Here is a 71492-nt window from a genome sequence, read left to right as displayed (position 1 = left end):
GTAGAAATTAAGTCACTTTCTGGAGTTGGCACTAGGGCAGAGAGGCACCACAGCAGGCCCAACTTCCTTTGTTTGGGGTGAAACCAAATGGTAAATTGTGAACCAATACAAGACAACAGGGACTGTTCCAGGAATGGTTCGTGTCTGCACACAGATCACGAGGCCACAGAACTTTCTCAACGGCAGTTGAGTTGGCCAAGTGGAAGGCAAACGAAAAAAACAAACAAAAACCCCCAAGTTTATAAAACAATAGGTTTTATAGATTTATTAGTTTTCCATTTATTATTTGTCTCTTTCCGTTGATTATTTAGTTTGGGGGCCACACTCAGTGACACTGAGTGGTTACTCCTGAGTGCGCTCAGAAATCGCTCCTGGCTTGGGGAACCACATGGGATGCTGGGAATCGAACAGGGGTCTGTCAGGGGTTGGCGTGTGCAAGGCAAATGCCCTACCGCTGTGCTATTGCTCTAGCCCCAAAACTCATGGCTTCTTATCTGCTTCTCATCTAAACTCTTAGCAAATCATATCTGTTTTATTTTGTGTGTGTGTGTGTGTTTGTGTGTGTGTCTGTGTTACAAACTGGAGGTACAAGGCTTAGGAATCACTCCTGACAGGGCTCAGGGGACTATCTGAGGTGTAGGATTGAAACTGGTCAGCCATGTTTAAGGCAAACACCCTGCTCACTCTATCTCTCTGGCCCCTCATTCTCCTTTTTTTTGCTTTTTTTTTATTTGGGGGGGACACACCCAGCAGAGCTCAGTGGTTACTTCTGGCTCTACGCTCAGAAATCGCCCCTGGCAGGCTCGGGGGACCATATGGGACACCGGGATTCGAACCAACCACCTTAGGTCCTGGATAGACTGCTTGCAAGGAAAACACCACTGTGCTATCTCTCGGGCTATTTTTTGTCTTTTGTTTGTTTCTGGGTCACACCCGGGAGCGCTCAGGGATTACTCCTGGCTTTATCTCAGAAATCGCCCCTGGCAGGCAGGCACTGGGGACCCTATGGGATGCTGAGATTCTAACCACCTTCCTTCTGCATGAAAGGCAAACGCCTAACCTCCATGCTATCTCTCTGGCCCCCTTTATTTCTAGTTTTATTCTGGTTTTTGAACCACACCCTGCAATGCTTGGGGTACCATATAGAATGTCAGGGTTCGAATTGGAGATTGAATCTGATTCAACCCATGCAACCCGCTACACGACCTCATGGACCATACACACTGAGCTTTCTAATGGCATTTGGGATGTCCCAGAGCGAGCTTCCTTCTGAGCTGAGTCCAGTGGGGTTGAGGAGATCAGGCACCCTAACTGGCCTTTGATGGCATCCCATTAGAGTCGCCTAACAGATTCACTTCCACATTGTTTTTTTGGTTTTTGGTTCACACCCCACTGCGCTCAGGGGTTACTCCTGGCTCTACACTCAGAAATCGCTCCTGGCACGCTCAGGTGACCATATGTTATGCCGGGATTCGAACTTCCATCCTTCTGCATGCAAGGCAAACGCCTTACCTCCATGCGATCTCTCTGGCCCCCACTTCCACATGTCTGAAACGAAAATGAGAATCCCTTGGTTTCAGGGGAGACACCACATCTAGTTTAGATAGAATGTGTGGGACACAGATGATATGAAATTTGCCTTGCATATGGCTGATCTGGTTTCAATTCCTGGCACCCTATATTGTCACCAGAGCATGGCCAAGAGTAACCCTGAGTATCACAAGATGTAGCCCCAAAACAAAACCACCACCACCAAAAAATAATAAAGAAATGTGCAGAATCCCTAGGTTTGTTCATGCACTGCAAATGCCTCCCCCCCTCCCCAGTATTTAATGGGAGACAGTAGCAGCTCTGGCACTGTTGAGTATGGGTCCCCTCCTCCACCAAAAGTCAAACAAAGGGGGCCTGAGACATCGCATGGAGGTAAGGCATTTGCCTTGCATGCAGAAGGCCGGTGGTTCAAATCCTGGCATTCCATATGGTTCAAAACTGGGTCAGCCATGTGCAAGGCAAAATCCCTACCTGCTGTGCTATCGGTGTAGCCCCTATTGCAGCAATTCCTGTGGCATAGACAAGAAGAATCAGAGGCCCAGGTCAGATTTTGTGGCTCTTGCAGGGAGGGCAGGAAGGGTTGAGCCATACCCAAAGTGCTCTGAGTTTATTCCAGGTTCTGTGCTCAGGGAAGCTGGCTCTTTCCATGGCAGTGGACACACCTGGACCATGCCTCCCTCTGGTTTGACAGTCATGGTCCTGATAGCTCAGATGTGGGAACAGGCTTCTGAGCCGGCAGAGGGAAACTGCTAGAAATAAGCTGCCTTCCTGAGATGAGATTTTTTCTTTGGGGCCGCAGAGATAGCATGGATGTAAGGCCTCCATTCTGCCTCTCATGCAGAATATTGGTGGTTCAAATCCCAGCATCCCCTATGGTCCCCTGAACCTACCAGGGGCAATTTCTGAGCATAGAGCTAGGAGTATCCCCTGAGCACTGCCGGGTGTGATACAAAAAGCAAAACAATTTTTTTTCTCTTGGGGAGGTCACACCCGGCAGAGTTCAAGGAATTACTCCTGGCTGGCTTGGGGACCATATATGATGGTGACAGGGATAGAATCCTGGTCAGCGCATGCACTGTTGTGTGTGTGTGCGCGCACGTGCGCCTTTCTTGCTGTACTATCATTTTGCCCTCACAAAATGAAATTCTTTTTTTAGTTTTTGGACCACACCCAGCAGTGTTTGGTGGGTGTTACTACTGGTTCTGTGCTCTATACTCAGAAATTACTCCTGGTGGGGTTGGAGAGATGACGTGGAGGTAAGGCATTTGCCTTACTCCAGAATCAGGTACCACCCTAGGGTGGGAGCACAATACCGGGTCACACCCTAAGGTAGGGCCCAATGCTTGATTAGGGTCGGATCAGTAACATAAAAACACCCTCAAGCTACACTTGCCCCTTGTGTGAGCAGAAGGCCATCCTGCAGGTCTAGGCGGCGGGCCTGGCTGTCTTCCCTGAGCGCCTCGACTTCTGCCAGCACCACAAGGATGAGGTGAGTCGGGGGGGCCCCAAGCCTTGCCCTCTGTGTGTCCCCCCTGGCCTATGTGACATGCCCGCTCCAGGCTCTCCAAGTTCTCTAGGCCCACTGGCCGGGCGTGAGGATGGGCCCCAAGGCTTGGAGCGCTCCTGGCCCTGCTTTCTGTGTGTGTGTGGTTCCTGTGTCCACGATCGATGTGCGTGCTTTCCCGGTCCACCACCCACGGGTGCATGCGCCTCCGGTCTGGCCCATGTCCCCAAGAGCTGGACAGCCCGCCCGTCCGCTCGCCACGTGGTGCCTTGTTGTGCGCCTTTACTGAGAAAGAATGAAGACAAACTCCCCTAGCCCTGGGAGCCAGCTCGGATGGCTTGAAAAGGCATTTTTTCCCGTGCCCCCTTTTTCCATGCCACTGGTTGGAGCTGGCTGACAGTTAACTAGTCCTTAAAACACGAAACCCAGGCTGTTGAGGCAAACTTTTCCTTCTCCTAAATTGTACTTTGAAAAGAAATGAAGTGTGATTTGGACTTTAATCTAAAGTAGAGAAAGTTAGATGATGATGTTGATTTAAGCTAGGACATAAATGATTATTTCAGGATCTTCCCAGGGAGAAAGTGCTCTTTGACAGGTTTTTGCCCAGAAGCCTTTTGCTCACTGGTTTCACCCCGGGTGGTACTGGGGTTGGGGTGATACTGGGGTTGGGGTGAAGGACCAGAGGGAATGCCTGGGGACCCTGCTAGTTTCAAATGCAGGTCTGTTGTGTGCAGGACAAGCACTTTTCCTGATGTCCCATGATCTTTCCAGCCCAGCCCGGGAAGTGTGTTCAGAATAAAGTCATTGCTTGCAAAAAAAAAAAAAAAAAAGGCCTCGCTTGTGGGAAGGAGCCGGAGGACTCTTGGAGGAAGTTGGTTGCCGGTTTGTCCTCCCTATGGCTTCACTACTATGTGCTGCGAGACCTGCATCAATTGTTTTTCTTATTTTGGGGTCCTACCCAGTGACGCTCAGGGGTTCCTCCTGGCTAAGAGCTAAGAAATCTCTCCTGGTTTGGGGGACCATATGGGATGCAGGATTCGAGCCAACCACCTTAGGGTAGGCTGCTTGGAAGGAAGCGCCCCACCCAGAACAATTGTTTTTCTTTTTCTTTTTTTTTTGGTTTTTGGGCCACAGCAAGGGGAGACAGATGAAGGAGGAGGAGGACGAAAAACAGGTGGAGACAGTGACCTCGGTGGTGGTGACAGGTTCGCAGCTCTACCCCAGCCCCAGCCCGCTGAAGACTGAGAACAAAAAGGCCACGGCCCATGCTCGAGGCACCTACCCCCGTGAGAAAGGAGGGTGAGTGTCATTGTTTGTGCCCAGTGAAACCCCAAAACAAACAAACCCAGAGCCTGCTCAAGGGGAGAAAGAGACAGTCCAGGTGGGAGGCCAAGGGTAAATTAGCCCCTGACTTGGGCCCAAGGGGATGTGTGTGGTGACAGGCGATTGTCCTGGAGGATTTGGGTAGTTGGCCAAGTGTCCCCGAGGGCCCCAGCCGCCCTAACCCGGTCCCCCAATTCAGGCTACATAGGATCGTGTTAGATGTCAAAATGGCCTTTGGGGAAAGGTTCAAAGACAAGCTGTAAGCTGTAAGCTCCGGGGAGCAACTTGTGTTGTCCAGGCTGGCCTGCGGGGGTTTTACAAGGCCAGGCCAAGAGCACTCCCCTGAGTCTGAAACAAAAGAGTTGGGTCACAGGGTGGCTAGAGGTGCCTTACAGCAAACAGAAAGTTTTGTATCTAATTTGAATATACATTTGCACAATTCTGGGGAAATATATTTTGGAGTTTGGAGTTTTGGAAGTCCTCCGTTATCGTGGTGCATGTTACCCAATTTTTATGTTCTATTGTGTCACTTACGTAGTCATTCTTACATGTATGCCTCTTATATCGCTGTAACCCCTCCTCACCTGAACTGATCCCACCTGAATGATCAGAACTGCCCAAGATGGAAAGTTGGACGGCAGGGAAAGCTTGGAGATGGAGATGGTGGCTTTGACCCGTGAAATGGAGCGCTTCTTCGTGGAGCGGGTGGCTGCGGTCCCCGAAAATGCGGAGGAGATGGTGGCTAGTGAAGCACTGGCCTTAGCTGCAGCGGCGGTGATGGCTTCAAGGGTCGCCAGAGAGAGGGCTGTTGGCGGCTTCAGGTGTGCATTTATATAGTTTTTTTTTTTTTTTTTTTTTTTTTTTTTGGGCCACACCCGGTAACGCTCAGGGATTACTCCTGGCTATGTGCTCAGAAGTTGCTCCTGGCTTGTGGGACCATATGGGACACCGGGGGATCGAACTGCGGTCCATCCAAGGCTAGCGCAGGCAAGGCAGGCACCTTACCTTTAGCGTCACCGCCCGGCCCGTATTTGTATAGTTTTATTGATGATTTTTATTACAGAGCTAGAACAATAGTTTTCTTACTACTTTTCCTCAGGTACAAATTTGAATTTTCTTTTTTTTTTTTTTTTTTTTTTTGGTTTTTGGGTCACACCCGTTTGACACTCAGGGGTTACTCCTGGCTATGTGCTCAGAAATCGCCCCTGGCTTGGGGGGACCATATGGGACACTGAGGGATCGAACCACGGTCCTTCCTTGGCTAGCGCTTGCAAGGCAGACACCTTACCTCCCGTGCCACCTACCCGGCCCCCAAATTTGAATTTTCTAAGTGAAAAGGTAACATTATTTGAAGAAACTCTCTAAAATTGGTAGCAACTTTTTTTCTTTATCACGAGCTAAACATGTAAAATTTATATCCTGAGCTCGCAGGCACCTTACCTCCAGCGCCACCGCCCGGCCCCATGGTTTTCTTTGTATCTTAACTGAGACAGTTCAACTCCAGGGAAATGATTTAATGATTTCTGAGCATGGAGCCAGGAGTAATCCCTGAGGGCTGCTGGGTGTGACCCAAAATCCAATAACAAAAGAAAAAGAAAATATCTTGGGGCCATAGTGATAGCATGGAGTAAGGCATTTGCCTTTCATGCAGAAGGACTGTGGTTTGAATCCCACATTCCATATGGTCTCCTGAGCCTGCCAGGGGCAATTTCTGAGCGTGGAGCCAGGAGTAACCCCTGAGCACTGCCGGGTATGATCCCCCCAAAAAAAGAAAAGAAAAGATCTCCAAGGTCAGAATATTGCTCTTTCCTGGAGGGCAAAAATCACCCTAGGTAAGAATTACAATTTAACCACTTGATTACTGTATTTAAGATTCTCTTGTGCCCTGAGAGATAGCACAGCGGTGTTTGCAAAGGCCGATCCAGGACCAAAGGTGGTTGGTTCGAATCCCGGTGTCCCATATGGTCCCCATGCCTGCCAGGAGCTATATCTGAGCAGACAGGCAGGAGTAACCCCTGAGCAATGCCGGGTGTGACCCAAAAACCAAAAAAAAAAAAAAAAAAAAAAAAAGATTCTCTTGTCATGAATAGACTGATTGAGGCTTTGTTTTCCTTTTTCTTTTTTTTTTTTCATTTGTTATTTTTCTCGAACACTTTGGATGGCACTCAGGGGTTACTCCTGACTCTGCACTCAGAATTCACTCCTGGCAGGCCCTGCGGTCCTGATGGGATGCAGGGAATCAAACCCAGTTCCATCCTGGGTGGCTGCCATCAAGACAAACGGCCTACTACTGCTGTATTATCTTTCTGGCCCTTGGCTTTGTTTTTCTAACTTGAAACTGAGAAAGGTGAAAATAGGGGTGAGAATAGCTGACAGGCTGGATTGCAGTCCTGCCATGCACAGGGTCCTGGCTTGATCCCTGTCACCTCATAGTCTCCAAGTACAACCACAACACCTCTGCTTTAGCCCCAGCTGTAAAGGCCCCTCTACTCCCCATTTAAAAAAAAGTATAAAAAAAAAAATGGGGCCGGGAAGGTGGCGCTAGAGGTAAGGTGCCTGCCTTACAAGCGCTAGCCAAGGAACGGACCTCGGTTCGATCCCCCGGCGTCCCATATGGTCCCCCCAAGCCAGGGGCGATTTCTGAGCACATAGCCAGGAGTAACCCCTGAGCGTCAAACGGGTGTGGCCCAAAAACCAAAAAAAAAAAAAAGTATAAAAAAAGATAAATTCAAGAAATCAAATATGATTTTGCTAAGTATGTCATTTAGAAATATACAACCAGGGCCAGAGAGATAACATGGACGTAAAGCATTTGCCTTCCATGCATTGAATCCCAGCATCACATATGGCCGCCCGAGCCCACCAGGAGTGATTTCTGAGCCTAGAGCCGGGAGTAACCCTTGAGTGCTGCAGGGTGTGACCCCAAAACCCCCACCAAGAAAAGAAAAGAAATATGCAACCAATAGAGGGGTAGGGGATGGAACCTGGGAACACTAGTGAAAGTTCACACTTAGTGATATGATCGATGCTGGAACACTGCATGTCTCAAGTTCAGCTCTGAATAACTACAAGTGCCTTAAAATTTTTTATTTTTATTATTTTGACCACTTCCCCAGGACCTGTCTGCAAAAGGGTACATTTCTTTGGGACCAGTGTGACTATTAAAATGAGTAAATAGGGGCCGGGCGGTGGCGCTGGAGGTAAGGTGCCTGCCTTGCGCTAGCCTAGGACGGACCGCGGTTCGATCCCCCAGCGTCCCATATGGTCCCCCAAGAAGCCAGGGGCAACTTCTGAGCGCATAGCCAGGAGAAACCCCTGAGCATCACAGGGTGTGGCCCAAAAACCAAAAAAAAAATAAATAAATAAAAATAAAAAAAAAATAAAATGAGTAAATAGGGGCTGGAGAGATAGGATGAAGGTAGGGCATTTGTCTTGCATGCAAAAGGATGGTGGTTCGAACCTCGGCACCCATATGGTCCCCTGAGCCTGTGGGAGCCATTTCTGAGTGGAGAGCTAAGAGTGATCCCTGAGCAATGCAGGGTGTGGCCCAAAAAAACCCCAAAGAATAAAATAACTGGGGCTTGAGAGATAGCATGGAGGTAGGGCATTTGCCTTGCATGCAGAAGGACAGTGGTTCAAATCCCCGCATCCCATATGGTCCCTCAAGTCTTCCAGGAATGATTTCTGAGCATAGAGCCAGGAGTTACTCATGAGCAATGTGTGACAAAAACAATTTTTTTTTTGGTTTTTGGGCCATACCCGATGGTGCTCAGGGGTTACTTCTGGCTGTCTGCTCAGAAATAGCTCCTGACAGGTATGGGGGATCATATGGAACACCGGGATTTGAACCAACCACCTTTGGCCCTGGATTGGCTGCTTGCAAGGCATAAGCCGCTGTGCTATCTCTCCAGGCCCAACAAAAAAAATTTTAAATGAGTAAATAGGGGCCAGAGAGATAGCACAACAGTAAGGCTTTCGCCTTAGATGCAGAAGGATGGTGGTTTGAATCCCGGTATCCTATATGGTCCCCCGATCCTGCCAGGAGTGATTTCTGAGCATAGAGCCAGCTGTGACCCAAAATCAAAAAAAGATAAGGAGTAAGGAGTGTTCGGTGTGATAGCACAGTGGTAGGGCCTTGCCTTACACGTGGCCTATCCTGGACGAACCCAAGTTTGATTTCCTGCATTCCATGTGGTCCCCCGAGCCTGCCAGGAGTGATTTCTGAGTGCAGAGCCAGGATATAAATAAACCAATAAACAAATGAGGTATAGCACAACAGTTCAGCATTTGCCTTGCACACAGCCAAGGTAGGACAAGCCCGGGTTCAATCCCTGGCATCCCACATGGTCCCCAAGCCTGTTAGGATTGATTTTTGAGTGCAGAGCTAGGAGTAACCCCTGAGGGCCAGGTATAACCCCAAAACAAACATACCCAGAGACTGCCCAAGGGGAGAGGAAGACCTAGCCCAGGCAGGAGGCCATGGGTTCATTAGCCCCTTACTTGGGCCTAAGGGGATGTGTGCGGTGACAGGCGATTGTCCTGGAGGATTTAGGGGGGGTTGGCCAAGTGTGCCCGAGGGCCCCTACTACCCCCTAACCCAACCCCTCAATTCAGGGTACTTAGGACCCCGTTGGATGTCAAAGTGGGCCTTTGGGGAAAGGTTCAAAGACAAGCTGTAGGCCTATGGGGAATATCTTGTGTGATTCAGGCTATGGGGGGCTCTGCCGAGCATCACTCTGGATCTCATTTGCTGCTTGGGCCCAGGGTCCCCGGGAGTCCTCTCCTGCCCGAGGGGAACCTGCAGTGAGGGGTGCACAGTGCCCCATACCGGCCAGCGGGGACTACAGCATCGAAGGCAATGTTTTGTTTTGTTTACTTGTTATTGTTGATCTTTTTTTGTTTTTGTTTTTGTTTTTGTTTTTTGTGCAACCCCTGTGATGCTCAGGGATTACTCCTGGCTCTTCACTCAGAAATCACTCCTTTATCTGCACTCAGAAATAACTCCTAGCAGGGCTAGAGATATGGCATGGAGGTAAGGCATTTGCCTTACCCCAGAATCAGGTACCACCCTAGGGTGGGAGCAGAATCAGGTACCACCCTAGTACGGGAGCAAATGCCAGGTCACACCCGAGGGTAGGGCACACTTATTGATTAGGTTAGGATCAGTAACATAATAGCACCCTCAAGCTGCACTGCCCCTTGTGTGAGCAGAAGGCAGTGCTGCAGGCCTAGGCGGCGGACCTGGCCTTGTTCCCCGAGCACCTAGATCTGCCAGCACCACAATGATGAGGTGAGTCGAGGGTCCCCCAAGCCTTGCCCTCTGTGTGTCCCCCCTGGACGACATGGCGCGCGTGCTCCAGGCTCTCCAAACTCTCTAGACCCACAGGCTGGGCTGGGCTTGGGGACGGTCCCCGAGGCTTGGAGTGCTCTTGGCCCCGCTGTGTGTGTGCTTGGTTCCATGTGTCCGTGATAGATGTGCGCGCTTCCCCGGCCCAGCACCCACGGGTGAATGCACCTCTTGTCTGGCCCATGCGCCCCAAGAGCTGTACAGCCAGCTCATCTGCCCGACACGCGGTGCCCTATTGTGCACCTTTATGCAGCGACTCGTCCGTGCCAAGTCTCCCCAGCAGGAGACAGGCTCCATGGGTCTGTGCTGATCACCGCTTGTGCAAGGATTTGGGTTATTTTTGGGGGGAAGGGGATATTTGCGTGGAGTCAAGGGACGGTATTTGGGGATGTGGGAGGTTGAGGTTGAAGGTTCGCCCTGTGTCTGTATGCGTGGCTCTTGAGGTTCCTTTTTTGGGTCGCCCCTGCTTGTTCTGGTTCTGATTCGGGCTTGGGAGCCCCAAGAGTGTCCGGTTTCTGCATTCAATTCAAAGTGTTTTTCCAACCTCTCCCAGCTCCCCTTCCTTCGGGATGCGCACCCTAAGGGGTCAGCTACCCTTGGTGAAAAAGCTAACCCAGGTGCACGCAGATTTCTGTGATCTTTTTCGCTCTCCCATGCTTATATTTTCATGCCCTGCAAAGTCATTCCTTCTATTTGATCTCTTTTTTTTGCGGGGGGGGGGGGCACAGCCGGCGGTGCTTAGGGGTTTCTCTGGGCTGTCTTTTCAGAAATAGCTCCAGGCAGGCACGGGGGACCATATGGGACACCGGGATTCGAACCAACCACCTTTGGTCCTGGATCGGCTGCTTGCAAGGCAAACGCCGCTGTGCTATCTCTCCGCTATTTGATCTCTTGATGCCTTCCAGTTATTGCAAGTTTGGGGGGATCGAAGGGCCTGAGCCTAAGAGAGCGCTATGAGCAGGGCTGAAGGAGGAGGGTGTTTGCCTTGCAAGCTGCCGAACCAGGGTTCGAGTTCAGACACCCTATATGGTCACTTATTGAGCCTGTGGTGCGGAGCCTAGATTAACCCCTGAGCGCCTGCTTGTGGGGCCCCCAAACCAATAAAAACAACAAACCAGTGCCCCAAAGTTAGGGCTACAGGTGAGGATATAGCTATTTTTATTTTATCCTTTAGTGAGAGACTGCCTGTGCTTTCTAAACCCAAGTGGGGTTGCTGGGAACAACTGGGGTGTGCCTGTTTTGGTTCTCAGATCTGCATCCTCACCCCTTGTTTTTTGCCTACCCCCAACCTGTTTGTTTTGGGGTAGCACTCATGGCCCAAAGCTACTTGGCTTCTTTCTCCCTTTGTAAGAAAAAAAGCCAAACAAAAGCTTTTAAATTCATCTATATATATATATATATACACACACACACACACACACACATATATATTGTTTTTTGGGTCACACCTAGCTTTATGCTCAGAAGTTGCTCCTGGCTCCTGGCAGGCTCAGGGGACCATATGGAATGCCGGGATTCGAACCACTGAACTTCTGCATGAGAGGCAAATGCCTTACCTCCATGCTATCTCTCTGGCCGGTAAATTCATATTTTCTTGGTGAGCACCTCTATTGCTAGATGGTAATTTCTAGCGAGAGGATTAGTTCATTTTTTTAGGTTTTAATGGTAATTGGAATTGTGAAAATTTTCATTTTGGGGGGGGGGGTCCTACCCTGTGACATCAGGGGTTCCTCCTGGCTCTGTGCTCAGAAATCTGTCCTGGGTTGGGGGACCATATGGGATGCGGAAACCGAGCCAACCACCTTAGTCAACAACCTGGGTTTACTGTTTGGAAAGTAAACGTCCTACTGGAGAACCATTGTTTTTTGTTTGTTTGTTTTGTTTTTGTTTTTGTTTTTGGGCCACAGCACCAGCATACGGATTAAGGAGGAGGATGAAAAACAGGCGGAGGCGGTGACTCCCGTGTCCGAGGTGGCCACGGGGGTGTCGTCAGCAGTCCCATGGCCCCAAAGTCTGCAGCTCTACCCCAGCCCCCGCCGGCTGAAGACCAAGAAGGATCAGGCCAAGGCCTATGGCCAACGAACCTCCCCCCATGAGAAAGGACGGTGAGTGATCAATGTTTGCGCCCAGTGAAACCCCTAAACAAACAAACCCAGAGTCTGCCCCAGCGGAGAAAGGGACAGAGCCCAGGGGGGAGGCCATGGGTACATTAGCCCCTGACTTGGGCCCAAGGGGATGTGTGTGGTGACAGGCGATTGTCCTGAAGGATTTGGGAGTTGGCCGAGTGTCCCCGAGGGCTCCAGCTGCCCCTAACCCGGTCCCCCAATTCAGGCTACATAGGATCGTGTTAGATGTCAAAATGGGCAAGCTGTAAGCTGTAAGCTCCGGGGAGCAACTTGTGTTGTCCGGGCTGGCCTGCGGGAGTTTTTACAAAGCCAGGCCAAGAGCACTTCCCTGAGTGTGAAGCGAAAGAGTTGGGTCGCAGGGTGGCTAGAGGTGCCTTCCAGCAAACAGAAAGTTTTGTATCTAATTTTAATATACGTTTGCGAATTCTGGGGAAATATACTTTGGAGTTTGGAAATCCTCAGTTATCCAGGTGCGTGTGCCCAACTGTAACCCCTCCGCACCTGAACTGATCCCACCTGAATGAATGATCAGAACTGCCCACACCTGGGATGGGGGGGGATTTAAAAGACAGAAAGTCGGAGGTCAAGCTGAAGGCCTGGAGATGGAAGAAGACAATGGTGCATGCCCTCCTCGTGGTCGTCCTCGTGGTCGTCCTCGTGGGTGAGCGTGCTGAAGAGCTGGAAGGGAGATAGGGCTGTGTAGGCCATGTGGGGAGACCTGCATGCTGGGAGACCTGCATGCTGGGGACTGAGGTGGGCTGGCTGCGTCCTGGAAAGGCCTCGACTGCTCTGTGCATCTCTGCGCTCAACCTGCCACCTTCGGGGTGGGCTTTGCCAGACCAGAGGGGCTTTGGTACCGGCTGGGCCCAGAGCGGCCTCCCCTCTCTTCTGCCCACCAACACGGGGAAACATGGTGTCTGTTAGGCAGCGGCGGCCCTCTGTGTTGTGACGTGGGGTTCGAGCGCGGGATTCCTTAGTCAGCCACCTGGGTTGTCAAATAGTCTTTCTGATTTTGGGTTTTGTGCCGCTTCTCCTGCAGTGACAGGCCCCACCAGGAGCAGGACCGTTACAGATTAATGATGGCAGCGAGCTGTCAAATAGAGGCCTATTTCGACCAGCGGGTGGCTGCCCTCCCATACTATCCGGAGGAGATGGTAAGATCTCATGCACTGGCCATCGCTGAATCTGCGTTAATGGCTTCGAGATTTGCCACAAGGAGGACTGAACATGGCTTCAGGCGTCTGCACGGGCGGGAGGCGACGGGAGCGCCCAGAGACAGGTCCCCTTTGAGGCCTGAAGCCCAGGAAAGGGCCCAAGGCGGTAAGCAGTCATTTGCTTTTGGGCCACTCGGGCGCGCTCAGGGGTTCCTCCTGGTCCCTCACAGGTCGCCCCTGGCCTGCTGCGGGGGGGGGGGGGGAAGGTCCCTATGGGATGGTGGATTCGAACACCGTCCTTCTGCATGCAAGGCAAACGCCTTACCGCCAGGCTTTCTCTCCGGGAAAGTTTCTTTGTTACTAGACTAGCTTGTCTTCCTTCCAGGGAATCGTGGAAGGGGCCCAGGCCGAGGGAGAGGCCAAGGCCGTGGGAGAGGCCGGGGATGGGGCGCCTTGCCTCCAGTGCCCTTTGACCCTGCTCCTCCCTTGAACCCCGAAGCCCCTTTGGAAATCGCTCCTCCCTTGAACCCCGAAGCCCCTTTGGACCCCGCGCCAGCCCCCTGCAACACCCGGGTAAGTAGAGGCCCTTCCCCATTGGGCCACGCCTGGGGACCCTCAGGGGTTCCACCTGGTCTCTGCGCACAAATCGCCCCTGGTCTTCTGGGGGGGACACCTATGAGATGCCGGGATTCAAACACCATCCTTCTGGCAAGGCAAACGCCTGCCGCCCGCTCTCCCTGGTTTTCCGAGGACAAGTTTTTTGTTTTTTTTGTTGTTTTTTTGGGCCACACCCTGCGGTGCTCAGGGGTTCCTCCTGGCTGTCTGCTCAGAAATAGCTCCTGGCAGGCACGGGGGACCCTATGGGACACCGGGGTTCAAACCAACCACCTTTGGTCCTGGATCGGCTGCTTGCAAGGCAAACGCCGTTGTGCTATCTCTCCGGGCCCCGAGAACAATTTTCAATAGGAGAAAATTCCCTTGGGTCTGCAGAGTCATGACTAGCTTGTGCTGCACGCCCAGCTGAGTTTAACTCGAGGCAGTTTGGATCCCAGAGCCATCAATCCCTGCACTGGGAAGTGCCCCCTAAGCACTGCCAGGGGTGATGAATAGAAAAGATCAGAGAGAGAGCACAGCGGGAGGACATTTGCATCACAAGCAGCTTCCTGAGCACTGGGCTAGGAGTTAAGCTGTAAACACAGCTGACTGTTTTCAAGACCAATAACTCATTGATTGTTTTTACCCCTTAGGATGATGAAAATGATGAAGCTGTAAAGGAAGCTTGAAACAGCCGTCAGGCAAGAACAGGAAAGTGGGCTAGACGTGGCCCTCAAAAACACTGGGGTCGTACAGGCATCCATAACAATTCTGGGAACTTAAGTTTCCCCTGAGTTTCCTGACTGCCCTGATCACCCACCCCCCTTCACAACTGTGGGAAAATGCCAGATGTCATGTACTTCCTAAAGCAAATCAATCTACTGTACCTTTCTTTTTCTTTTTCTTTTTTTTTATTTTTTTTTTACTGTACCTTTCTATTGTTTAAAATACTATATATAGCTTGTAAGCTCAGGGCTCAGGGCTGGCAGTTTCTGGCTTATGCTGGACTCTAGCACAGCCCCTGCATATGCTTGAGAAAATAAACCCCCTTGCTTTTGCATGAGACTGTGGTCTTGGTGTCTTTGAATGGCGCATCATTCTCCAGGACTTAACAAAGCCAGTGCAGAAGAAAAAGAGCCAAGTAGTGATGACAGTGACGATGCCTGATTAGACCACACACACACACACACACACACACACACACACCCACGAACACAACATGGAGGCCTCCGAGTACCTACCCTTGGGATGGTGAAGGTCATGAGGCAAATGCCAGAAGAGAAACCAAGTAGGGATGACAGGACAACTCTCTCTCACACTCTCTCTCACTCAGTCTCACCCACACACTCTCTTACTGTCACTCAGTCTTCCAAGTCCCTTTCAGTGCCAGTTCATAGCCTGTGTCCTTGTATTCGCAGCTACTAGCTGTTCTTCTGTTTTCAAAGGAAGCATCTTTTTTTTTTTTTTTTGGTTTTTGGGCCACACCCTGTGACGCTCAGGGGTTACTCCTGGCTATGCGCTCAGAAGTTGCTCCTGGCTTCTTGGGGGACCATATGGGACGCCGGGGGATCGAACCGCGGTCCGTCCTAGGCTAGCGCAGGCAAGGCAGGCACCTTACCTCCAGCGCCAACGCCCGGCCCCAGGAAGCATCTTTTTTTTGGTGTTACTGAGGGAAGTTTTGAATTTTGAAGTTTTGCTAGTTTTGAAATTCTGCTTTCTTCTAAAATTTAGATTTGTGTTGTACTAGTTTCACAAATAAATCATTTGAAGCTCAGCTATTTCTTGTTTTATTTTTCCCTTTAAATCGCCTCATTCTAGTTTTAAATGACATTGATTTGTGATTTATGCCAAGAAATTAAGAGACTGGTGCTCATACATAAGTTCTGCTATGAAAGGTCTCTTTAGGGCCAGAGAAATAGCATGGAGGTAAGGCCCTTGCCTTGCATGCAGATGGTTGGTGGTTCAAATCCCGGCATCTCATGTGGTCCCTGAGCCTGCCAGGAGTGATTTCTGAGCGTAGAGCCAGGAATGACCCCCGAGTGCTGCTGGGTGTGACCCAAAAACCAAACAATGGGGGGCTTTTAAAATGATTATTGGGGGCTAGAGTTTTTCCAACCAAGACCGTAGGGTAGTCGCGGACCCACAACCGAGCCCCATCGTCTCCTCCTCCACGGGCCGGTCGGAGACGGACAAGACAAGACAAGACAGGGACCAGCCGGCTTGAGCGGAACCGCTAGATGGCAACCGGCAGTGCGTTGCGTTGTGAACAGAGAGAGGGAGGGGGGTGGGGGGGAGAGAGAGAGAGAAAAGAAAAAAAGAAAAAGGAAAAAAACAGAAAGAGAGAGAGAGAATAAAAGTAACCCCTGAGCACCCAAAAATAATATAAAAATAAAAAGTAAAGAGAGAGAGAGAGATAAGAGAGAGCTGGAGTAACCCCTGAGCATTGCTGGGTGTGACCCTCCCCAAATATATATATACACACACACACATACACACACAAACTAGCCAGTGCAGGTAAAAAGAATCTACTAGAGCTAGGAAGTAGGAGATAGCATAATAAAGAGAAGGGGGTGTAGCTAGATTAGAAAGGAGGATCTATATCAAAATATAAAGAACTTGTTTGCTGTTATTTGGGGTTGGGGGTCCCCCCCATGGCAGGTGATAGTGTAGATAGAAACTGTTTACTACTTAGAAGCTGAAACCAGAAAAGTAGGTTTGCTTCTTAGCTGGCCGACTTGCTTTTAGGATGCAGATTTTTTGGGCCAGAGGGGAAACTCTTTGTAGACTTCGTGCTGAAATTTCTCTGAGCAAAGTAATTAATTGACTGAGACCATATTTTGGCCTGTGATTTTTTTTACAAGGGAGAGGATATGCCAGATAATAAGAAAGAAATTGCAATGTCACTACCATAGCATTAATTTCAGAAATATTGCTAGAAATCCATGTAGGGGATATACTAACGTCCACCACCAGGCTTGCTGGCTAAATATTTCTGGGGAATTATCAGCTCCCTGCTCCATGAAAATCCGTAGATACATCTGGTGGGCCTGCTGAATTCCCCTTAAAAGGAGATGCCTTATATGGTGTGCCCCCCCCAATTTTTTTTTTCTGTGTGCAGTCCTTGTACATATGGACTCCACCAGAGCGCCTTGTTCCAAGAAACTGAGACACCTCTTCTCATTAATGGGTTTTTGGTTTTGTTTTTTGGGCCACACCTGGTGGCACGCAGGGAGTTACTTCTGGCTCTGAGCTCAGAAATCACACCTGGCAGGTTCAGGAGACCATATGGGATGCTGGGGGATCGAACCCAGGTCGACTGTGTGCCAGGCAAACACCCTCCCCACTGTGCTATCGCTCTGGGCTCAGGACATTTTATTTTTTTATTTATTTATTTATTTTTTTTGATTTTTGGGCCACACCCGGTGACGCTCAGAGGTTACCCCTGGCTATGGGCTCAGAAGTCGCTCCTGGCTTGGGGGACCATATGGGACGCCGGGGGATCGAACCACGGTTCGTCCAAGGCTAGCGCAGGCAAGGCAGGCACCTTACCTCCAGCGCCACCGCCCGGCCCCAGGACATTTTATTTTATTTTATTATTTTTTTTACTTTTTTTATTTTTTGGTTTTTGGGCCACACCCGTGATGCTCAGGGGTTACTCCTGGCTATGTGCTCAGAAGTCGCTCCTGGCTTGGGGGACCATATGGGACGCCGGGGGATCGAACCACGGTTCGTCCAAGGCTAGCGCAGGCAAGGCAGGCACCTTACCTCTAGCGCCACCACCCGGCCCCAGATGTGTTTCTTGCAAGCAGCAGAAGGTTGGATTCATCTTTTTGACCCATTTTGCCACTCTGTCTTTTAATTAGTTAATTTAGTCCATTGACATTGAGGGAGATGATTGTCATAGGATTTAATGTCATGTTTGTAGATAAGTTTGCTGTGTTTGTTGGTCCCTCTTGTCTTAGAGTAGAACTGTCAGTTTTTCCTTTAGGGCTGATTTATCATCTGTGAAGTTTCTGAGCTGTTGTTTATCCATGAAGGTATGTATTCTTCCTTCAAACCTGAACGGGAGTCGAGCTGGGTGCAGTATTCTCAGTGAGGCATTCATTTCATTCAGTCTTGTCACAATATCCCACCATTGTCTTCTGGCCTTGAGAGTTTCTTGTGGCATATCTGCTGTAAGTCTTAGGGATTCCCCCTTTGAATGTAATTTCCCTTTTTGATCTTGCTGCTTTCAGTATTCTATCTCTATCTATGGGATTTGTCATTGTAACAAGGATGTGTCTTGGAGTGTTTTTCTTTGGGTCTCTTTTAGCTGGTACTCTTCAGGCATGCAGGATTTGATTGCATGTAGTCTTTAACTCTGGGAGAATCTCTTTGACACTTGATTCTTCCTGGAGATCTCCTTCCTGGGTTTCTGGAACTCCAATAATTCTTATGTTGTTTCTGTTGAGTTTATCAAAGACTTCTATTTTCATCTGTTCGCATTCCTTGAGTACTTTTTCCATTGCCTGTTTGTTTAAGGTTCTTTTCCAATTTCTTCTGTTGTGTTGAGTTTTTCTGCATCACATCTTCCAGTACTCCGATTCTCTCCTCAGCTGCTGATACCCTGTTGGCAAGACTATCCATTGAGGTTTTCAGTTGAGCAACCGTGGTTTTCAGTTTGGAGTTTTCTGATTTCTGTCTTTGTGTTCTGTTCAGATCCATCTATGCTTTTTTTGAGTTCTATGAGCATCTTCCATATTTCTATTCTAAACTCCTTATCTGAGAGGTTAATCATGTGGTTGGAATTTATTAGCTCATCCGAGCTTTCCTCTTCATTTTCTGTAAATGGTGTTTGCCTGCAAAGTTTCCCCATTGTCACGCTTGTAGTGTGGTTTTTCCTGCGTGTTGTGGTGGGGTTCATTGGTTAGAAAGAGTGTGCAGCCGCGCTGCTTCGCTTAGAGGCCGTGATCTTCTGCTGCCTCTAGTTGACAGTCCTTAGAGTGAACAAAGGCACAGCAGGGCGGAGCCTCCACAGGCCAGAGAGTTCAGCAATATATTGGATGGCGACCCCCACAGCCTGAATGTACTTACTGGGGGCCGGTGAGGTGGCGCTAGAGGTAAGGTGTCTGCCTTGCAAGCGCTAGCCAAGGAAGGACCGCTACTGCGGTTCGATCCCCCGGCGTCCCATAGGGTCCCCCCAAGCCAGGGGCAATTTCTGAGCACTTAGCCAGGAGTAACCCCTGAGCATCAAACGGGTGTGGCCCGAAACAAAAAACAAAAAACAAAAAAAGAATGTACTTACTGGGCAGCTTCAAAATGAAGTTTTTATGAGGTGCGCTCCTTAGGCCTCTGAGGAGACCTTCAGGGATTCAGAAACACAGGCAGACAGGCGCAGGCAGGAGAAGTTTCCCTTGACGTCCTCAGAGTGAACCAGGTGCAGTGCTTAATAAGCCCACTAGAGGGAGACACTGAGGCAAGGGGTACTCCAAGAGCAGCTGGTTGGGTGCAGTGTTAACAAGACTGCTAGAGGGAGAGACTGGGGGTCCTCAAGAGCATCTGGCTGGGGTGCAGTGCTTAATAGGGCCGCTAGAGGGAGACACTGAGAACAGGGAGAGGGAATTCTCCAAGAGCCGCTGTTTGGTGTGCAGTGCTTAGTAAGACCGCTAGAGAGAGACACTGAGAACAGGGGGAGATGATCCTCCAAGAGCAGTTGGCTGGGTGCAGTTCTTAATAGGACCGCTAGATGGAGACACTGAGAACAGGGTGGGGGTCCTCCAAGAGCTGCTGCCTGGGTGCAGTGCTTAATAAGGCCGCTAGAGGGAGACACCCAGATCAGGGAGAGGGGGCTCCTCCAATGTGCACCTGTAAAGGATCCAGTGGCTGAAGTATGACTATAGTTCGATATTTTGCACCAGCTGAAGTTAAGGCGAGCACCCCTTTCTAGAGGGAGCAATGAGGAGGGGTGCCTGAGAGCAGCTTCAGCAAAATGCTTAGAAATATCATGAATAAAACAAGAATATAGTTTGGGTTGCACCTATATGGGGCTGTGCTTTTTCCTAACAATGTTGCTAGAATTCACATGAGGCAAAACAAACAAACCATAAAACACCCCATGAAAATAAAATAAAATTAAATAAATCACCGCCTGCATTAAAAAATTGCACTAAAATTAACTCTCTGGGTCTGAGATTCTAATTGCTCTTTCAGCGGTCAAGACACCACCAGATGCTCCCATCGGCTAGGGTGGGAAAACAGGCAGGAAGAAGAGGAGGTCCATAGACTTGCTCCTTTGCACTCTGCATCATTCCTGCCATGAGCAAGGCAGGTGAACGACAGTGCTTTCTTCTGGGATGGAGCACAGGGCCAGTACCAACAGAGGAAGACAGGGGATACATGATTTACTAACGGAACTCATTAAAGGAAGCTGGCCACTGGGGGTCCAACTTGCCATTCCTTGCAGGGAAAAGCAGGGGTTGATGGCAGGAAGAAGAACATAAAGAAAGACCCCCTAAAGCTCTTTGCTGGGAGGCGTGTTGCTGGGTTCTTTGGCAGTTGTGGGTTTAAGCCAACAGAAGCAAGAGAGAGACACAAGTGTGGAGTGTCCTTGAGCCACCTCTTTCAGAGTTGTGTTTTAGCTGATACTGAGCTGAGCGAATCCGATGAGTTTACCATCATTAGGAATATCTGAATCTTCCACACCGGATGCCTGAGAAGAAAACAAAATGAAAAGCTCTAAGTATTTATTGACAGAAATATAGCGCTATAAAGACTATTGTGGGGACTGATGGGAAGGAGGGTATTGGGCAACAGGGCCTTGGACACTAACAGGAGTGAGATGAGTCTCTTCCCAAAAAACAGGGCTCAGGTTAAAGGTAGCATCACATAAGATGGGTTTGTGGGCATCATGTGACTCGCAAGACTGTCACGTGATCCATAAACCCGGTACATGACTCCCAAACCCGTCATGTGACACACAAACCCAGAAGTCTCTGTGGGGATCAGGTGACAGGCAAACCTATCACATGATTAGCAATCCTGAAAGTCCCGTCGGTGAGCACGTGACTTGCAATCTTGTCACGTGACTCGCAGACTCCTCATGGTCTATCCCTGTCATATGGTTTCCCAAACCTGAGTCCTCTCAGGAGGATATCTGTGTAAGCCCTGAGTAGAACTGGGTGTGGCACAAATACCAAACATTTTTAATTAAAATAATAATCGCCCCTTGTCCATGAACAAAGCCAATTTGTCTGTAAAAATAGACTCAAAATTATAGATTGAGAGATCAATATACTCGTAAAATTGCAACACCACATTTTATAATCAAAGCTTTTTTTATTTTGGTATTTTGGGCCACACCTGATGGTGCTCAGAGGTTACTCCTGGCCAAAAAAAAAAATTATAATTCAGTCTTGCCTGAAACAAGTTCAATCTGTGACATTTTACATAGTACCCCAAGCTTTGCCAGGAGTAATCCCTGAGCATTGTCAGATGTGACCCCCAAAATAAACCATACCCAAAAAGCAACATGTACTGTAATACCAGTGAATTCTGACCAGTAGGTTAGAATCAAGGACTCCAAGATAAAACCTCAAAAATATTAGTCAATTAAGTTTTGACAGAAAAGAATGATACATGAAATGGAGTAAGATAACCTCTTCAAAATATGGTTTTTGGGTCTAAGTGATAGCACAGCAGGTAAGGAGCTTGCCTTGCATGCAGCTGACTGGGGTTCGATCCCCAGCAGCCCATATAGTCCTTTGAGCCCACCATTCTAGACATTCACAGGAGCCTCCAGATGATGACTGAGATTTCAATGCAAACAAGTCAAGTGCCTAACCCCTGTACCACCTCTCCGGCCCCTTGCTATATTTTGTTTTGTTTTGTTTGTTTGTTTTCTCTTTGGCTTTTGGGCCAAACCGGTGGCACTCAGGGGTTACTCCTGGCTCTCTGCTCTCCCTGGCTCTCTGCTCATAAATCGCTCCTGGAAAACACAGGGGATCATTTGGGATGCCGGTTTTCAAACCACCATTGGACCTGGGTCAGCACTTACAAGGCAAACAAACGCCCTACCACTGTGCTATCTCTCAAGCCCCTTATTATTATTATTATTATTATTATTATTATTATTTTGGTTTTTGGGTCACACCCGGCGGTGCTCAGGGGTTACTCCTGGCTGTCTGCTCAGAAATAGCTCCTGGCAGGCACGGGGGACCATGTGGGACACCGGGATTCGAACCAATCACCTTTGGTCCTGGATTGGCTGCTTGCAAGGCAAACACCGCTGTGCTATCTCTCCGGGCCCTATCATTATTATTATTATTATTATTATTATTATTATTACTCACACCCAGCAGTGCTCAGGGGCTACTCCTGGCTCTATGCTCAGAAATGGCTCCTGGCAGGCTCAGGGGAACATATGGGATGCTGGGATTTGAACCACCGACCTTCTGCGTGCAAGGCAAACGCCTTACCTTCATGCTATCTCTCTGGCCCCACCCCTTGCTATGCTTTTGATTAACATTAAGTTGAAACAACAGGCCAACTTGGAAAGAATTGATATCTTTTTCTTTTTTTTTTTTTTTTGGTTTTTAGGGCAGCACCTGTTCGATGCTCAGGGGTTACTCCTGGCTAAACGCTAAAAATTGCCCCATGGCTTGGGGGGACCATATGGGACGCCAGGGGATCGAACCATGGTCCTTCCTTGGCTAGTGCTTGCAAGGCAGACACCTTACCTCTAGCGCCACCTCGCAGGCCCCAAGAATTGATATCTTTTTTTTTTTTTTTTTTGGTTTTTGGGCCACACCCGGTGACGCTCAGGGGTTACTCCTGGCTATGCGCTCAGAAGTGGCTCCTAGCTTGGGGGACCATATGGGACGCCGGGGGATCGAACCGCGGTCCGTCTCCTAGGCTAGCGCAGGTAAGGCAGGCACCTTACCTCCAGCGCCACCGCCCGGCCCAAGAATTGATATCTTAATTGAAATCTTAACAATAACTATTTTCTTTGGCTCTGCACTCAGGGATCATTCTTGGAAATGCCTGGGGGACTCTATTGGGCCAGAGATCAAATTGTAGTTGATTTACATGTAAGAAAAGTACTTTATGCCCTGTACTATCTCTACTTTTGTCACATATGTATAAATTTGCACATATATAAATATATATTTGATATATGTGTATATATATTTTGGGTCACATCTGGAAGTACTCAGGGACTGTTCCTGGCAATGCTCTGAGCAGCATATAGGGGAGAGAGTGAAAACAATGTACAAAACATGCACGTTAGCCCTTTATCTTCTTACCTACAAATACACATTCTTTTTTGTTTTTTTTTTGTTTTTTTTTTGTGGTTTTTGGGTCACACCCGGCAGTGCTCAGGGGTTATTCCTGGCTCCATGCTCAGAAATTGCTCCTGGCAGGGCACGGGGGACCATATGGGGCGCCGGGATTCGAACCGATGACCTCCTGCATGAAGGGCAAACGCCTTACCTCCATGCTATCTCTCCGGCCCCTTTTTTGTTGTTTTTATTTGATTTTGGTTTTTGGTTTTCTTGGGGGTCACACCCGGCAGCGCTCAGGCGCCACTCCTGGCTCTATGCTCAGAAATCACTCCTGGCAGGTTCAGGGACCATATGGGATGCCGAGATTTGAACCACCGTCCTTCTGCTTGCAAGGCAAATGCCCTACCTCCATGCTATCTCTCCCGCCCCTAAATACACTTTCTTTTATCAATTCTTTTTATTTATGTTTGCTTTCAGACCATACTCAGGTCACGATCACTCCTGGCAGATTCTGGGGATCATATGGGATGCTGGGGATCTAACTCTGGACTGTCACATTCAAGGCCTTATCCACAGTATTAAGTAGCACTAGTCCTAACCATTTTCTTTCTTTAAAAAATTTGGGGGGGTCTGGAGCGGTGGTGCAGGGGTCAGGAGTTTGCCTTGCAAGAAGCCCCTTGGACGGATCCCCCAGCGTCCTATATGGTCCCCCAAGCCAGGAGCGATTTCTGAGTGCATAGCCAGGAGTAACCCCTGAGCATCAATGGGTGTGGCTCCCCAATCTTTTCTTTTTTTGCCCACACCCAATGGTTCTCAGGGCTTACTCCTGACTTTGTGCTCAGGGAACACTCCTGGCAGTACCCAGGGGACTGTAATGAGGGTCCATGGATCTATTCCAGGTCGGATGGGTAGAGGGCAAATGATCGTCTGTCCTACTAGTGTTCCCCCTCCTTTTGTGGCCTGTTTCATTTAAGTGAAAAAAGTGTAAATAGTTCAGAAATCACAAAAGAGATCACAATGAAAGCCAAACTTTTTAAATTATAGCTCTAAGGGCTGCACTGCATGGCCTCCACTTCCCCGAAGCATGCAACCCAGGAGCAACCCCAGAACTTCTATATATAGCCCCAAACCAAAGCAATTAAACTATACAGCATAATGGCATAATTGAAGACTTGGGGGATGGGTAAATAGAGTTGAATTTAAGGCACTTGCCTTGCATACAGCTGACCTTGGTTTGATCATTGGCACCACTAACAGTCCTCTGAACCCCACCAGTAGTGTTCCCTGGGCACAGAACTAGAATTCAACCCTGAGCACAACAAGTATAGCTCAAATACAGATAAATAAATAATAAAGTTTTTTTTGTGTGTGTGTGGTTTTTGGGTCACACCCGGCAGTGCTCAGGGGTTACTCCTGGCTCCAGGCTCAGAAATTGCTCCTGGCAGGCACGGGGGACCATATGGGATGCCGGGATTCGAACCGATGACCTTCTGCATGAAAGGCAAACGCCTTACCTCCATGCTATCTCTCCGGCCCCATAATAAAGTTTTTTTAAAGAACTTCAAAGGAAAGTTATTGCTTTAGTAGTCAAATCTCCCAAGACCGAGTGTTACTCATATTTACAGCACTTTCAGTTCATTTTAACGTTTCATTCATAAATAGGAATAGTGAGGGGCCAGAGATATAATACAGAGTAGGGCATTTGCCTGGCATAAGGCCAACCAGGTTCAATCCCAGCATGCCATATGGTTTCCTGACCCACCAGGAGTGATTCCTACATGCAGACCTAAGAGGAAATCTTGAGCATTTCTGTGTGTATCCCACAAAACAAAAATAAATTAGAAATGGACAAACACTGCCAGATGTTTAAGAAAATGTATGGCTGAGGCCAATAGGAAAAATAGGGAAAAAAGATCAGTGTGTGTAACAGAAAATAAGAAATTAATGAAAATTACCTCAAGCCACTGATCAAGATTTGCTTATTTGTTTTTGCTTTCAATGCCAGAGACAAACTCAGCTCTCCTGTTTTCATGATCAGCACTTCACTGCGCTGTCTCCAGAACCAAGAGTAACCCAGTTTCCTGAAAAACAGTGATGTACATCATTCACATGGAGCTGGGTTGTGCCAGGAGGACAGTGGCTTCCTGCCCAAATACATCCTTCCACACCCATCCAATGGTGCAAAAAACTAGAAAAGATCTAACTTGTAATCCACACAGCTGTCAAAATCCGAAGAACAAGGAGTCTAGAAAATTGTCACAAACAAAAGGAGCCAGGACGCAGGAACAGGAAGGAAAAAAACAAACATTAAGACTGCAGAATACTGAATAGAGCTTTGTATTTTCTTACTAAAATTGTAACATTACTGGTTCATTCATTGTGAGAAATACACCCCATTAAATTAAAGGGGACTGTGTACTGTGTGCTGGCTGTCTATTAGCTTCACAATAATCCTGTAAATCTAAACCTGTTCTAAATTTTTTTTTTGGTTTTTTTTTTTTTTTTTTTTTGGTTCACACCCGGCAATGCTCAGGGGTTACTCCTGGCTCTATGCTCAGAAATCGCCCCTGGCAGGCACAGGGGACCATATGGGATGCCGGAATTTGAACCACTTCCTTCTGCATGAAAGGCAAACGCCTTACCTCCATGCTATCTCTCCGGACCCGAGGGGCATTCTTGAGCCGGTGAGGAAATAAAACAGAACGTTTTATTAAAATAGAACGTTCCAAAATTTCAGGGTCTAGAAAGACACAGAAGACCTGGGGAGCTGCTGGGGTTAAGCTAGAAATAGTCCAGACCAGAGGCAATCGTTAGGCTGGGCTGGTTTCCAGGAAGGAAAGAAAAGGACCATCAAGAGGCCTGGAGAATTTCTGGGTGCAGGCCCCCTTGGTGGCCCCTGAACTCTGTAAGAAAGATATGCTATCAGTGCTGACCTTCTTGACACACGGAGAACTGTGCTACAGATACCAAGGACAACCTGTGGACTCAGGAACAGCACCGGGAAATGATCAGGGGGAGAGAATGTCAGATGACACCAGAAAAGCAAATATGGGAACACACACACACACACACACACACACACACACACACGTGCATCTAATTGGAAAATCACTTGTTTATTTTTGTTTGTTTGTTTTGGGGCCACATCTAGTGGTGTTTAGGGCTTCCTTTTCTGTGCTCAGGGATCACACCTAGCTGCACTTGGGGGATGATATGTGTTGCTGGGGACCAAACACTGGTTAGCCACATGCAGCCAAATGCTTTGCCCACTCTACTGCTGCTCCAACCTATGTATTCTACTTTATTTGATTTTGATTTGGGGCCATGCCTGGTGCTGCAGGATGGCCTCTGGCAGTGCTTGGGAGGACCTTGGAGTGAGGGGATGGAACCTGAGCATCTTGCAGGCAAAACCTGCAGTAGCCTCTTGAACTCTTTCTCCAGACCAAAAGCATATTCAATTTGTGTGTGTGTGTGTGTGTGTGTGTGTGTGTCTTTGAGGGGCACATCCACCAGTGCTCAGGACTTCTCCCAGCCCTGTGCACAGAGTTCACTCTTGGCCGTGCTCAGAAATCCCATCAAGGTAGGCTGTATAAAAGACAAAGACTTAAACCACTGTACTAGCTCTCTGCCCCCCCAAACATACACCTTGACAATCTGAAACCTGAATTCAATCCCTTGCAAATCTGTGACCTACACCACCAAACCTACACCAAAAAAAAAAAAACACGTCTTATACATGTCAATACTAATAATGCACAGGTAGTAAAGAGAGCATATTATATAATTATCTGTGAAAGAAGAAGGGAGTGGTGATGCAAAAGGGGAAAATATTTTCATTTAGAGACACTGAGTGAAGGGCAGATGAGGGACTTTTTTGTGAGGGGCACCCAGCAGAGCTCAGGGGTTACTTCTAGCACTGTGTTTAGAAATCACTCCAGGCAGGCTCGGGAGACCATACGGGATGCCGGGATTCGAACCACCATTGGTCCTGGCTTGGCCACTTGCAAGGCAAACGTCCTACTGTTGCACTGTCATTATGCTCTCCCCAATAAAACATTTTAAAAGACAAAAAGAAGAGTTGGAGCAATAGCACAGCAGGTAAGACATTTGCTTTGCACACAGTCAACATGGGTTTCACCTCCAACATACCCTATGGTCCCAGAAGTAATTTCTTTCTTTCTTTCTTTTTTATTTTTGGCCACACCCAGCGGTGCTCAGGGGTTACTCCTGGCTCTGTGCTCTGAAATCACTCGTGGCAGGCTTGGGAGACCATATAGGATGCGGGAGATCAAACCTGGGTCCATTCCGGGCCAGCCTCAGGCAAGACAAAGGCCCTGCTGCTGGCGCCGGAGAGATAGCATGGAGATAAGGCATTTGCCTTTCATGCAGAAGATCATCGGTTCGAATTCTGGCATCCCATATGGTCCCCCGTACCTGCCAGGAGCAATTTCTGAGTATGGATCCAGGAGTAACCCTTGAGCACTGCCGGGTGTGACCCAAAAAGCACAAAATAATGCCCTGCTGTTGTGTTATCACTCTGGCCCCATCAGGCATGGTTTCAGAGCTCAGGAGTAACCCCTAAGTGCTGCCAGTGTGGCCCCACACCACCCAAAAAAGAACAAAAGAGAGATAAAGAGAGAGAACGAGAGCCAGCATGCTTTGCACATGGCCTACCCAGGTTTGATGCCAGGCATCCCATAAGTTTCCCTGAACCCACCAGGAGTAATTCCTGAGTGCAGAGTCATGAGTCACCCCTATGCATGAAGAATATGGCCCAAAAAACAAAAAGAGAACACAGAGACAGAGAGAGAAACTCTTTGGGAATTGTTTTTTGTTTTATTTTGTTTTGTTTATTTGGTCATGCTCAGTGGCACTTAGGGGTTACTCTTGGTTCTGCACTCAGAAATTACTCCTGGCAGGCTTGGGGAGGGACATATAGGATGCTGGGGATCAAAACTGGGTCAGCCATGTGCAAGGCAAAATCCCTACTGCTGTGCTATTGGTCTAGCCCCATTGCAGCAATTCTTGTGCCATAGACAAGAAGAATCAGAGGCCCAGGTCAGATTTTGTGGCTCTTGCGGGGAGGGTAGGAAGGGTTGAGCCATATCCAGCAGTGCTCTACGGTTATTCCAGGTTCTGTGCACAGGGATTATGTCTACATATGTTCTCTGGCCCCAGACTTGGTGACTTACCCACTTCCTCCAGGGAAGCTGGCTGTTTCCATGGCAGTGGACACACCTGGACCATGCCTGCCCACTAGTTTGACAGGCATGGTGCTGACAGCTCAGATGTGGGAACAGGCTTGTCAGAAACAATCTGCCTCTCTGAGATGGAAGTTTTGGGGGGATGGTGTCAGAACCGGCAGTGTTCAATGGTTAGTCTTTGCTCAGGACTTACTCCCGGCTGGCTTGGGGAACCATGTGATGGTGATGGAGATAGAACCCTAGTCAGCATGTGTGTGTGTGTGTGTGTGTGTGTGTGTGTGTGTGTGTGTGCCGTTCTTGCTGTACTATCATTCTGCCCCCACAAAATGGAATTCTTTATTGGGGGGACCGCACCCAGCAGTGCTCAGGGGTTCTGCTACCTGCATTCAGAAATCGCTCCTGACAGGCTCAGGGGACCATACAGGAAGCCGGGAATTGAACCCTGGTCCATCCCAGGTTGGCTGCATGCAAGGCAAACTCCCTACCACCACTGTGCTCTCTCTACAGCCCCATACAAATTGGAATTTATTTTGGTTCTTGGGTTACACCGGCAGCACTCAGGGGTCTCTCCTGGCTCAATGCTCAGAAATTGCTCCTGGCACATTTGACGGGAACATATGGGGTGCTAGGATTTGAACCACCATCTTTTTGCATGCAAGGCAAATGCCCTACCTCCATGCTATCTCTCCAGCCCACAAATTGGAATTCTTGAGGGATGATGGGGAGACTGTCTAGAAATTTTCCAGAAGAGACCAGAGAGAAGCCAACAGGTCAGGGGCTGGAACCTAGGCTTGAAATCGGCATCCCATAAGGTCCTCTGAGCCCCTCTGTGTCGTCCCTAAATACAAAGCCAAGAATAAGTCCTGAGCTTCACTGTGGTCCCAAACCAAAACAGAATTAAAAAATAATAATGAAGGGAGCCGTCTGTTGTGGGAGAAAGCTCAGTGAGCACAGAGCTGGGCACAACAGTCAATGTATAAACCCCACAGCTGAACCACACTGCAGCTGTGAGAGCTGAGGGTCGCCTGGGAGCTCAGAGTGGAGGAAAGGAAGTGTGAGATGCCACCTAAGAGCAGAGGACCTCACCCCTAGGAAAGGGGAGAGGGGAGTGGAGCAGGTTTGTGCAAGGTGTTTGCTTCACTCTGAGCCTGTCAGCTTCCAGTTAAGTCCACACTTCCCATGAAGGAGGTCAGGGGTCACCCAGGAAAGGAAAGAAAATTGGTGGCATCCTATGGGTTTTGGGAATGGAGCTGAAGGAAGCTGGCTTGCTGCTGTCTGGAGTGTCTCTGGACCAGGGGACACTGGGACGTAGAAATTAAGTCACTTTCTGGAGTCGTAACTAGGGCAGAGAGGCGCCACACCAGGCCCAACTTCCTTTGTTTGGGGTGAAACCAAAAGGTAAATTGTGAACCAATACAAGACAACAGGGAGTGTTCCAGGAATGGTTCGTGCCTACACACAAACCACGAGGCCACAGAACTTTCTCAATGGCAGTTAAGTTGGCTAAGTGCAAGGCAAACGAAAAAAACAAACAAAACACCCCAAATTTATAAAATAATAGGTTTTGTAGACTAGTTTTCCATTTATTATTTGTCTCTTTCCCTTGGTTATTTAGTTTTTGGGTCACACTCAGTGACACTGAGTGGTTACTCCCGACTACACTCAGAAATCGCTCCTGGCTTGGGGAACCACATGGGATGCTGGGAATCGAACAGGGGTCTGTCAGGGGTTGGCGTGTGCAAGGCAAATGCCCTACCGCTGTGCTATTGCTCTAGCCCCAAAACTCATGGCTTCTTATCTGCTTCTCATCTAACCTCTTAACAAATCATATCTGTTCTATTGTGTGTGTGTGTGTTTGTGTGTGTATGTTACAAACTGGAGGTACAAGGCTTAGGAATCACTCCTGACAGGGCTCAGGGGACTATTTGGGGTGTGGGATAGAAACTGGTCAGCCATGTTTAAGGCAAACACCCTGCTCACTCTATCCCTCAGGCCCCTCATTCTCCTTTTTTTTTTTTTTTGTTTTTCATTGGGGGGGTCACACCCAGGAGCGCTCAGTGGTGACTTCTGGCTCAATACTCAGAATTCACCCCTGGCAGGCTCGGGGGACCATATGGGACACCGGGATTCGAACCAACCACCTTAGGTCCTGGATAGGCTGCTTGCAAGGCAAACACCACTGTGCTATCTCTTGAGCTATTTTTTTTGTTTTCGTTTTTTTGTTTTTGGGTCATACCTGGCAGTGCTCAGGGATTACTCTGTAAAGGAAGCTTGAAACAGCCGTCAGGCAAGGACAGGAAAGTGGGCTAGACGTGGCCCTCAAAAACACTGGGGTCGTACAGGCATCCATGACAATTCTGGGAGTTTCCTGACTGTCCTGTTCACCCACCCCCCTTCACAATTGTGGGAAAATGCCAGATGTCATGTACTTCCTAAAGCAAATCAATCTACTGTACCTTTCTATTGTTTAAAATACTATATATAGCTTGTAAGCTCATGGTTCAGGGCTGGCAGTTTCTAGCTTATGCTGGATTCTAGCACAGCCCCTGCATGCTTGTAAGAAAATAAACCCTTTGCTATTGCATGAGAGATTGTGGTCTTGGTGTCTTTGAACGGCGCATCATTCTCCTGGACTTAACAACTCCTGGCTCTATGCTCAGAAATAGCCCCTGGCTGGCAGGCACTGGGGACCCTATGGGATGCTGAGATTCTAACCACCTTCCTTCTGCATGAAAGGCAAACGCCTAACCTCCATGCTATCTCTCTGGCCCCCTTTATTTCTAGTTTTATTCTGGTTTTTGAACCACACCCTGCAATGCTTGGGGTACCATATAGAATGTCAGGGTTCGAATTGGAGATTGAATCTGATTCAACCCATGTAACCCGCTACACTACCTCATGGATCATAGACACACAGCTTTCTAATGGCATTTGGGATGTCCCAGAGCAAGCTTCCTTCTGAGCTGAGTCCAGTGGGGTTGAGGAGATCAGGCACCCTAACTGGCCTTTGATGGCAGCCCATTAGAGTCGCCTAATAGGTTCACTTCCACATTTTTTTTTTGGTTTTTGGTTCACACCCTACTTCGCTCAGGGGTTACTCCTGGCTCTACACTCAGAAATCGCTCCCGGCACGCTCAGGTGACCATATGTTATGCCGGGTTTCGAACCTCCGACATTCTCAATGCAAGGCAAACGCCTTACCTCCATGCGATCTCTCTGGCCCCCACTTCCACATTTCTGAAACAAAAATGAGAATCCCTTGGTTTCAGGAAAGACACCACATCTAGTTTAGTAAGAATGTGTGGGACACAGATGGTATGGAATTTGCCTTGCATATGGCTGATCTGGTTTCAATTCCTGGCACCCTATATTGTCACCAGAGCATGGCCAGGAGTAACCCTGAGTATCACAGGATGTAGCCCCAAAACAAAACCGCCATCACCAAAAAATAAGAAAGAAATGTGCAGAATCGGGGCCGGGCGGTGGCGCAAGAGGTAAGGTGCCTGCCTTGCCTGTGCTAGCCTAGGATGGACCGCGGTTCGATCCCCCGGCGTCCCATATGGTCCCCCAAGCCAGGAGCGACTTCTGAGCCCATAGCCAGGAGTAACCCCTGAGCGTTACCGGGTGTGGCCCAAAAACCAAAAAAAAAAAAAAAAAAAAAAAAAAAAAAAAAAAAAAAAAAAAGAAATGTGCAGAATCCCTAGGTTTGTTCATGCACTGCAAATGCCCCCCCCCAGTATTTCATGGGTGACAGTAGCAGCTCTGGCACTGCTGAGTATGGGTCCCCTCCCCCATCAAAAGTCAAACAAAGGGGGCCTGAGAGATCGCATGGAGGTAAGGCACTTGCCTTGCATGCAGAAGGCCCGTGGTTCAAATCCTGGCATTTCATATAGTTCCTCGAGCCTGCCAGGAGCTATTTCTGAGCTCAGAGCCAGGAGTAACCCCTGAGCACCGCCAGGTGGGGCCCAAAAACAAAAACAAATTTTATTATGAGGGAATGAAGAAATAATACAGCCAGTACAGCACTTGACTTCTATGTGGCTGGCCCAGATTCATCTCCAGCATCTCACATGAGCACAGTCAGTGTTTTCTTAAAAACAGTGTCAGGGGGAACCTCTGAGTATTGCCGGTTGTGGCCCCAGAACAAAAGAAAAGAATTTCTGTAGACACACACCTAAAGGACAAGACAAAGAAGAAGTTGGTTAACACACGGTCCCATGAGCACCGCCAGGGGTCACTCCTGAGTACAGAGCCACGAACAGCTAGAATACTGCTGGTTGACACCTAAGAAAGAAACAAACAAAATAGATTAACTGACATTGAAGTGTAGAATTTATTCAAAGATAATGCAAACACAAGCTAGCTTCAGGTTAGGGAAGAAAAATGGCAAAGCATATCTGGATAAAATATTTTTATTCAAATTATATAAAGAATTTTCACAAGCTGTGCTATCTCTCCGAGCCCGAAAAAAAAATTTTTAATGAGTAAATAGGGGCCAGAGATATAGCACAGCAGTAAGGCGTTCGCCTTAGATGCAGAAGGATGGTGGTTCAAAGCCCGGCATCCTATATGGTCCCCCGATCTTGTCAGGAGCGTTTCTGAGCATAGAGCCAGGTGTGATCCAAAATCAAAAAAAGAAAAAGAGTAAAGGGGGCCGGAGAGATAGCATAGAGGTAAGGTGTTTGCCTTTCATGCAGGAGGTCATTGGTTCGAATCCCGGCGCCCCATATGGTCCCCCGTGCCTGCCAGGAGCAATTTCTGAGCCTGGAGCCAGGAATAACCCCTGAGCACTGCCGGGTGTGACCCAAAAACCAAAAAAAAAGAGTAAAGTGGGTTCAGAGTGATAGCACAGTGGTAGGGCCTTGTCTTTCACGTGGCTAACCCTGGACGAACCCAGGTTTGATTCCCTGCATTCCATGTGGTCCCCCGAGCCTGCCAGGAGTGATTTCTGAGCGCAGAGCCAGGATATAAATAAACCAATAAACAAATGAGGTATAGCACAACAGTTCGGCATTTGCCTTCACATGGCCAACGTAGGACAGGCCCGGGTTCAATCCCTGGCATCCCACATGGTCCCCAAGTAAATCAGCTATCCTGGCCTCCTGACTATTGGAATTCATAGAGAATGTTAGCCATTTGTTTGATGCTACCTTTAACCTGAGCCCTATTTTTTGGGAAGAGACTCATCTAACTCCTGTTAGTGTCCCAAGGCCCTGTTGCCCAATACCCTCCTTCCCATGGGTCTCCACAATAGTCTTAATGGCTATATTTCTGCCAATAAATACTTAGAGCTTTTCCTTTTGTTTTCTCTTCAGGCATCTGGTGTGGAAGGTTCAGATATTCCTAATGATGGAAAACTCATCGGATTTGCTCAACACAGTATCATCTAAAACACAACCCTGAAAGTGGTGGCCCAAGGAGACTCCGCACACGTGTCTCTCTCTTGCTTCTGTTGGCTTAGACCCACAACTGCCAAAGAACCCAGCAACACGCCTCCCAGCAAAGAGCTTTAGGGGGTCTTTCTTTATGTTCTTCTTCCTGCCATCAACCCCTGTTTTTTCCCTGCAAGGAACGGCAAGTTGGACCCTCAGTGGCCAGCTTCCTTTAATGAGTTCCGTTAGTAAATCATGTATCCCCTGTCTTCCTCTGTTGGTACTGGCCCTGTGCATCTGGGGGTCTCTCGACCGCTAAAAGAGCAATTAGAATCTGGGACCCAGAGAGTTAAATTCAGTGCAATTTTTTTCATGTGGGAGGTGATTTATTTAATTTTATTTTATTTTCATGGGATGTTTTTTTTTGTTTGTTTGTTTTGCCTCATGTGAATTCTAGCAACATTGTTTGGAAAAAGCACAGCCCCATATGGGGCAACCCAAACTCTATTCTTGTTTTATTCATGATATTTCTAAGCTTTTTGTTGAAACTGCTCTCAGGCACCCCTCGTCATTGCTCCCTCTAGAAAGAGGTGCTCGCCTTAACTTCAGCTGGTGCAAAATATCGGACTATAGTCATACTTCAGCCACTGGATCCTTTACAGGTGCACATTGGAGGAGCCCCCTCTCCCTGTTCTGAGCGTCTCCCTCTAGCGGACTTATTTGAGCACTGCACCCCAGCCAGCTGCTCTTGGAGGAGTCCTCACACTGTTCTGAGTGTCTCCCTCTCGCGGCCCTATGAGGCACTGCACCCCCGCTACCTGATGATGGGTTTGGGACTCAGTCTTGGGAATCACGTGACGCCCGCGGGGACTTTCGGGTTTTGTGTGTCCCATGATTGTTTGCTGGTCACGTGAGAAGCCTGTGGCTTCTGGGTTCTGCGGTCACGTGACAGGTTGGCGTGTCACGTGACAGATTTGCACGTCAATGTGGCTGCCCGCTGACTTCCGTGTTTGCGGGTCCTATGACTCCCCAGGTACTTCCGGATTGGGGCCAACCTATAGTTTGGCGAGTCATGTGACGAGGTTGCGGGTCACGTGACTGGTTAACATGTCACGTGACCAAACCAGGGACTTCCTGGTTTGCGAGTCACGTGACGGGTTTGTGACTCATTTGGCTGCCCAGGGATTCCGGGTTTGGAGTCACATGAAGGTTTTAAGCGTCACGTGACCATCCAGAGATGTCCGGGATTGGGGGTGTCACATTGGTCAGTCATATGACAGATTTGCCCATCAGGTGGCTACCCAATGACTTCTGGGTTTGTGGGTTAACATGTCACGTGATTGGATTACTGGTCATGTCACAGCCCTGGAGTCTTCAGGGTTTCCGGGACAACTGATGGGTTGTCTGGTGACCTGAGAGTTTGTCTCATCACTTGATTACCCCAGGGACTTCCGGGTTTGGGTTCACATGGTGGGTTGGTCAGTCACATGTCGGGTTTGCAACACGTCACGTGACCACAATGGGGGTTTTCATGACCGCCCAGGAGACTTCCGGGTTTTAAGGTCACGTGATGGATTGGCCAGTCATGTGGCAGGTTTCTACATCACGTGACCCCAGGGACTTCTGGTTTTGCAGGTAACATGACAGAATTGCGGGTCACGTAAGAGCCCTGGAGATTTTCGGGTTTGGTGATCAGTGGTGTGTTGGCACATGACGAGACCATTGGGTAAATACTGGATTGCGGGTCACATAACAGGTTTGCAGGTCAAGTGACTGCCCAGAGGATTTACTGTTTGTAGGTCACATGACGGGTTGGCTAGCATGTCACATGACTGCCGGGGGAACTTCCGTGTTTGGGGTTCACATGACAGGTTGGCCAGTCATGTGACAGGCTTGCGCATCACATGACCGCCCAGGGGCCTTTCAGGTTTGCGGGTCACATGACAGGTTGTTGGGTCACGTGACAGCCTAGTGTGCATTTGACCACATACGAACTTCTGGGTTTGCATGTCACGTGTGACGGGTTTACGTATACATGGTGCCTAGGACTTCCGGGTTTGTGGTTCACATGACAGGTTGGCCAGTCATGTGACCAATGGGGCATTATGGGTTTGCAAGGCAAATGCCCTACCCCTGTGGTATTGCTCAAGCCCCAAAACTCATGACTTCTTAGCTACTTCTCATCTAAACTCTTAGCGAATCTTATCTGTTCTACTTGTGTGTGTGTGTGTGTGTGTGTGTGTGTGTGTGTGTGTGTGTGTGTGTGTGTGTGTGTGTGTGTGGTACGAACTGGAGATACAAGGCTTAAGGATCAGTCCTGACAGGGCTCAGGGGACTACTGCAGTGTGGGATTGAAACTAGTCAGCCATGCAGCCATGTTTAAGGAAAACACCCTGCTCACTGCTATCTCTCTGGCCCCTCATTCTCCTTATTTTTTGTTTTTTGTTTTTGGGTCACACCCAGCAGCACTCAGGGGTTACTACTGGCTCTATGCTCAGAAATCACCCTTGGCAGGCTCAGGGGACAATATGGGATGCCGGGACTCAAACCACCATCCTTCTGTGTCTAAGGCAAATGCCTTACCGCTGTGCTATCTCTCCGCCCCCCCCCCATTCTCCTTTTGTCTTCTTTCCCCCCTTTTTGGGTTTGGGACCATACACAGTATAATGAGTGCAGGATTTTTATTCCTACAGCAGTGGCTGGATGGTGCTCCTGACAGTGGCTTGAGAACCATGAGGGACCAAGCATCAGATCCATAAAAAGCAAGTGCTCCGATCCTTTGAGACATAGTCCCAACTCTATTTATTAATTTGTCTGTTTGTTTGGTTTGAGGTTGTGGCAATACCTGGAAGTGATCAGGACTTATTCCTGGCTTTGAGCTCAGAGATCTTTCCTGGTGGGACGTGGGGATCATATTCAGTGCTGGGGATCAAACTGGTGTTCGTCACATGACTACTCTATGTTCAGTCCCCCATGGTGGATTTTATTTCTATTTTTATTTTGGTTTTTGAACCACACCCTGCAATGCTTGGGGTACCATATAGAATGTCAGGCTTCGAATTGGGGATTGAATCTGAATCAACCCCATGCAAGGCAAACACCTTACCCGCTACACTACCTCATGGACCACACACACAGAGCTTTCCAATGGCATTTGGGATGTCCCAGAGCAAGCTTCCTTCTGAGCTGAGTCCAGTGTGGCTGAGGCGATCAGGCACCCTAACTGGCCTTTTATGGCAGCCCATGAGAGTCGCCTGACAAGTTCACTTGCACATTTCTTTTTTGGGGGGGTCACACTACAGTGCTCAGGGGTTACTCCTGGCTCTATGCTCAGAAATCGCTCCTGGCACACTCAGGGGACCATATGTGATACCGAGATTCGAATCTCTGACCCTCTTCATGCAAAGCAAACGCCTTACCTCCATGCGATCTCTCTGGCCCCCACTTCCACATTTCTGAAACGGAAAAGAGAATCCCTCAGTTTCAGGGGAGACACCACATCTAGTTTAGTAAGAATGTGTGGGACGCAGAGGGTATGGAATTCTCCTTGCATATGGCTGATCTGGTTTCAATTCCTGGCACCCTATATTGTCACCTGAGCATGGCCAAAAATAACCTTGAGTATCACAAGATGTAGCCCCGAAACAAAACCAGCACCACCAAAAAATAATAATAATAATAATAACAACATAAATGTGCTGAAGCCCTAGGTTTGTTAATGCACTGCAAATGCCCCCAGATATTCCGTAGGAACCAGTAGCAGCTCTGGCACTGTTGAGTATGGGTCCCCTCCCTCATCATAAGTCAAAGAAAGGGGGCCTGAGACATCGCATGGAGGTAAGGCATTTGCCTTGCATGCAGGCCAGTGGTTCGAATCCCGGCATTCCATGTGGTTCCCCGAGCCTGTCAGGAGCGATTTCTGAGCACAGAGCCAGGAGTAACCCCTGACCAACGCCAGGTGTGACCCAAAAACCAAAAAAAATTTTTATTATGAGGGGCTGATGAGATAGTACAGCCAGGACATCACTTGACTTCTATGTGGCTGGCCCAGATTCATCTCCAGCATCTCACATGAGCACAGCCAGAGTATTCCTAAAAACAGAGTCAGGAGTAACCCCTGAGTATTGCTGGGTGTGGCCCCAAAACAAAAGAAAACAATTTCTGTAGACGCACACGGAAAAGACAAGCCAAAGTATAATTTGGTTAACACACGGTTCCCTGAGCACCGCCAGGGGTCACTCCTGAGTACAGAGCCACGAACAGCTAGAATACTGCTGATTGACACCTAAGAAGGAAACAAACAAAATAGATAAACTGACATTGAAGTGTAGAATTTATTCAAAGATAATGCAAACACAAGCTAGCTTCAGGTTAGGGAAGAAAAATGGCAAAGCATATCTGGATAAAATATTTATATTCAAACTATATAAAGAATTCCCGGGGCCGGGCGGTGGCGCTGGAGGTAAGGTGCCTGCCTTGCCTGCGCTAGCCTAAGACGGACCGCGGTTCGATCCCCCGGCGTCCCATATGGTCCCCCAAGAAGCCAGGAGCAACTTCTGAGCGTATAGCCAGGAGTAACCGCTGAGCGTCACAGGGTGTGGCCCAAAAACCAAAAAAAAAAAAAAAAAAAAAAAAAAAAAAAGAATTCCCACAAGCTAATAAATACTCTTCAATGATATGGGGGATTAAGCACACCTGGCAATGCTTAGGGGTCACAGTGGACCATACTGGGTGCCAGAAATTAAGCTGGAGTGGCCACTAGCAAGGCAACCCTATTCTATGTCCTTTAAAAAATCTTGTTGTGGAGCCGGAGAGGTAGCATGGATGTAAGGTATTTGCCTTTCATGCAGAAGGTTATTGGTTTGAACCCCAGCATCCGATATGGTCCCCCGAGTCTGCCATGAGCGATTTATGAGCATAGAGACAGGAGTAACCCTGAGCACTGCTAGGTGTGACCCAAAAACCAAAAAATAGGGCCCGGAGAGATAGCACAGCGGTGTTTGCCTTGCAAGCAGCTGATCCAGGACCAAAGGTGGTTGGTTCGAATCCCGGTGTCCCATATGGTCCCCCGTGCCTGCCAGGAGCTATTTCTGAGCAGACAGCCAGGAGTAACCCCTGAGCACTGCCGGGTGTGGCCCAAAAACCAAAACAAACAAACAACAACAACAAAAAAAACAAAAAAAAAACCCCAAAACAAAAAATATTTGTTGGGGGGCTGAAGTGATAAAACAGCAGTAGTGTGCTTGTTTTGCAGGGGCTGAACCAGGACGTATCTGGGTTCGATTTCCGGCATATCATATGGTCCTCAGCTTTCCAGGAGCAATTTTTTCTGTTTCTTGGGACACATGTGATGATGCTCAGGTGTTACTCTTGCTATGCACTCAGAAATTATTCTTGGCAGGTTCGGGGGACTTTATGGTATGCTGGGGATCGAACCCCAGTCCTTTCCTGGTAGGTTGAGTGCAAGGAAAATGCCCTACCACTGTGCTATTGCTCTGGTCCCGCAGGAGTGATTTCTAAGCCCAGTCAGGAGTAACCCTTGAGTGCTACTGGGTATAGCCCCACAAAATATATTATTGGGGCTCAGGATCATTGACTAGCATGGTGGTCTAACCCCGAACACACATACAGAATTACATGGGATCATAGAGACAGCAGAGTAGGTAAAGCACTTGCATGTTTCTTCCCCTTGTAGCACCATTTTTGGTGCCCTGAGCAAGGCATGGTCCCGGACTACTGTTAGGTGAGGCCCTCAAGCCAAACCAAACAAAAACAATGCGAAGAGCTGGAAAGAGGTTTCAATGGACTGGGGGGGGGGCATGTTCTGTATGGAGAAAGCCCAGGCTGGATCCCCAGAGCAGCCTGACACTTGAGCACTCAGCAAGTTACTTCTGAGCACTGAATTTTGAATTATACCACAGTCAGCACTGCTAGGCATGGTATGTTTCAAAGAAACAAAAGTCAGGGAGCCAGAGCAGTAGGGTATTTGCCTTGCATGAGGCATACCCAGGACGGTATTTCATAAGGTCCCCTGAGTCTGCCAGGAGCAATTTCTGAGTATTCAGCAAAGAGTAACCGAGTACCGCTAGCTGTGACCCAAAAACAACAACAATAACAACAACAACAACAACAACAACAAGAAAACCCCCATATATACAATGTCAGAAAACTAAGGCGGTGGAAATCAGCTTTAATAACAGTATTCAGGGGCCGGAGAGATAGCATGGAGGTAAGGCGTTTGCCTTGCAATCAGAAGATCGGTGGTTCAAATCCCGGCAACCCATATGGTCCCCTGAGCCTGCCAGAAGTGATTTCTGAGCATAGAGCCAGGAGTAACCCCTGAGCATTGCAGTGTGATCAAAACCAAAAAACAAACAAACAAAACCAAAACCATAGTATTCAATAGAACTCAATGATAGAGCTCAATGATCCAAGATACAGTTTGCATACAGGAGGGCTTAGTTCCATGCCTGTCACTACATGGATCCCTGAACACAGAGTCGGGAGCAACTTCCACATAGTCCAAAAGAGAAATCTAAAATCTATAGCCATCAGATCATAAGACCTTTTTGGTTTTTTATTTGGTTTTAGTGTCACACCTGGCGGCACTTGGGTTACTCCTGGCTCTGTGCTCAGAGATTCCTCCTGGCAGGCACAGGGGACCATATGGGATGCCAGGATTCAACCGTGGTCCCATTCTGGATTGGCTGTGTGCAAAGCAAATGCCCTGTCACTGTGCTATCTCTCCGGTCCCATTTATTTATTTTTTTGAGGCTTTTGGTCCACACCCGGTGGTGCTCAGGGGTCACTGCTGGCTCTGTGCTCAGAAATTGCTCCTGGCAGGCTTGGAAACCATATGAAATGCCAGAGATTGAACCCAGGTCCGTCTTGGGTTGACTGTATACAAGGCAAACACCCTACCGATGTGCTCTCTCCAGCCCCGAGTTTGTTCCTTTATTGAAAGTTTTGTAGTCCGGGGGCCGGAGGTAATGTGATTACCTTGCATGCAGAAGGATGGTGGTTAAAACCCGACATCCTATACGTTCCCCTGAGCCTGCCTGGAGCATTTTGAGCACATAGTCCGGAGGACCCCTGAGCGCTGCCGGGTGTGGCCACAAACAAAAACGTTTTCCAGTCCCATCTGGCAGTACTCAAGACTAATCTGAGCGAACACAGTGCTTGGAACTCTACCGTTGTTGCTTGGGGCTCATCAGGAGCAGGGTCTCCCCAAAAGCAAAAAGTGAGCCTTTGAGTAAACTCCCAGCTCAGGGCTGTTCTTGGTTTTGGGCAACACGAGTGCTGCTCAGGGGTTACTCCTGGCTCTGCACTCACTGCACTCAGGGATCACTCCTGGTGGTGCTCAGGACCATAGGAGGTGCCGGTAAGGACTGAATTCAAGTCGGCCATGTGCAAGGCAAAGCTACCCATTGTACTGTTGCTGGGACCCCAGGGTTTTTGTTTTTGTTGTTTTTAATAAAAGTTACGAAGAAAAGCATGTGGGTCATTTATAGGATTTGGAAAAGTTTCGACGACTGAGTGCTCACTTGTGGAGACCAAGCTGGAATGAAGTGGGGTCCTCTCTTGCTAAGGAAGGTGTTTATGAGTTAGGATGGCAATGAAAAATGTAATATTAATTTATAGCCAGGAGAGAGGAACAGTCCTTGGTCTTTCATCTCAACAGTAGCTCTCATTTCATGTCTAGTCAGCGGCTTTATGAACATGTTAGCCTAATTTGTTATCAACACATCCTATTAAACATTTTTGGTAGCAGTAGTCTCTGCAATTGGAGCTAGTTATTTTAAAAGATTCCCTTTCTCCCTACCAATAGTAAATTCGGAACGTGCTCTTTTAACCATTTACACTGCTAATCTGTTTTCCTGGCAACTCCAGAAAGGGAAGTGGCTATCAGCAGAGAAACCCAAACCATCCCACCCCCCTCCTCTGTTTTCTCTTTTCTTTTTGGTTTATTATGAGCAATTGTCTTCAGAAAGCTGTCAAGTGTGATTCCTCTTTCTGCTCTTCCATAAAGTTCCTGCTGCCATCCTCTGTCCGGATATTTGAGTCTCAGCATCTGAAGATGGGCCAAATTGGCTGCTTCCCCCTACCCCACAGTCACTTTTTCCCTGAAGCCTTTTTCGAGGCTGGTAGGTGGGGCCAATCAGGATCTGGCCTGTTCCTTTTCTGACCTTCTGGGGCCTCCACCGTCAGAGCCATTTCTTTCCATATCTGTTTTCCTCCTTTTCCCTTAAAAGAAAGAAAGTTAAAAACAATGCTAATAAATAAAAAGCAAAGCAAAGCAACCCCCTCCATCATATACCCACTGTGTAGGGAATAAAGCCAGTATGAGGTTTTGATTTTTGCATGATTCAGGAATGAGGGTGTATATACTGACATACAGCTCTCAAATTATGAAAGAAACATATTGGCAATCATGGCAGCATGAGAAAATCCTCTTTCTTTTTTAGTTTGGTTTTAGGGCAACACTCGGTGGCACTCAGGGGTTACTCCTGGCTCTGTGCTCGGAAATAGCTCCTGGCAGGCACGGGGGATCATATGGGACACCAGGATTCGAACCAACCACCTTTGGTCCTGGATCGGCTGCTTGCAAGGCAAACGCCGCTGTGCTATCTCTCCAGGCCCCGAGAACAATTTTTAATAGAAGAAAAGCCCCTTGGGTCTGGCGAGTCGTGACTAGCTTGTGCTGCACGCTCCAGCTGGGTTTAACTCGAGGCAGTTTGGATCCCAGAGCCATCCATCCCTGCACTGGGAAGCACCCCCTAAGCACTGCTAGGTGTGATAAATCAAAAAGATCAGGGGCCTGAGAGATAGCAGAGCGGGAGGCCATTTGCCTCACAAGTAGCTGGCCAGGACCAAAGGTGGTTCAAATCTCGACAACCCTTAGGGTCCCCCATGCCATGAAGGTAGGGCGTTTGCCTTGCAAGCAGATCATCCAGAATGGACTGTAGTTCGAATCGGTATCCCATACGGTCCCCCAGCCTACTCCTGCCTATTGGATAATGTCCAGAAAAATTCTTTTCATGTTCATTTTCCTCCAATTGCCCTTATTTCTCCTACAAATCACCCTCCTAAGCCACAGAAAATACCCCATTCTGATTCTTCTCTACTTTCTTCCCTCACATCCTAGTCATTTTCTTTTTACTAACTCTCTAGGCCGTGCTAGCAATGACGGAGAATAAAACTGGGTTTTCTCCACACACACTTAAGTTTTTAAGTTTTGGCTTCCACAGGGCAGATGAAAATTTTATAAAAATTTGTTTTTTGTAAGTTTGTGTATGAATTGCATGCTCCCAAATGGCAGGTGAACATATGGAAAGTTTGAAAATTTCATCTAATGCTAATGATTCCTCCACTCAGAATTATATTACTATTGTTCTTGTAATTTCCATCTAGAGATGCGCAGAGAGCAACCAGGGTCTAACCCTGCATCCGAGGCCGACTCGCGGATTCCAGCCGAGGCCTCCTCCTGGTCCTCCTCCTCGTGGTCTTCAACGGAGGCTGCCTCCTCCTCCTCCTGGACTCCAACCGAGGCCGCCTCCTCGGAGACATCACTAGATGTCTCCGGATCTCCTGACCTCTGAAATGCCGCCTGAAATACTGTCCCTATAAAAATTGGGTTAAAAGAAAGGGTCCTTCTGAGCCACAGTGCCTCTCTCCTTTTGTCTCCCTAAAACAATTTCCACGACCAGCTCATTCCTGTCTCCCAAAAAAAATTTACACGACCTACCTCTCTCCCTACAATATATTTTTAGAAAAAAATACTCGGGGTCGTCCTGAGCCACTTTGCATTCCCCCCTTTCCTTGCACTTGATAGGCACATTTATTACTTGGGTTGTTAATTTGGATCTCTTTTTTTAGTGTTGATTGTGTCATTTCGATATTTAAATTCATGACTCCTTTAAATCACTGATGTACTCAGATCCCCTTGAACTCTGACTCCCATGGTTCCATCTATCACTACTTCCTCTCAATTTCTTTCCTTCTCTGTCCTTGTCCCTTTTTACTGTGGGGTTAAGAATGATCTAGACATCTCCCCTTTTCTTTTTTTTTTTTTTTGTGGTTTTTGGGTCACACCCGGCAGTGCTCAGGGGTTACTCCTGGCTCCATGCTCAGAAATTGCTCCTGGCAGGCACGGGGGACATATGGGACGCTGGGATTCGAACCGATGACCTCTTGCATGAAAGGCAAACGCTTTACCTCATTCTATCTCTCCAGCCCCACATCTCCCCTTTTCAAAAGATGGGATTCCCTGTTCCAGTTTTTCTATGTAAGACATATAAATTAGGTCCTCCTATAGTTTGTCTTCTTTCTTCTGGCTGTTTCAAAAATAAATAAATAAATAGAGCCGTTATTGAATGATGATTATACATAAGGCAAAAAGTACAAATTTCCAGGTGGATTTTACTTGTCTCCTTGAAGACAAGTCATTCTTCAATGAAAGGCAAGTGACATTCCTTTGAGCACACACTGTAAATATGGTAACAGGAATATTATCATGGTTTTAGTCTCTTTCTTAAGAGTAACTCTAAAAACAATCTGATGATTTACCTAACTAGGCAAGTCAATAAAACATTATAAATTATGTATTTTAAGATACTGCCATAAAAATCTTGAGTTTTCTTGTTTTGGACAAAAAGTGCCAAGTACTAGAGGATCTTGATATTTTTATTCAAGCATTTAGGCAGAATGTGTCTGATTTTATTTTATGGAATAAGCTGATTGAGGGGATAAAGGATAGAAATGATTGTTGGGGGCCCGGAGTGATAGCACAGTGGCGTTTGCCTTGCAAGCAGCCGATCCAGGACCAATGGTGGTTGGTTCGAATCCCGGTGTCCCATATGGTCCCCCGTGCCTGCCAGGAGTAACCCCTGAGCATAGCCGGGTGTGGCCCAAAAACAAAAAACAAAAAACAAAAAAAATGATTGTTGGGTCACACCTGGCAGCGCTCAGGGGTTCCTCCTGGCTCTGCACTCTGAAATCACTGAAGGGGGACATATGGGAAACCGGGATTCAAACCACAGTCCATTCTGGATCAGCTGCATGCAAGGCAAATAAATGTACTCAAGGGACTATCTAGGGTGCTGTGGATTGTACTTGGGATGGCAGTGTAAAAAGCAAGAATCTTGCTCAATGTGTAGTCTTTCTGGCCCTTAAAAATCTTCATTTTGGGAGCCAGAGAGGATAGTACATTGGGTTTTTCTTGCACAGGGACGACCCCGTTGTCTGCAGCCTATGGAATACCAGAGATTGAACCCTGGCAGACTAATCTTGAGGCAAGTGCCCTGCCCACCACACTATCCATTGCTCTGGCACCAGTCTCTATGTCTTATGCAAGGTAATACTGGCAGCCTTTTGAAGTGGGTTTGTCTAACATGTAGATTAGATAATATGGGTGAAAGTCATAGTGGAAGGGACCACACCGGATAGGAACAGTGCTCCTGCAGGCCCAGTGCAGCCAGTGAAATGGAGGTGGGAGTCGGCCTGGGATCACCCTACTCAGCTCCTTTGCCCCCCCACCCCCTGGTCAAAAAGGCAGTTGCCAGGCACTCATGGAGAAAAGATACAGACCTGGGGACAGTGGCTACTTTGGGGCTTGTGACAGCAGAGTTGGGCCCAGGCTCGATTAAGCCTCCTGAACTAGCCCCTGATCAGTTCCCCTGGATGTCAACTGCATTGGCACTGCCTCCCCCATGGCAGGATCCCAGGTGCAGAATAGAGGGGCCTACAAGTTTTCATTTTGGGGAATTACACATTGCATGGTTCTGTGCTCAGGGATCACTCTTGGCGGTGCTTGGAAGACTATCTAGGGTGGCAGATATCAATCCAGGCTAGAGGCATGCAAGGTGAGGGTCCTTCCAGCTTTCCTCTCCAGCCTGCAAGGAAAGGGGGCCTTGGATGCAGTGTTGGCCAGAGAAACAGAGGTTCCCTACTAGGGGGCCTCTAGATCTTGGACAACTGAGGCTTTGTCCTCTAGAGGTAGGTGGGAACTTCTAGAGCAGCACCTTTGGGTCTGTGAGCCACCTTTTATCCAGTTAGTTGAAATTCAGGCCTGGAATTTTTTTTTTATTATAATATAATTTTATTTTGATCATAGTGGGTTACATATTGGTGACAATAATATTTTAAGTACATATTCACATAAAATCAGGAGGGATTCCCATCCATCACTAAATTGTTCTCCCTACCCGTCCGTTTTTGTCTTCCCTCCCATTTCTTCTTCCCTCACCCCCAGGGTGGCTAGAATATGTGGTCCCCTCTGTATCTAACCTATTACTTAGTAGTCTTGCACCTATTTGGTCTTGAGGCCTCCCTTATTTCCCCCTCTAACTGGAGGCAAGACCAGCTATTTCACGTTACGTGGTTTTGCCTGAAAAAGAAAAAAGTAATAAATTGGGGGTAAGAGTCTAATACCCCGAAAATGGGCGGAATCCTTCTAGTGGATCTCATCATCGATTTGGAGGTGAAAAGAAAGAGAAGGTGAAACACTCCACCAGTACCAAAAGAAGTGTTAAATGTCCATTGAGGACTCCAGCTATATCGATAAGCACCACAAAAAAAACAAACAAAAAAAAACAAAACAAAACAACACAAACAAAAAAACAACAAAAACAAGCACACAAACAAAAAAAACACACCATGGTCTTGAAATAAGAAACATGGCATAGCACATAACGAAAGAAAAGAGAGGAAGAGAAAAAATAAGTATAACTGGGGACAACAATTTCAATAATCACACCCAAAGAGAGAAATCGACCAAAATAGATAGGTAAATGAAAATAATAATAAATGAAGTTAAAAAAAAAGTATGTATATATATATATATATATATATAAATAACCAAGGTTTTGTGCTTTTTGTATTTTTGTTTTTTCCCTCCTGCCCTGGCACAGTAAATATTGGGGTCATTTGAAAAGAAATTCACTTGGCCTAAAAAAAATATGGGGTTTCTCCGTCCTTGGAGTATACTGTCATGGGGATCAACTCTAGATTTTGCTCAGGATCATTTACTCTCCCGGTCAGGCCTGGAATTTTATGTACAACTGTGGCCTGATTTTCCTTTCTTCCTCCTTCCTTTTCTTACTTGCTTCCCTCCTCCTCCCTTTCTCATCCCTCCCTACTCCCACACCTGCTGATGGTCCCTGAGCCTGGAGTGATTCTGAGTGCAGAGCCAGGAATAACTCCTGAAACTCCTGAAAGCTGGCTGCCAGAGAACTTAGAAAGATGGTTGGCTGGACTCACTATTTTTGTTGCCCTGTTGCTCCTCCTGCCTTTCCTTTTCCTCTGGTCCTCTCTGACTGCCCCCTCCTCCCAGTTTGTCTTCACCTCCTCTCTCTCTCCCGCCAAGGGGTTGGCTGTAAGGCTTGTGGCTTCTGTACCTTGTCTTTTCCCTATTAAACTCGACCTCCGGAAAAACCTTTCCTTGTCAGAGTCGTACCTACCTGGCAGTGGGCTTTGGCACCAGAGCTCGGAACTGGATTGGCTGCATGCAAAGCAAGTGCAGTATGCATTGTCCTTTTGCTCCAGCCCTGAGTTTTGATCCCTAGTACTAATGGCCCCTTGGCACCTCCAAGAACAGCACCTTCCCACACCTGATGAGGAGCAGGAATAGTCCCAGTATAAAAGGGTGTGGGACCCAAACGAGGAAAAAAATATTGAGAGGTGTGTGTGTGGTGGGGGGAGCTGGTCCATACTTACTCCTGAAGGTGTCTGGGACCATATGGCATGCCTGGGATCATATCCAGGTCAGGCAAATGCCAGGCAAGTACCAAACCTGTTTATTGCTCTGGCCCAATATAATTATTTTTGGGGGCTAAACCAGCACTTTTCAGGGTTTCCTTCTGGCTCTGCACTCATGAATTACTCCTGGTGGTACACAGAAGTCCATACTGGAAACTGGGGATCAAACCTGTGTTGGCTGTGTGCAAGGCAAACACGCTATCCACTGTACTATAACTCTAGCTCCCAAAAATAATTTTAAAAGCCCCAACCTTTTTTTTGGTTTTTGGGTCACACCCATCAGCGCTCGGGGGTCACTCTTGGCAGGCTCCGGGGACCATATGGGATGCCAGGATTTGAACCACCGACCTTCTGCATGCAAGGCAAACGCCTTACCTCCATGCTATTTCTCTGGCCCTAAATAGTCCTTTTATAGCAGAACTTATATATGAGTACCAGTCTCTTAATTTCTTTGCATAAATCACAAATCAATGCCATTTAAACCTAGAATAATGAGGCAATTTGGAAGGAAAAATAAAACAAGTATCTAGAGCTTCAAATGATTTATTTGTGAAACTGGTACAGCACACATGTAAATTTTAGAAGAAAGCAGAATTTCAAAGCTAGCAATTAGCTCGCCGGTCCAGAATGCTGACTGGTCAGGGGTGCACTCACAGAAAGCCAAAATGGAATCTGGGCCAGGGTCAGCTGCGTCTCACTATGACCTAAAAAATTCACTTAAATCAAAACGATACAAACCCCACAATAAGGACAGAATAAGTCATTTCTTATCAGAAAGGGAGAAGTACGCAGCACTTAACATGATTTAACGCCAAAATAAGATGCTTCCGGTCAAATACAAAGGACAGCTAGTGGCGAACACAAGGATACAGGCTGTGAACTTGCACTGAAAGGGACTGGGAGGACTGAGTGACAGGAAGAGAAACTGTGTGTGTGAGAGAGAAAGAGAGAGTGTGGTGTCTATCAAATCAGGAGTAGTCATTGTCATCCCTACTTGGTTTCTCTTCTCTGGCACTTGCCCCATCACCGTCACCATTCTAAGGTCCTAAGAGGCCTTCATGTTGTGTTCGTGGGTGTGTGTCTAATCAGTCATCGTTTCTGTCATCACTACTTGGCTCTTTTTCTTCGGCACTCGCTTCATCTTCATCATCCTAAGGGTTAAAAGCAATCATTAAATTATTGGTATGGGGGCTACAGTCAGCTGTGTTTACAGTTTAACTCCTAGCCCAGTGCTCAGGACTCACTCCTGGTGACAACTGAAGTCCATCTGAGGTGCTGGAGATAAAACCTGAGTTGGGGGGCCGGAGAGATAGCACAGCAGTAATGCGTTTGCCTTAGATGCAGAAGGGCAGTGTTTTGAATCCCAGCATCCCATGTGGTACCCAAGCGTGCCAGGAGCGATTTCTGAGCGTAGAGCCAATAGGAACTCCTGAGCGCTGCCGACTGGGACCCAAAAACCAAAAAAATAAAAATAAAAATAAAAAAAACCTGAGTTAGCTTTGTGCAGTCAAATGCCTGCATGCATGTGCCACCTCTCTGGCCCAACATAAATTTTTCTTTAAAGACTCAAACGGGGGGGGGGGGGGCGGCAGAGAGATTGCACAGCGGCGTTTGCCTTGCAAACAGCCGATCCAGGACCAAAGGTGGTTGGTTCGAATCCCGGCGTCCCATATGGTCCCCTGTGCCTGCCAGGAGCAACTTCTGAGCCTGGAGCCAGAAATAACCCCCTGAGCACTGCCGGGTGTGACCCAAAATCACACACACACACACACCCCCACACACCCAAAAACCACACACACACACACAAAAAGAAATCTTTTACTACTAAGAAGTTTCTGCAACCTCCACATTCAGCTGAATGACCCCTCTTAGATTAAGAAGTTAGGCTTCAGAGGCCAGAGAGATAGCATGGAGGTAGGGCATTTGCTTTGCATGCATAAGGACGGTGGTTCGAGCCCCGGCATTCCATATGGTCCCCTGTGCCTGCCAGGGGTGATTTCTGAGTCTAGAGCCAGGAGTAACCCCTGAGCACTGTTGGGTGTGACCCAAAAACGAAAAATCAAAAAAAGGGGGGATATCTGAGTGATATGTGCATGGATGGGCCCACAGAGCACATGCGTCAAACCCTTTAAGTTGAAGAAGTAAGGTGTTAGTGTTACAAGACAGCTCACTGAGCTGAGTCCAGGCTTTGCATGAAAGTGCACTACTGATTACCAGTGCTACCAGGAGAATCACATAGGACAGAGGCAGGTATAATCCTACAGACATTAAAAAAAAAGGCTGGGCCGGACTGGCACCACAGCTGTAGGGTATTTGCTTTCACATGCCTGACCTAGGACCTACTGCGGTTTGATCCCCTGGCATCATATATGGTACCTCAAGACAGGAACAATTTCTTTTTTTCCTTTTTATTTGACTTTTGGGTCACACCCAATGGCGTTCAGGAGTTATTCCTGGCTCTGTGCTCAGAAATCACTACAGGCAGGCTCAGGGGACCATATGAGATGCTGGGTTTCGAACCACCATCTGTCCTGGGTCAGCTGCGTGCAAAGCTAAAACCCTGCTGCTGTGCTATCTCTCCAGCCCCCAGGAGCAATTTCTGAGCACATAGCCAGGAGTAACCCCTGAGTGTCACTGGGTGTGGCCCCCCCAAAACAAAACAAAAAACAAACAAAAAACAAAAACAAATACCACATACTCTGTGAGTAGAAAAGTTACAGGAAAAACTGAAGCACTATCTCATCAAGTACCAGAAACTGTATAGTCTTTCATGGTATCTTGATTTACTGAGATGCTGGTAATCTGGGATCAAAAAACAATACTTCTGTCATAAGGTGGAATTTGGTCACTGTTTTAAGCAAAAATTCAAAGTATTCAAAAGTACAAAAAAGGGAGCAAACCACTGCAAAAAACCATCGGAAAACAGTGCGGGGTGGTGGCAAAGACCTGGAGTCTAACCCGAGCTCTACAACTGAGATCTAGACAAGTGTGTCTATTCCGTTTTTTGCCTTTTTTCTCCCATTTTCCTCTGTGTGAGATGCAGAGACAAATGGTTCCCACTGAGCTGCCAGCACCTTCCTGGAGCCCGTCAGTGATACCTTTTCCATCTGGCTTCTATCACACGGTGTAGGGTCACATTCTGAAGTATCCTCCTTTGAAAGTGCGTCAGATGCTTTGGTGCCATCTGCTTTTCGTTTTCTTCCTACTATGTTTCAAAGGAGAAACATCGTAAATCATCTATAATCACGCTAAAAATAACTAACTTCAGGAGATGGCCTGCCAAAGACTAACTAGAGGTAGAAAAACTGTATAATTAAAAGAATTGGGGGGGGGGGTCTCTTCCCCACCAAGCAGTGCTAAGAGCACCATGTGGGATCAGGGATATAAACCCAGGCTGCCAGCATGCAAAGCACTCACTGCAGCACAAGTAACCCCTGAACACTGCTGGGTGTGGCCCCAAAACCAAAACCAAAAAAAAAAGGATGTACTGTGTTTGCCATGAACATAGCCAACCTGAATTTGCTCCCCAACACACCATATGGTTCCCTGAGCACTGCTCGGAGTGATCCCTGAGCGCAGAACCAGAAATAAGCTCAGTACTGACAAGTGTGCCCGACAAACAAATAAGCAATAATATACAAACAAAAACAAAAGAAAGCATTGCTTGTCTCACCACTGGAAGCCCAGCTCTCAGGCCCTGATGAAGTTCCTCCTTTTCTCTTCTCTAAATGCTGGTCCCCCCTGGGGCCTCACCTTGATGTCCACCCCGGGCAGGGTGCACAGGGCCTTGTGGGTCTCCTCGTAGGGTGCTTGGCATAGCTGCTGCAGCCAGGACAGCCCACCGTGGTCCTGCAGGATGACGTGGGCGCTGGTGCTCACACAAGTGGTGCGGTATCCAAGGTCCATCTTCCTGAGCTGAGCTTCCACCGAAAGCCCTGTGGGAAGTGAGGTCGTGGCATGGGTCAGGCTACCTCAGGCAAGCATGTGATCCTCCACCCTTGAGCACCTCTTGAGCACCTCTGTGTCACCTCCCCAGTTTCTGAAGCCATAGGACACTTGCACAGGCCAGGCCCAAGAAGATCTGGACTTGTCTCCTTTCCAGATGTAACCTCAATAGTCATGGGATGGGTCCCTGAGTAGGTCTAATAAGCTCTTCTGTCTTGGATTTTCTGCCTTGCATCCTTTTTTGGGGGGGGAAGGGGAGCAGGAGAGCCACATCCAATTCATTGATTGATTAGATTGGTTTCTGCACTCAGAAATCAGCCCTGGCAGGCTGGAGGACCATATGGGATGCCGGGAACCTGAACCAGGTTCCTTCCGGGCTGGCTGCATGCAAGGCAAACGCCCCACCGCTATGCTATCTCTCCGGCCCAGAACATGTGTTCTTCACCCCTGACTGCAGTAACTGCATGTCTGCACTGTGAAGATGTTGAGACCAGGAGCAAGATGCAGTGACAAATGAGGGCCTGAGGCGTCACAGCCAGATAAGAGAACTTAAACGGGGTGATTAATAGAATGGAGTAGGGGGTTTCTGGGAAGAAAGTTAAACAGTGAAGTACAAAAACACTGAAGAATGTTGGCAGCCCACTGGCCAGGGCCCAGACAACTCACCTGACAGGTCCTGCAGGGTGGGAAAGCCATGGTAGTGACATGGTCCAGCTGACAGAGCTGTGGCCTAAAGGTCTGGCAGAGTCGCTCGACTTTGCCAGTGATATGGGCGATGTTACTGTTGGAAGAGCAGATAAAGGAGAAAAGGCATTCATTCAACTGGATACTGTCCCAGGAGGCGCACATCTGAAGACCAGAAAACAGGGTGTGCGTGGAGAGATGCCTTTTTTTTTGGAGGGGGGGAGGGTCACACCCGGCAGCACTCAGGGGTTACTCCTGGCTCTATGCTCAGATAGCCCCTGGCAGGCACAGGGGACCATATGGGCTGCCGCTGCTGGGATTCAAACCACCGTCCTTCTGCATGAAAGGCCACCGTCCTTCTGCATGAAAGGCAAACGCCTTACCTCCATGCTATCTTTCCGGTTTCCTTTTTTTTAACTTGATTGATTGTTGGGCCACACCCATTGGTGCTCAAGGGCTGCTCCTGGCTCTGCACTCAGAAATTGCTCCTGGCAACGGAGGACCATGTGGGGTGCTGGGAATCAAACAGGGTCCCTCCCCAGGTTCAGCCTGGTTCAAACCTTTTGGAAGCGGGGATCCACAGAACTCCAGTGATGGTAGAGCTGTGCCAGGCTGACATCCAGTTGGAAGTACCGATGAACCGTTTTCAGCTCTTCGGGCATGGGCCTACCTTTGGGACCTCTGCCTGGGCTGTAGACGGTGCAGTACAGCTGCTCCTCAGTTTGCGTAAAGGTCCACACCTGGTTCGCCAGCACCCGGTCCATGTTCAGGGTTCCGCTCACTCCACCGAGAGCCCCGAGAAGCACTCGGTACTCAGTTCCCCTCCCTGCCTTTTCCAAGAACCTTCCCTCCCTATACCCAATAGGTCCAACACTGATTTACAAACTGCAAAGAAGAAAAGGGCTTCCATTGACTTGTGTGACGTTGTCGGGTCTCTGTAACGACACTTGCATGAATGGGTCTCCTGGCACCACTTTCAAACAGGGGTTACCAAGGGCCTCAGAGATAGCACAGTAGTAGGGCACTTGCCTTGCATGTAGCTGACCCAGGAGGGACCCTGTTTGATCCCTGGGATCCCATATGATCTCCCAGCCTGCCAGCTAAAATTTCTGGGCGAGGCCGGCGTACAGACCGCGGAGGCACCGGCGCAGACACCAAGGGAGCAGTTGCTGGACCTGGAGGTCTTCCTGAAGACAGCAGAGCGATTGAGATGTCTGTTGAAGGCGGCTGACGCTGCCTCGAAGGCTGCTTCTCCAACGATGGCGGAATCACAAGAGGTGTGCAACAAGGCTGCGGCTGCCTACAAGGAGCTGCAAGACGCTTACGACGCGGCCTCGGCCGCCTTGGGAGCACCTGTGGCGCCCAGCACAGCCATGTCGGACTGCAGCGACTTGCCCCCGCCTCGCGTTCAGGGCAGTACAGCAAACGTCCTACTGGAGAACCATTGCTTTTTTTTTTTTTTTTTTTTTTTTTTTTTTTGGTTTTTGGGCCACAGCACCAGCAGACGGATTAAGGAGGAGGACGAAAAACAGGCTGAGGCGGTGACTCCCGTGTCCGAGGTGGCCACGGGGGTGTCGTCAGCAGTCCCATGGCCCCAAAGTCCGAAGCTCTACCCCAGCCCCCGCGTCACCAGGAGCAGGACCCGTGGCGGCGCATGGTGGGACAAGTCGCACAAGTCGCGGCGGAGGTGGTACAATTGGTACAATTAGCGTTGGCCGAAATGACAGCGGCCGAAATGACAGTGGCGGGAGCGGTTAGAGACCGCTCCCGTTCGCCTTTGAGGCAAAGGGGCGAAGGCGGTAAGCGGTCATTTGCTTTTGGGCCACTCGGGCGCGCTCAGGGGTTCCTCCTGGTCCCTCACAGGTCGCCCCTGGCCTGCTGCGGGGGGGGGGGAAGGTCCCTATGGGATAGCGGGATTTGAGCACCGTCCTTCTGCATGCAAGGCAAACGCCTTACCGCCAGGCTTTCTCTCCGGACCCGCACAACAACTTCATAGGAGAGAAAGCCCCTTGGGTCTGGGAAAGGGTTTCTTTGCTTATTAGACTAGCTTGTCTTCCTTCCAGGGCGTCGCAGCAGGGGAAGAGGGCGAGGGAGAGTCTGTGGAGGGGCGCCTTGGCCCCAGAAGCACCCTTGGCCCCAGCACCACCCTTGGCCCCAGCACCACCCTTGGCCCCAACATCAGCCCCAGACTTGGACCCAGCCCCATACTCGCCGCAGCCTAGAGCATGAGCCCGCCAGCCCCCTGGACCAACGGGGTAAGTAGCGGCCATTCCCTATTGGGCCACGCCCGGCAACGCCTTAGGGGTTCCTCCGGTTCGAGAACCAACCTTGGTCCCAACCCCAGGCTTGGCCCCAGCCTCAGGCTTGGCCTCAACACCAGCCATGGCGCGAGAACCAGCCTTGGCCCCAGCCCCAGACTTGGACCCAGCACCACCTGTGGCGCTAGAACCAGCCTTGTCCCCTGCCCCCGCCTTGGACCCAGCCCAGACTTAGCTCCAACATCAGCTGTGGCTCGAGAATCAGCCTTGGTACCAGCCCCAGACTTGACCCCGAGAGTATGCCACAGCCTATGCCCGAGGATCCTCCCCCCATGAGAGAAGGAGGGTGGTTGGAGTGGTGTTGCTGCGGTCCAAAAAAATCCAGCGGAACCCTGAAGGAGTAACCATGGCGACAGGGAATGGTAGGCAGAAGGCAAGTGATGCTGCAAGATTCGCCAGAGAGAGGTGTTGTTCGTGGGCTTCAGGCATCAGCGTCGGCGCGGGCGGGAGAGCCAAGAGACCTTTCCCCTTTGAGGCCACCAGCCATGGCCCGAAAACCTTGCCCTTAGGCCCCTGAGAACCAGCCTTTGCTCCAGCCTCAGACTTGGCCACCAACACCAGCCATGGCCCAAGAAACAGTCCTTGGGTCCCAGCCCCAGACTGTGGCCCGCAACATCAGGCCGTGGCCCGAGAACCAGCCTTGGTCCCAGCCCCAGTACTTGGCCCAGCCGCAGACTTGGCCCGGAAATCAGTCCATGGTCCAAAAACCATCCTTGGTCCGAGCCCCACACTTGGGCGCCCAACACAGCCATGGCCCAAGAAACAGTCTTGGTCCCAGCCCCAGACTTGGCCCCGACACCAGCCTTGGCCTCAGCCCCAGACTTGGGCTCAGCCCCAGACTTGGCCCCAGCACCAGCCTTGTGCCGAGAACCATTGCTTTTTTTTTTTTTTTTTTTGGTTTTTGGGCCACAGCACCAGCAGACGGATTAAGGAGGACGACGAAAAACAGGCTGAGGCGGTGACTCCCGTGTCCGAGGTGGCCCATGGCCCCAAAGTCCGCAGCTCTACCCAAGCCGCCGCCGGCTGAAGACCCAGAAGGATCAGGCCACGGCCTATGCCCGAGGATCCTCCCCGCATGACAAAGGACGGTGGTGGAGTGGGTGGCTGCAACCACCGAAAATCCAAGGGACCGTAAAGTAGCAGCCATGGCGGCCGGAATGACAGCAGCGGCGATGATGGGTGCAGGATTTGAGAGAGGGAAAACTGTGGCTTCAGGGATCAGCGTCGGCGCGGGTGGGAGAGCCAAGAGACCTTTCCCCTTTGAGGCCACCAGCCATGGCCCGAGAACCAGGCCTTGGACCCAGCACCACCCGTGGCGTGTAGAACAGCCTTGGACCCAACTCCAGACTTCGGCCGCCAGCCCCAGACTTGGCCCCAACATCAGCAGTGTTCCATAAAATCAGCCTTGCTCCCTCCAGCCCCAGAGTTTGCCACACAACCCAGCCATGGGTACGAGAACCAGCCTTGGTCCCAGCCACTGACATGGCCCCAACACCAGCTGTGAATCGAGAACCAGCCTTGGCCCCAGCCGCAGACTTGGGACCGCATACCCAGACTTGGCTACAGCAGCACCAGCTTTGGTCCGAGAACCAGCCTCAACCCCAGCCCCAGACTTGGTGCCCCAACGCCAGCCTTTGTGTCCAAGCCCCAGATTTGGAGCCATCCCCAGACTTGGCGCCCAACATCAGCCGTGGCCCAAGAACGCAGCCTTGGTCGCAGCCTCAGACATGGCCCCAGCCCCAGACTTGGGCCCCCAACACAGCCATGGCCTGAGAACCAGCCTGGTTCCCAGCCCCAGACTTGGCCCCAACACCAGCCATGGCCCGAGAACCAGCCTTGGCCCCAGCCCCATACTTGGCCCCAGCCACAGACTTGGCCCTAAAATCAGCCATGGTCCAAAAACCATCGTTGGTCCGAGCCCCAGACTTGGCCCCAACACCAGCCATGGCCCGAGAACCAGCCTTGGTCCCAGCCGCAGACGTTGACCCATCCCCAGTCTTGGCCCCAACACCAGCCAGGCTTGAGAACCAGCCTGGCCCCAGCTCCAAATTTGGCACAACACCAGCGCGGGCTGATAACCAGCCTTTGTCCCAACCCCAGACTTGGCCCCAGCCCCACACTTGGCCACAACACAAGCCGTGGCCCGAGAAATAGCCTTGGCCCCAGCCCCAGACTTGGTCACAACACAAGCCTTTGCCCCAGCTCAAGACTTGGCCCCAGCCCTAGACTTGGTCCCAACACCAGCCTTTGCCCGAAAAACAGCCTTGGTCCAGCCCCAGACTTGGAACCGCACAGACTAGGCCCAACACTAGCCGTGGCCCGAGAACCAGCCTTGGCCCCAGCCGCAGATTAGACTTAGCCCCAGCACCAGCCTTGTGCCCGAGAACCATTGCTTTTTTTTTTTTTTTTTTGGTTTTTTGGGCCACAGCACCAGCAGACGGATTAAGGAGGAGGACGAAAAAACAGGCTGAGGCGGTGACTCCCGTGTCCGAGGTGGCCACGGGGGGGTTTCGTCAGCAGTCCCATGGCCCCAAAGTCCCGCAGCTCTACGCCAGGCCCCGCCGGCTGAAGACCCAGAAGGATCAGGCCACGGCCTATGCCCGAGGATCCTCCCCCAAGAGAAAGGAGGGTGAGTGACCATTTGTTTGTCCCCAGTGAAACCCCAGCAGGCTAGGGGTGACCTGTGAGGGACCAGGAGGAACCCCTGAGCGCGCCGAGTGGCCCAAAAGCAAATGACCGCTTACCGCCTTGGGCCCTTTCCTGGGCCTTCGGGCCTCAAGGGGACCGTTCTCTGGGCGGGTCCCGTCGCCTCCCGCCCGAGCAGACGCCCTGAAGCCATGTTCAGTCCTCCTTGTGGCAAATCTCGAAGCCATTATCGCAGCTTCAGCGATGGCCAGTGCATGAGATCTTACCATCTCCTCCGTATAGTATGGGCGGGCAGCCACCCACTGGTCGAAATAGGCCTCTATTTGACAGCTCGCTGCCATCATCAATCTAGAGCAGTCCTGATCCTGGTGGTGCCTGTAGCGACTCACCCCTGCCTCTCTGCAAATGCAGCAGAAGGGGACCCACCCTCCTTCACCGGGGGGGGGGGGCTAGGGGGGAACCCCAGCAGGGTGCATCTGAGATCTGTTGCAACTGAAAGACCCTTTTGTCTCTATCTTTCAGGGCAGCAGAATTCTTAGTCTTCTCGTCTCCTGTCGTCTGAGGACACTTTTAAAGTTTTTAATGAAATTTTTTATTAAGTTTTATGTCAATAAAGTGGACCACAGTCTATTAAACTCATTCTCTGGGACCTTGCTGACTCATTCGTTGCGATTGGTGAGAGCAGGCAGCATCACGGCCCACAGGACCCTGGCTCCTGCCCCTGCCTGCCCTGTGGTCCTCCACCCGCTGTGCTCACTCAGAGCTGCGCCTGGACTGGGCTCCGACTTGTGGACAGTCCTTTTGGGGGGTGCCTGTCTGCTCCTTGCAGGGTTCCTGGGAGCCCCAGGCCTGGGGTGCATAGGAATTTTTTTTTTTTTTTGGTTTTTGGGCCACAGCACCAGCAGACGGATTAAGGAGGAGGACGAAAAACAGGCTGAGGCGGTGACTCCCGTGTCCGAGGTGGCCACGGGGGTGTCGTCAGCAGTCCCATGGCCCCAAAGTCCGAAGCTCTACCCCAGCCCCCGCGTCAACAGGAGCAGGACCCGTGGCGGCGCATGGTGGGACAAGTCGCACAAGTCGCGGCGGAGGTGGTACAATTGGTACAATTAGCGTTGGCCGAAATGACAGCGGCCGAAATGACAGCGGTGTGGCGGGAGCGGTTAGAAGACCGCCCCCGTTCGCCTTTAAGGCAAAGGGCCGAAGGCGGTAAGCGGTCATTTGCTTTTGGGCCACTCGGGCGCGCTCAGGGGTTCCTCCTGGTCCTCACAGGTCGCCCCTGGCCTGCTGCGGGAGGGGGGGAAGGTCCCTATGGGATAGCGGGATTTGAGCACCGTCCTTCTGCATGCTAGGCAAACGCCTTACCGCCAGGCTTTCTCTCCGGACCCGCACAACAACTTCATAGGAGAGAAAAGCCCCTTGGGTCTGGGAAAGGGTTTCTTTGCTTATTAGACTAGCTTTTCTTCCTTCCAGGGCTTCGCAGCAGGGGAAGAGGGCGAGGGAGAGTCTGTGGAGGTGCGCCTTGGCCCCAGAACCACCCTTGGCCCCAGCACCACCCTTGCCCCAGAACCACCCTTGGCCCCAAACATCAGCCCCAGACTTGGACCCAGCCCCATACTCGCCGCAGCCTAGAGGCATGAGCCCGCCAGCCCCCTGACCAACGGGGTAAGTAGCGGCCATTCCCTATTGGGCCACGCCCGGCAACGCCTTAGGGGTTCCTCCGGTTCGAGAACCAACCTTGGTCCCAACCCCAGGCTTGGCCCCAGCCTCAGGCTTGGCCTCAACACCAGCCATGGCGCGAGAACCAGCCTTGGCCCCAGCCCCAGACTTGGACCCAGCACCACCTGTGGCGCTAGAACCAGCCTTGTCCCCCTGCCCCCGCCTTGGACCCAGCCCAGACTTGGCCCCCAACATCAGCTGTGGCTCGAGAATCAGCCTTGGTACCAGCCCCAGACTTGACCCCGAGAGTATGCCACAGCCTATGCCCGAGGATCCTCCCCCCATGAGAAAGGAGGGTGGTGGAGTGGGTGGCTGCGGTCCAGAAAATCCAGCGGACCCTGAAGGAGTAACCATGGCGACAGGAATGGTAGCAGAGGCAATGATGGCTGCAAGATTCGCCAGAGAGAGGGGTGTTCGTGGCTTCAGGCATCAGCGTCGGCGCGGGCGGGGAGAGCCAAGAGAACCTTTCCCCTTTGACGCCACCAGCCACCTGGCCCGAAAACCCAGCCTTAGCCCGGGAGAACCAGCCTTTGCTCCAGCCTCAGACTTGGCCCCAACACCAGCCATGGCCCAAGAAAACAGTCTTGGTCCCAGCCCCAGACTTGGCCCCAACATCAGCCGTGGCCCGAGAACCAGCCTTGGTCCCCAGCCCCATACTTGAGCCCCAGCCCAGACTTGGCCCTGAAATCCAGCCATGGGCCATATAACAATCCTTTGGTCCGTGCCCCACACTTGGCCACAAGACACCCAGCAATGGCCCGAGAAACCGTCTTGGTCCCAGCCTCCAGACTTGGCCCCGACACCAGCCTTGGCCTCAGCCCCAGACTTGGGCTCAGCCCCAGACTTGGCCCCAGCCCCAGCCTTGTGCCGAGAACCATTGCTTTTTTTTTTTTTTTTTTTGGTTTTTGGGCCACAGCACCAGCAGACGGATTAAGGAGGACGACGAAAAACAGGCTGAGGCGGTGACTCCCGTGTCCGAGGTGGCCCATGGCCCCAAAGTCCGCAGCTCTACCCAAGCCGCCGCCGGCTGAAGACCCAGAAGGATCAGGCCACGGCCTATGCCCGAGGATCCTCCCCCCATGACAAAGGACGGTGGTGGAGTGGGTGGCTGCAACCCCCGAAAATCCAAGGGACCGTAAAGTAGCAGCCATGGCGGCCGGAATGACAGCAGCGGCGATGATGGGTGCAGATTTGAGAGAGGGAAAACTGTGGCTTCAGGGATCAGCGTCGCGCGGGTGGGAGAGCCAAGAGACCTTTCCCCTTTGAGGCCACCAGCCATGGCCCGAGAACCAGCCTTGGACCCAGCACCACCCGTGGCGTTAGAACCAGCCTTGGACCCAACTCCAGACTTCGCCCCAGCCCCAGACTTGGCCCAACATCAGCAGTGTTCCAAAAATCAGCCTTGCTCCCAGCCCCAGAGTTTGCCACAACACCAGCCATGGTACGAGAACCAGCCTTGGTCCCAGCCACAGACATGGCCCCAACACCAGCTGTGAATCGAGAACCAGCCTTGGCCCCAGCCGCAGACTTGGACCCATACCCAGACTTGGCTACAGCAGCACCAGCTTTGGTCCGAGAACCAGCCTTCAACCCAGCCCCAGACTTGGCCCCAACGCCAGCCTTGTTCCAAGCCCCAGATTTGGAGCCATCCCCAGACTTGGCCCCAACATCAGCCGTGGCCCAAGAACCAGCCTTGGTCGCAGCCTCAGACATGGCCCCAGCCCCAGACTTGGCCCCAACACAGCCATGGCCTGAGAACCAGCCTTGGTCCCAGCCCCAGACTTGGCCCCAACACCAGCCATGGCCCGAGAACCAGCCTTGGCCCCAGCCCCATACTTGGCCCCAGCCACAGACTTGGCCCTAAAATCAGCCATGGTCCAAAAACCATCGTTGGTCCGAGCCCCACACTTGGCCCCAACACCAGCCATGGCCCGAGAACCAGCCTTGGTCCCAGCCGCAGACGTTGACCCATCCCCAGTCTTGGCCCCAACACCAGCCAGGCTTGAGAACCAGCCTGGCCCCAGCTCCAAATTTGGCCCCAACACCAGCCGCGGGCTGATAACCAGCCTTTGTCCCAACCCCAGACTTGGCCCCAGCCCCACACTTGGCCACAATACAAGCCGTGGCCCGAGAAATAGCCTTGGCCCCAGCCCCAGACTTGGTCACAACACAAGCCTTTGCCCCAGCTCAAGACTTGGCCCCAGCCCCACACTTGGCCTCAACACCAGCCATGGCGCGAGAACCAGCCTTGGCCCCAGCCCCAGACTTGGACCCAGCACCACCTGTGGCGCTAGAACCAGCCTTGTCCCTGCCCCCGCCTTGGACCCAGCCCAGACTTGGCCCCAACATCAGCTGTGGCTCGAGAATCAGCCTTGGTACCAGCCCCAGACTTGACCCCGAGAGTATGCCACAGCCTATGCCCGAGGATCCTCCCCGCATGAGAAAGGAGGGTGGTAGAGTGGGTGGCTGCGGTCCAGAAAATCCAGCGGACCCTGAAGGAGTAACCATGGCGACAGGAATGGTAGCAGAGGCAATGATGGCTGCAAGATTCGCCAGAGAGAGGGGTGTTCGTGGCTTCAGGCATCAGCGTCGGCGCGGGCGGGAGAGCCAAGAGACCTTTCCCCTTTGAGGCCACCAGCCATGGCCCGAAAACCAGCCTTAGCCCGAGAACCAGCCTTTGCTCCAGCCTCAGACTTGGCCCCAACACCAGCCATGGCCCAAGAAACAGTCTTGGTCCCAGCCCCAGACTTGGCCCCAACATCAGCCGTGGCCCGAGAACCAGCCTTGGTCCCAGCCCCATACTTGGCCCCAGCCGCAGACTTGGCCCTGAAATCAGCCATGGCCCAAGAAACAGTCTTGGTCCCAGCCCCAGACTTGGCCCCGACACCAGCCTTGGCCTCAGCCCCAGACTTGGGCTCAGCCCCAGACTTGGCCCCAGCCCCAGCCTTGTGCCGAGAACCATTGCTTTTTTTTTTTTTTTTTGGTTTTTGGGCCACAGCACCAGCAGACGGATTAAGGAGGACGACGAAAAACAGGCTGAGGCGGTGACTCCCGTGTCCGAGGTGGCCCATGGCCCCAAAGTCCGCAGCTCTACCCAAGCCGCCGCCGGCTGAAGACCCAGAAGGATCAGGCCACGGCCTATGCCCGAGGATCCTCCCCCATGACAAAGGACGGTGGTGGAGTGGGTGGCTGCAACCCCCGAAATCCAAGGGACCGTAAAGTAGCAGCCATGGCGGCCGGAATGACAGCAGCGGCGATGATGGGTGCAGATTTGAGAGAGGGAAAACTGTGGCTTCAGGGATCAGCGTCGGCGCGGGTGGGAGAGCCAAGAGACCTTTCCCCTTTGAGGCCACCAGCCATGGCCCGAGAACCAGCCTTGGACCCAGCACCACCCGTGGCGTTAGAACCAGCCTTGGACCCAACTCCAGACTTCGCCCCAGCCCCAGACTTGGCCCCAACATCAGCAGTGTTCCAAAAATCAGCCTTGCTCCCAGCCCCAGAGTTTGCCACAACACCAGCCATGGTACGAGAACCAGCCTTGGTCCCAGCCACAGACATGGCCCCAACACCAGCTGTGAATCGAGAACCAGCCTTGGCCCCAGCCGCAGACTTGGACCCATACCCAGACTTGGCTACAGCAGCACCAGCTTTGGTCTGAGAACCAGCCTTCAACCCAGCCCCAGACTTGGCCCCAACGCCAGCCTTGTTCCAAGCCCCAGATTTGGAGCCATCCCCAGACTTGGCCCCAACATCAGCCGTGGCCCAAGAACCAGCCTTGGTCGCAGCCTCAGACATGGCCCCAGCCCCAGACTTGGCCCCAACACAGCCATGGCCTGAGAACCAGCCTTGGTCCCAGCCCCAGACTTGGCCCCAACACCAGCCATGGCCCGAGAACCAGCCTTGGCCCCAGCCCCATACTTGGCCCCAGCCACAGACTTGGCCCTAAAATCAGCCCTGGTCCAAAAACCATCGTTGGTCCGAGCCCCAGACTTGGCCCCAACACCAGCCATGGCCCGAGAACCAGCCTTGGTCCCAGCCGCAGACGTTGACCCATCCCCAGTCTTGGCCCCAACACCAGCCAGGCTTGAGAACCAGCCTGGCCCCAGCTCCAAATTTGGCCCCAACACCAGCCGCGGGCTGATAACCAGCCTTTGTCCCAACCCCACACTTGGCCACAACACAAGCCGTGGCCCGAGAAATAGCCTTGGCCCCAGCCCCAGACTTGGTCACAACACAAGCCTTTGCCCCAGCTCAAGACTTGGCCCCAGCCCTAGACTTGGTCCCAACACCAGCCTTTGCCCGAAAAACAGCCTTGGTCCAGCCCCAGACTTGGAACCGCACAGACTAGGCCCCAACACTAGCCGTGGCCCGAGAACCAGCCTTGGCCCCAGCCGCAGATTAGACTTAGCCCCAGCACCAGCCTTGTGCCGAGAACCATTGCTTTTTTTTTTTTTTTTTTGGTTTTTGGGCCACAGCACCAGCAGACGGATTAAGGAGGAGGACGAAAAACAGGCTGAGGCGGTGATCCCGTGTCCGAGGTGGCCACGGGGGTTTCGTCAGCAGTCCCATGGCCCCAAAGTCCGCAGCTCTACGCCAGGCCCCGCCGGCTGAAGACCCAGAAGGATCAGGCCACGGCCTATGCCCGAGGATCCTCCCCCAAGAGAAAGGAGGGTGAGTGACCATTGTTTGTCCCCAGTGAAACCCCAGCAGGCTAGGGGTGACCTGTGAGGGACCAGGAGGAACCCCTGAGCGCGCCCGAGTGGCCCAAAAGCAAATGACCGCTTACCGCCTTGGGCCCTTTCCTGGGCTTCAGGCCTCAGAGGGGACCGTTCTCTGGGCGGTCCCGTCGCCTCCCGCCCGTGCAGACGCCTGAAGCCATGTTCAGTCCTCCTTGTGGCAAATCTGGAAGCCATTATCGCAGCTTCAGCGATGGCCAGTGCATGAGATCTTACCATCTCCTCCGTATAGTATGGGCGGGCAGCCACCCACTGGTCGAAATAGGCCTCTATTTGACAGCTCGCTGCCATCATCAATCTAGAGCAGTCCTGATCCTGGTGGTGCCTGTAGCGACTCACCCCTGCCTCTCTGCAAATGCAGCAGAAGGGGACCCACCCTCCTTCACCGGGGGGGGGAGGCGGGGGGGGGGACCCCCAGCAGGGTGCATCTGAGATCTGTTGCAACTGAAAGACCCTTTTGTCTCTATCTTTCAGGGCAGCAGAATTCTTAGTCTTCTCGTCTCCTGTCGTCTGAGGACACTTTTAAAGTTTTAATGAAATTTTTTATTAAGTTTTATGTCAATAAAGTGGACCACAGTCTATTAAACTCATTCTCTGGGACCTTGCTGACTCATTCGTTGCGATTGGTGAGAGCAGGCAGCATCATGGCCCACAGGACCCTGGCTCCTGCCCCTGCCTGCCCTGTGGTCCTCCACCCGCTGTGCTCACTCAGAGCTGCGCCTGGACTGGGCTCCGACTTGTGGACAGTCCTTTTGGGGGGTGCCTGTCTGCTCCTTGCAGGGTTCCTGGGAGCCCCAGGCCTGGGGTGCATAGGAATTTTTTTTTTTTGGTTTTTGGGCCACAGCACCAGCAGACGGATTAAGGAGGAGGACGAAAAACGGCTGAGGCGGTGACTCCCGTGTCCGAGGTGGCCACGGGGTGTCGTCAGCAGTCCCATGGCCCCAAAGTCCGAAGCTCTACCCCAGCCCCCGCGTCACCAGGAGCAGGACCCGTGGCGGCGCATGGTGGGACAAGTCGCACAAGTCGCGGCGGAGGTGGTACAATTGGTACAATTAGCGTTGGCCGAAATGACAGCGGCCGAAATGACAGCGGTGGCGGGAGCGGTTAGAGACCGCCCCGTTCGCCTTTAAGGCAAAGGGCCGAAGGCGGTAAGCGGTCATTTGCTTTTGGGCCACTCGGCGCGCTCAGGGGTTCCTCCTGGTCCCTCACAGGTCGCCCCTGGCCTGCTGCTGGAGGGGGGGAAGGTCCCTATGGGATAGCGGGATTTGAGCACCGTCCTTCTGCATGCAAGGCAAACGCCTTACCGCCAGGCTTTCTCTCCGGACCCGCACAACAACTTCATAGGAGAGAAAGCCCCTTGGGTCTGGGAAAGGGTTTCTTTGCTTATTAGACTAGCTTGTCTTCCTTCCAGGGCGTCGCAGCAGGGGAAGAGGGCGAGGGAGAGTCTGTGGAGGGGCGCCTTGGCCCCAGAAGCACCCTTGGCCCCAGCACCACCCTTGGCCCCAGCACCACCCTTGGCCCCAACATCAGCCCCAGACTTGGACCCAGCCCCATACTCGCCGCAGCCTAGAGCATGAGCCCGCCAGCCCCCTGGACCAACGGGGTAAGTAGCGGCCATTCCCTATTGGGCCACGCCCGGCAACGCCTTAGGGGTTCCTCCGGTTCGAGAACCAACCTTGGTCCCAACCCCAGGCTTGGCCCCAGCCTCAGGCTTGGCCTCAACACCAGCCATGGCGCGAGAACCAGCCTTGGCCCCAGCCCCAGACTTGGACCCAGCACCACCTGTGGCGCTAGAACCAGCCTTGTCCCCTGCCCCCGCCTTGGACCCAGCCCAGACTTGGCCCCAACATCAGCTGTGGCTCGAGAATCAGCCTTGGTACCAGCCCCAGACTTGACCCCGAGAGTATGCCACAGCCTATGCCCGAGGATCCTCCCCGCATGAGAAAGGAGGGTGGTAGAGTGGGTGGCTGCGGTCCAGAAAATCCAGCGGACCCTGAAGGAGTAACCATGGCGACAGGAATGGTAGCAGAGGCAATGATGGCTGCAAGATTCGCCAGGAGAGGGGTGTTCGTGGCTTCAGGCATCAGCGTCGGCGCGGGCGGGAGAGCCAAGAGACCTTTCCCCTTTGAGGCCACCAGCCATGGCCCGAAAACCAGCCTTGGCCCGAAAACCAGCCTTAGCCCGAGAACCAGCCTTTGCTCCAGCCTCAGACTTGGCCCCAACACCAGCCATGGCCCAAGAAACAGTCTTGGTCCCAGCCCCAGACTTGGCCCCAACATCAGCCGTGGCCCGAGAACCAGCCTTGGTCCCAGCCCCATACTTGGCCCCAGCCGCAGACTTGGCCCTGAAATCAGCCATGGTCCAAAAACCATCCTTGGTCCGAGCCCCACACTTGGCCCCAACACCAGCCATGGCCCAAGAAACAGTCTTGGTCCCAGCCCCAGACTTGGCCCCGACACCAGCCTTGGCCTCAGCCCCAGACTTGGGCTCAGCCCCAGACTTGGCCCCAGCACCAGCCTTGTGCCGAGAACCATTGCTTTTTTTTTTTTTTTTTTTTTGGTTTTTGGGCCACAGCACCAGCAGACGGATTAAGGAGGACGACGAAAAACAGGCTGAGGCGGTGACTCCCGTGTCCGAGGTGGCCCATAGCCCCAAAGTCCGCAGCTCTACCCAAGCCGCCGCCGGCTGAAGACCCAGAAGGATCAGGCCACGGCCTATGCCCGAGGATCCTCCCCCCATGACAAAGGACGGTGGTGGAGTGGGTGGCTGCAACCCCCGAAAATCCAAGGGACCGTGACCGTGAAATAGCAGCCATGGCGGCCGGAATGACAGCAGCGGCGATGATGGGTGCAGGATTTGAGAGAGGGAAAACTGTGGCTTCAGGGATCAGCGTCGGCGCGGGTGGGAGAGCCAAGAGACCTTTCCCCTTTGAGGCCACCAGCCATGGCCCGAGAACCAGCCTTGGACCCAGCACCACCCGTGGCGTTAGAACCAGCCTTGGACCCAACTCCAGACTTCGCCCTGAAAGAACTCCCCCGCAGGGGAAGTCCGCTCCAGGCTCAGGATATGCGCGCACCCAAAGAGACTCGAAGACCAGACTTGCTGTAATAACACGAGGGATTTTAATATCTCAGCATGCTGGAGACCGAATCTCATAACTCAGGACCGAGTAGAGAAGATTCGGCCCCCCTTTAGCATTCAGCAAAGCTTTTATAGGGTAAAAAGTCTATACATATCATGGGAACACACCTGCCAGGAAGGAGGCATTTCTCCTTATTTCCCGCCCAAAAGAAGTTATGCGTCAGAGCCCAGGAAAGAGGCATTTTGTTTTCCCTGTGTAACAGATGGGGCAGTGTTTGCCCCTGGGGTCATGTGCGTATCTTTGTCCTTCCCCTGACGGCATATGTCTAATTTAAAATGAGGGTCTTCCGCGAATTGTGGTGGTTAGTTCAAAGGAAGGGGAGTTAGGGAGTGGGGGAGTGGGAAGGTTCCCAGGGAAAGGAAGGGGAGCTAGGGAGTGGGGGAGTGGAAAGGTTCCCAGTGAGCTTGAATGAAGTGTAAATTAAGGCACTTTAAGGAATTAGCTTAGTTGGGATCTTTCTTAAGGCACTTAATTAAAGTGTAAATTAGGGAAGTTAGAGTGCTTAGCCGGGAGCTTTCTTTAGGAACTTAGAGAAGCTTAGGGCTTGGCTTAATTCTCTTAGGAAGTGCAAGTTAGGGAGGGTGCCTAGTTTTTTTTCTGTTTGCTATTTTCCAGTTCTTACTTATATTTATTATTTCTTCACACCTTTTCATCCCCCACTTTTTTTTTTTGCACATAGCTCTAATCTTAGAGCATCCCTTCATTCTGCTGATATTGCTGTTTGAGAACCATTACATGGACTGTATTTATTCTTTGTTTCACAAAACTAACTAACTTATTTAAAATGCAGGGACCGAAAGTAAGCAGGAAGAATAGGATTATTAGGGGTCCTGTTAGAGTGGAGATAAGAGTTGTAAACCAAGGGGATCTGTTAAACCATCCCTCAAACCAGCCCTGATGAGAATCCCTTTCCAGTCTGCGTTTGTCTAATCTTTCTCTTAACTTTGCCATGGAGTTTCTGACGACTCCGGAGTGGTCTGCATAAAAACAACATTTTTCCTTCAAGGCTGCACACATTTCTCCTTCTTTTAAAAACAAGATATCCAGACCCCTTTTATTCTGGAGGACTACCTCTGATAGGGATGTGAGAGACTCTTTGAGCTTAGTGATGGATTGCTCTATTATTTCTAAGTCTGCATCCATTGCAGCACGCAGTTCAGTATAGTAGTGGGGCATTTGGACTAGGGCGGAGGTCCCAGTCCCAATTCCTGCTGCGACCCCCAAGCCTAGAAGGACTGCCAGTGTAATAGTTACAGGTTCCCTTTTCCAGCGAGCTCTCCTGTCAAACTCATTCACAAAAGACTCGCTATCATGGTACAAGAGTCTAGGGACTAGCTGGACTAAAATACAGTAATCCTGGAGATTGTTGAACACGCTGGTGGAGATGCATGGGGTGAGTCCCGTGTTACAGGCCCAAACCGTGTCTGGAGGGGGAACGAGGTATCGCCCCCGTGTAAAGGATGATTGTAGGGTTGAGCTGCAGAGGTGCTTTCTATCAGGGGGAACGGTACCTAAACAGAGGCCCTGCCCAGACACGGCAGCTAAGGTTAGCTTTCTGCTCCCTCCCCAGGCACATACAGAGGAACTTTCGCTTTCGTTAAAGGTTCTATTTTGGGCAATTCCTTCATAGTAGGGGGGCTTGAGGCGTAACAGAGCCAGCAAGATTGGGTGATATCAGAATTGGTTCGGTTGAGTACCAAGAAGGCTCCTTCTATTAAGTTTAAAAGGCGGTTTTCCATCCCTGGGGGGGCAGGGGCGTCTTTAGATTCATGAGTCTGGGTTGTTGGGTCCGAGTTTAGGGGCTGTGAGGAAGCAGGAGTAACAGGGACTAGTGTTGGCCTAGGCTTGGGTAAAGGCTGGGTGTCCGTTAGGACGGGGTTGGGCCCTATTGGCTGAGAGGGAGGATTTTGAATTTTCAGTCTGAGTTTGAATGTGAACCCCGGATCGGTTCCAGAAACGTAAAATCTCAGGCCCCACTGTTTTCCTTTTATCCAGCCGCCTTTTTCCTCCCTCCCTTTCTGCGTGAAAGTGATGTTTAGGGTGTCACCTTTACTACCTCTAACTACTGTAATGAGGTCCCAGCTGGAAGAGGGGTTCCAATAGGCAGTGCCAGAGGTTTCACATCCCCATGCTTTACAAAAGAAACTTTCTATCCCCCCACATCGGCGACCTTCCCTCTTAGACTGTTTTTCCCTGGGGCAAACATAGAACGATGCCTGCCGCAACTTTCTCTGCTTTGCCAAGGAACTGCACCCTGGCAGGTCGGCTACGTACTGGCCCCTAGTGTACACTCCCTGTGAGAGGGCTCGTTTCTGAAAGACGACTTTTTCCTGGGAACCGTTTCAGGTGACTCTTCCGGGATGTCCCATGCCTCTACACCAGCAATGAGGGCGCAAACCTCGGGGCACAGTGGTGGCCACCAAGTATACGGGGGGGCCACCTTGGAAATGCTCCACACAGTGTCTCCAGCCTGGGAAATGACTTCCCAGGTCAGTGTCATAGGAGCGTGGGGGTTACCGCTCTGGGCAGAGGCGACGGCGCAGGCGAAGTTTAAGAGGATTATCAGTTGCTTCCACTTTCCATTCATCCTTAAGCTTTTCAGCAGGAGCTTTCTTTGTGTGTGACGCGTGGATCCAGGCAGCAATTCCGTCTACTTTCACAGCTGTTGGGGTGGTTAACAGTACTAAGTAGGGTCCCTTCCACCTGGGCTCGAGGGTTCCCACTCGATGACGTCTAACAAGGACCAGATCACCGACTTGGATCCCGTGTGGCACCGCAGGAGTCCCAGGTGAATAGGCTTCTTTAATCTGGTCCCAGATCTGGGTGCGGACAGCCTCTAGAGCCTTAAGGTGGATAAACAAAGCAGAGGGTGAGTGGGAATCTAAGGCGGGGTCTAATACTCCGTCTGGTCTGGTCAAGGGGGGAGGTCCCCCAAAAAGGATCTCATAGGGAGTGAGCCCGAAACGTCCGGGTGTGTTTCGGGCTCTGAGGAGCGCAAAGGGAAGGAGGCCCAACCAGTCCTTCCCGCCGGTCTCAATAGCCAATTTAGTGAGGGTCTCTTTTAGAGTTCTATTCATTCTCTCTACCTGCCCTGAACTCTGGGGTCTATAAGCGCAATGCAATTTCCAATTGGTCCCCAGCTGTTTGGCCAGTCCCTGACTTACCTGGGCGACAAACGCGGGCCCGTTGTCGGAGCCGATTACCTTGGGTATCCCGAACCGGGGCAAAATTTCTTCCAGAATTTTTTTCGTGACCACCTGGGCAGTTTCAGACTTTGTGGGGAAAGCTTCAACCCATCCGGAGAAGGTGTCTATGAAGACTAGAAGATATTTATTGCCATACCTACCAGGAACGATTTCTGTGAAATCTACTTCCCAGAAGACTCCTGGTCTGTCTCCCCGCAGCCGTTTTCCTGGTTCTACGAGCGGGTGGTGGGGCATTTGTTAGAACACAGGCTTTACAGGACTGGGTTACTTGTTCTGTTATAGTTCGTAGTCGGAGTACGTGATAATTGGAGGCTTTTACTAGTTCGCACAATTTCTTTTTTCCTAAATGTGTTAGGTGATGGATACTCTTTACATAGTATTCACCTTCTTTATGAGGCAAAATGATTTTGTTGTCTTTAGTTTTTGCGATCCCATGGCAGTCAAATCCGCTGGATAATCCTTTTTCCTTTAGGCGTTCAATTTCCTCACAGTCTATTGGTGTGTAGTTTAGACTGAAATTATCTTCTTTTGGTTGGGGTTTCTTTCGTTGCTCACATAAGGCACAGGAGACAGTTCCTTGTGCGGCTTTCTTAGCAGTGTGATCTGCCATTCTGTTCCCTGCTGCCACGGGGTCCATTCCTTTTTGATGTCCAGGACAATGAATAATAGCTACCTTTTTCGGCAGGTGTATGGCTTCCAAGAGAGCAAGGATTTCTTCCTTGTTCTTAATTTCCTTTTCTGCAGCCGTGAGGAGTCCTCTTTGTTTGTAGATCGCGCTGTGAATGTGAGCGGTGGAAAACGCGTATCTGCTGTCGGTGTAGATGTTAATAACTTTTCCTTCTGCCAGCTCAAGGGCTTTTGTCAAAGCTTGTAATTCAGCTTTTTGTGCCGAAGTCCCCTCAGGAAGGCTGCTGGCCCATATTACTTGCTTCCCATCCACTATGGCTGCTCCGGCTTTTCTTTTTCCATCCATGATGAAGCTACTACCATCTGTGTACCAATTCGGCGCCCCATGCCAGGGCAGATCTGTCAGGTCTCTCCGGGTTCCAGTTTCCTCAGCTAAAATGTCTGTGCATGAGTGTACCGGCTGGGATCCGTCTGTCTCCGGGAGCAGGGAGGCGGGGTTAAGAATAGCAGGCGGTCCGAACGTTATACGGTCGTTTAGCAAGAGACTTTGGTAGTGAGTTATTCGGGCGTTGGTCAACCAACGGTCAGGAGGCTGCCTGACTATACTTTCTAATGCATGGGGAGCGACTATAACTACATGCTGGCCCAGAGTAAGTTTGTCAGCGTCTTTTACCAGGAGAGCCACCGCTGCGATTACCCTCAGACATGACGGCCAGCCGCTTGCCACTGGGTCGAGTTTTTTTGACAAGTAGGCTACTGGTCTTTTCCAAGGTCCCAGGGCTTGGGTTAGCACTCCCCGAGCCACTCCCGCACGTTCGTCCACATACAGGGTAAAAGGTTTGGTTAGATCCGGCAGGGCCAGGGCTGGTGCTGTGAGTAGAGCAGTTTTAATTTTTTCAAAGGCTTCTTGACACTCCTGTGTCCAAGCAAAGGGAGCTTGATCCCGTGTAAGTGGATACAGGGGAGCGGCTAGGGAGGCAAACCCAGGTATCCAAAGTCTACAGAAACCGGCTGTCCCCAGAAATTCCCGTACCTGCCGTGGAGTCTTGGGGACAGGAATGGTAACTACTGTCTTTTTCCTGGCTTCTGTGAGCCACCTCTTGCCGTCTTTCAGGACATACCCCAGGTATGTTACTTCGTTGCGGCACAACTGAGCTTTCTTGGCCGACACCCGGTACCCTAACTCACCCAATTCTTTTAGGAGTTCTCTGGTTCCTTCTTCACACGCTTCCTTGGTGGATGCTGCCAGCAGGAGGTCATCAACATACTGAAGAAGGGAGAC

General features: G+C 50.6%; 1 protein-coding gene across 1 annotated transcript; it reads right to left on the bottom strand.

Annotated features, from left to right (window-relative positions):
* Positions 1-35038: 35038 nt before the first annotated feature.
* Positions 35039-52601, bottom strand: LOC125997918 (N-glycosylase/DNA lyase-like). The gene is given in 6 exon segments (XM_049766102.1): positions 35039-35168; positions 42876-43030; positions 50944-51125; positions 51802-51837; positions 51840-51984; positions 52380-52601. Coding segments are annotated over 6 exon segments (852 nt in total). The 5' UTR covers positions 52584-52601.
* Positions 52602-71492: the final 18891 nt, after the last annotated feature.

The sequence above is a fragment of the Suncus etruscus genome, chromosome 20, assembly GCF_024139225.1.
Source record: "Suncus etruscus isolate mSunEtr1 chromosome 20, mSunEtr1.pri.cur, whole genome shotgun sequence".
Lineage (NCBI taxonomy): Eukaryota > Metazoa > Chordata > Mammalia > Eulipotyphla > Soricidae > Suncus > Suncus etruscus.
This window is presented reverse-complemented; position numbering and strand designations above follow the sequence as displayed.